At 36.8% G+C, this 72,089-nt stretch overlaps 1 protein-coding gene across 1 annotated transcript; it reads left to right on the top strand.

Moving 5' to 3' along the window:
* Window positions 1-17,441: 17,441 nt before the first annotated feature.
* On the top strand, window positions 17,442-65,611 carry DCDC1 (doublecortin domain containing 1). The gene is made up of 7 exons (XM_023756396.1): window positions 17,442-17,605; window positions 31,355-31,624; window positions 32,830-32,986; window positions 33,450-33,612; window positions 52,029-52,234; window positions 61,956-62,049; window positions 65,322-65,611. Exons 1-7 carry the CDS (start codon window positions 17,442-17,444, stop codon window positions 65,609-65,611), a joined length of 1,344 nt encoding a protein of 447 aa, XP_023612164.1.
* Window positions 65,612-72,089: the final 6,478 nt, after the last annotated feature.

The raw sequence follows: 72,089 nt of genomic DNA, 5'->3' as shown, positions 1-72,089 counted from the left end.
TTATCCCAGTGGCAGTGTTTCATTTTTTCTTATGGTTGAGTAGTTATTCCATTGTGTATGTACCACATATTTATCCAATCTTCTATCACAGGACACTTTGATTGTCTCCATGCCTTTGTCACCATGAACTATGCTGCAATGAGCATAGGGGTGCATATATTGTTTCAAACATATGTTTTTTAGTTTTCTGGGTATATATCCAGGAGATGGATTGCTGGGTCATATGGTAACTCTATTCTTAATTTTTTTGAGGAATGGCCAGACTATTCTTCATAGTGGCTGTACCAGTCTACACTCCCACCAGCAGTAAATGAGGATTCCCTTTTCTCCACAACTTCTCCGACACTTGTTATTACTTGTCTTGTTGATAATAGTCATTCTAACAGGTGTGAGGTGGTATCTCATTGTAGTTTTGATTTGCATTTCCCTAATTATTAATAAGGTTGAACATCTTTTCACATATCTGTTGGCCATTTGCATGTCTTCTTGGGAGAGGTGCTTGCTCATGTCCTCTGCCCATTTGTTAATTGGGTTGTTTGTTTATTTAGCCAACTCTTTTTTAATTCCCTTGATCTTATTTGTCTCTGAATTTTTAGGATTTTTATATTAGTGACCTAAGCTATATTTAAGTACCACAGAATATTATGGTTATATTCTAAGATTAAATTATTGCCCCTAGAGCAATTTAGAATCTGCTGGGAAGATAGAATTAACTAATGATGAGATACACACACACACACACACACACACACACACACACAATACAATGATATAGTACATACATAGCTTTCATTCACTTAATAAATATTTATTGCGTGTTTACTATGTGTCCCACATTCTGTTACAAAAGACACAAGACAGAGTTGGCTGCAACCCTCTCAAAAGCTTAGAATTTATTAGTGTAGACAACGATTACAGTAAATAAGGAGCTGAAATATCTGTGGAAAGTACTATGCCAAAGAAAATAAGAGGGGCTATGACAGTTAATAACTTACATGAATAGAATAAAGCAGATTAATTGGATGATTGAAATTCTTGAATCAAAATTAGGCTAGTCCAGGAAGATGTATGGAAGTGTTAAGCTTAAATAATGTTTCAAGTGAGTGGAGAGATGAATGGCTAGAATTAGAGAAACTTATTTTCTGGGAGGGGGCAGCTTATCATAAATCTCTAGACAGTATTGAGAATCAGCTCTAATGAATAATCGTGCCTCATCTTTCAGAAATGGTTTTTCATTTTTGCCTTTTTGCTCCTTGCTGGTTGTCTTCATTTGATCTAGTCTTTCTTTCACCTTTTCAGCAATAATCATCACTGAACATTCATTGAGTTTGAGTAAGGCAATGCATGAAATATGAGAGTCAAAGAGGTAAATGCCAGTAGGTTTTGCTGTCACACCTGTTGCTGTGTTTTCCTTTTTTTTTCTTCAGTTTTGTCAATGTTCTTTCAAGTTTGTTTCTGACCTCTTAAAGGTCTTTATCTTACCTGAGAATTTTTTTCTTGTCTTCCTAACTTCTTCATATCTGATGTTTTAATCTTTTCATGGATATGTTTAAAATTCTGTATAAAATACATTTTTCTGTGTGTGTTTTTTTTTAGTAATACCAACTTATTATTTCCCCTATTCAGTTCTTTACCCCTTTTTTCTTTGTTCTTATGACCACTGTGGCTTTTCTGTGAGCTTTTCAAATACCTTGAAATTTGAAACTTTGTGATGGTCTCTTTGGACCATGTGGTGAAATGCATTTATATGCTATTTCTTTTTTAGACAGTATTCTTCCATTGTAAATGTTTTTTAAACCTGAATAATTTTTAAAAGTTTATATTATTTTTGTCATGTCATTGACTCACAGAAGAAAGGTTAATCTGAATGATCAAAAGGTGTTAATTTGTGGATTAAAATGTGTTAAATAGTTGATATGAAGTCTGTTTACTAAGTCAATTAGGGAGTATAATGAAGATGTTTCCAGAGTGTTATGGAACCTTTTGAAGTTAGCTTGGAATTCGCTGGTACATATCACGGCACCAGGCTAAGCATGCCATTGCATTTTGGTTTAGAAATGTGTGTGCATTCCAATAGATATGAATAGGTATACATATTTAAAAGAAGTTTGACTTTATTACTAAGATTATGTTTTATAAGAAATAAATACATAATTTAATTCATCACTACCAAAATGAAAAACAAAATAACAGTGTTATCTATGTTACTCTCATAATTTTTCTAAAATAAAATGCAATTGGACTATATAGCTAACAAAACATTTCTGAATTATGTTTGTTTATATGCTTATTTGTTTTTAAAACTAGATTACTGTAATTATTATAGATTTTTAAAATACAGTACTAAGTACCTCAGATAGAATGGTAGCATTAATAAGACAAGTAAAATTCAGTGTAGATGTTTAAAGAATTTATTTGTCTTCCTCTTTAAAATTATTTTTAGTAATATTATGAAACATTTTAGTGTTGGTTAATATCTGCAAAAATTTCAAAGTAGTTGATCTCTTATGCAGAGTTTAAGGTTATGCTTAATTTCAATAGTTGAATATAATATTTGTATAACGATAGCATTATTTAAGATGAATGAAGCATTGCAACTTCAACAGTTCAAATACACAGAGATATGAGGGTATATTTTAAAATATATTCTTCACTTAGCCTCAGGGTTACTATAGCACTATTTTTTACTTCTTGAGTCAGTTTACTAGTAATAAACACATTTAACATTTCAGCTTCTTCTTGCAACCTTTCGATTTAATTATTTAGAGACTGATGAATAACAAATCTTATATGCTAAAGGGGTTTTATTTATAATGATGGTTAGATTCCAAAATAATGAAACCACACAGCTTAAAAAATATACTGAAGAATAGATCGGCTCTGATGAATTTCCACAAAAATATTATTTTGAAAATATTTAAAGCAATTCATAGTATTACTTTTTAATCTACTGGAGATGCACCATAAGTATAGTCTTTCATAGCTAATTAGCAATTTCTTTAATGAGTTTTTTTGTATGATAGATAGTTAAAGTAACAGACAAATGACAGATTGTTTGCCTTTAATGATTTCCCTGTTTCAAGCCCATTACAAAGCAATTAGAAATCTGACAGCATTTTCACTCTGCATTACTGATCATCTAAAGTGATGAGGAATGAGAGGTGATGAATATTAATTGTATATTTTCATGTGATTATCATACATTATTACCTTGTCTGACGGGCTGCAGGTGAACCAGGAGCATTAGAGAAAGACAGTAAGATATATTAATTTGAAAGACTCTATGATTTTTTATTGGTAGAATAAATCCTATTCTGCAATGCTAATCTCTATGAATGTTAATTTTATTTAGTTTCTACCTTCATTTAGGGAAACTTAAATATATTTTCTTATTTCAGTACAAGAAAATGAAAAATAATTCCATGGTACAACATACATATATGTATTTAAGTTTGGACTTTTAAAATTCTATTTAGATCTCACATCTTAGGTTATAGTTGGGTAGTCCTGCAAAAGAAGAAGTAAGATAAAAGAAGGTTTAACCAGATGTAAAAGGAGATTTTCTAGGTCCATTGTAACATTTTTTTTAATCTTAGTCCACAGTATACCTGTTTCCCAGTTTCTTGCTTTAGGTAGATAAGTCCAGTTGTCATCAGGACTCAAGTGCTTTTCTTACTTGGTTCCCAGCCTTGGACTTGAAACTCGATAATACTTTTCAGTACATGGAGAATTGGCAAACTTACAACATTTGAAAAGATTGAAAATATATTTGGCAAATTAACTTATATTTTGAAATCTCTTAATTATAGATATTAGATAGGATTCAATACATACTTAATGAATTGAGTTTAATTTCATTGCACTAATGAGATTATGTCTTGTTTCAGTCCTGCTATTGGACCTTTTTGCTACAGTTTGCTCTGTGTTATACCATCTCTTACAGAGGTATTCCATCCTAGATCCATCTAAATTTTTGAAAGAATAATCTATATGCTAGTATAATTGTCCTATATAATAAAAGCATAGATGCAAATTGTACACTTGACCAGGAGTTCATCTGGGAGTTCGACCAGGGGGCGGGGCTGGCCGGTGGAAGGGAGGGAGTACCCGACCAGCAGCCGGCAGCCGCTAGGGACCCTACCAGTGCACAGATTTCATGTACTGGGCCTCTAGTAAATCAATAAAAATGGATTGTGTCTGGAAAGTTGTGGAGAGCCATCTAAAATTCTTTACATACTTCCTCAGGGAAAATCCAGATATTATAATGATAAAAGCAAATTATCAGTAAAAAGGGCCAAGACCCTAGCAATTATTAATCCAGTTTAATAATATTGTTATTACTATAAAAATATGTCTTTATGCCTCATGACCAACTAAGATGTTTCATCTATAGAGCAGTTTCAACTAGCAGCCTTTACAGAATCAGAACAGTGAGTTCCCATGCTCTCAATTCCTTTTCTTTCTCTCTCCTCCTCTTCTCTTCCCAGTTTTAACATACCACCAACCAACATAGCTACTAGACTTTTGGAAAAAGTCCCCACTTTTTCCTTGAGTGAGATTGGCTTAGAAATCTTACATATTTTTCCTGTGACAGAGAACTGCTACCCATACCTGAATTCATAGGAACCTGGGCTGTCCGACCATGGCACTCTTGAAGTAGTCCCCCTTTCTCTCTCAAATTTCTACCTAAAATGGGTTTACATCTTGTCAAACAGAGCACCACTTAGTTGAAGCAACAAGTAATTTAAGATCACTAGGGAAAAGAAAGGTCAACAAATTGGACAGAAAATTAAGGAAACAAATGTTTTTAATTTCAGAGATCTCAGGGATATGATGCAATGGAGCAAAAACATAAAGGAGGCCAAGATTTCTGACTAGCCATCAATAAGGATATTGACTCAGTTCTGAAACAGGTCCTCAAGAGAGAGATGCGTCAACAGCCATTGGTTTAGCATTGAAGCCAATTTTTAAATGCTTTTCTTCCCAAACCATTTTTTTCTATCCTGGATTGGAGTATAGAATAAAAAGGCTTACCACACTGAAATAGATTATACTGTTCACTTTGTACTTGATAATATGACCTATCATTCTATCAGAAAAGATACTACGTTCATCTGTCATATTTGGCTTTTCAAATACTATGTTGGTTCTTTTCCAGTATTTTATGAGCTTCTAGTTGTTACTAATTGATTTTTTAATTTGTTAGTGCATGTTTCCAGGTTAAACTAAGCTGTCTAATTACCCAACTCATTTCCCCCTTGTTTTAAAGATGGGTATTTTTTTTCCCTTTTGTAGCCTCCAGGGACATTTTCCTATTACTTTAAAATGGTGAAAGTGGAAGGAAATAGTTCCAGGGTTTGGAAGGGACCAGAAATAAAAAAGATATTCTTTTTTCCTTTTGCAGTAGTTACATCATTCATGTGACCTATTCCATTCTATTTTGTCAGTCATAAATATTTGACTAACACTTTAGGTCATTCTTTGGAGTCTTATAATTTAAATTTACTATCTTCTTCAGTGGAGTGAGGAACCAACCTTATTTCTCTTCAGTAAAAGTGTAGGATCATGCAAATGCTTGATGAGGATGTTCCTATTGCAGGCTAGTTCAGTCAGTCCTTAGCCATTACAGTTCATGGCTACTCCATCTAGGTGTGAACACAAAGTGAGCCCTAGAACTCTCCTCTCACTGTTTTGTCACCTCATATTTGGCACCCTGCCTAAATGGTGATTTTTTTATTTGAGAGAGAGAGAGAGAGAGCAAGAGAGAGAGAGAGAGAGAAATATCGATTTGTTTTTCCACTTATCCATGCAATCGTTGGTTGATTCTTGTAAGTGCCCTGACCAGAGATAGAACCCACAACCTAGTGTATTGGGATGATGCTCCAATCAAATGAGCTACTGGCCAGAGCTAGATGGTGATCTTTTAAAGGTTTTAAATTCTCATTCCACCTAATTGTTGTTATTGTTACAAACTGGAAGTCCAAATTTATATAATCAGATTTGAAGGATTTGTTTCCCAATAATAGTTGAGCAATTTCTTGTTCTGTTTAGGTTGGCTTACCTGTACCATTTAATAGATTTCAAACTTCATGTCATGGCTTATAGAACTGCTTCCCTCTCCAGCCTTATAAAATACTCTAGAGACCTGGTGCACGAAATTTGTGCATGGCGGGAAGTTGGGGGTGTCCCTCAGCTAGGCCTGCACCCTCTCCAATCCAGGACCCTTCAGGGGATGTCCAACTGCCAGCAGTCAGACATCCCTCTCGCAATCTGGGACCGCTGGCTCCTAACTGCTCACCTGCCTGCCTGATTGCCCCTAACCCCTCTGCCTTCCTGCCTGATTGCCCTTAACCCCTCTGCCTGCCTGCCTGATTGCCCCTAACCACCTCTGCCTGCCTGCCTGATTGCCCCTAACCGCCTCTGCCTGCCTGCCTGATCGCCCCTAACTGCTTCTGCCTGCCTGCCTGGTGCCCCTAATTGATCCCCTGCCAGCCTGATCACCCCTAACCACCTCTGCCTTGGCCCCCGCCACCGTGGCTTTGTCCAGAAGGACATCCAGAAGACGTCCGGTCTATCCGGTCTAATTAGCATATTACCCTTTAATTAGTATAGATGTTAAGCCCTCTTAAGTTGTATGTATAAAATTCAGATTACTTGATCAATATGTATCTGTGGCTTCTAGGATACCTGTAAATAGGAAGATTGTATTTTAATAAAGGGAGGGGAGAAAGTACTCTTTGAATTCCACATTTAGCAAACTGGTACAATGATTTTTCAGATCATTTATTCAAATAGTAGCTCGTGGTTAGCATTAAATTTATTGGGCTTCTTTGTGATTAAGAGGGCTTTCAGCTTTCCATGGTCAAGTGCTACATTCAATCCATGTGGATAATAAACTTTGCAAAATAAAAGGGAATTTAATGCTGGGGGTGGGCGTTGTTTATTCGTTTTTACCCTTACTAAAGAACTTACCATTAAAGTAATATAGAATGAAAGTTTTCTTTTTTTTACTGTCTTCATTTTGGAAAATTGACATGAAAACCTTAAGATCTTTCATTGAGTATTTAAAACTTTTTTGAGCCTTTCCATTTCTATGATAGTCATCTTTTTTTAATCCTACCCGAGGATATATTTTTATTGAGTTTAGAGAGAGAGACGAAGGGGAAGGATAGAGAAAGAAACATCAATCAGTTGCATCCCAACATGCAGACCAGGGATCCAACCTGCAACCTGGGTTGTGCCCTGACTGGGAATCGAACCCTCAACCTTTTGGTGCATGGGAGAACACTCTAGCCAACTGAGTCACACCAGCCAGGGCGCTAATATTTTATTTCTAAAGAGTTGGGTGTTTTTCTTTCTCTAAAAGGGGAACTAAAGCAGGAGTTGAGTAATCCTTTACCTATAAAATATGCATATTTATGAAAAAAAGTGTATGCAATTGAAAAATTACATGTATTTTAATGCTCCTATTTACTTGCTACTATGGCAACCACCTACTGCCTAGTATTTATGTTGTCTAAGATTCAGAGCATCTTTTCAACTTGGTGTTTAGAAACATATTTATTCTAATGCATAGTTTTGAATAAAAATAGCAATAAATAATGTAAACTTCAGCTTGGCTTAGAAGGTATCTTTTTCTGTAGTATGTTTTTAAAATAAAAATAATTACATTTTACTTTTCCTTGTTATACAAATCAGAATAAAGAATAGAAATAATGAATTTTTAAAACTCATGAGTCAATCTTGAAAGGTATCTCTTGATTTTTCTGATTTTAATGACAATATTTTGATTCATAATAAATTTCAGAAAATATAAAACAAACACAGGCAAAATACTTAATGCTAGCTACATAAATCAGAAAATGTAAATAGTTTGCATTTCTGTTCACAGATGGCTCTTTAACCATATATGAACAAAAGATTTAGATTTTGTATTTAAAATGAAAGACATGGTGCTATTATTTTTCTTAGCTTAATTTTTTAAAATTGTTTTCTGACATCTTTAGTACATAAATATAATTTCTTAATGTTAAACATTAGAATGGAAATCATGAAGCATAAAATCAGACATGTTTCGTGTCACGTATTACCTGTTAAGAAAAACTGCAATGCAACATTTAAGTACAACAGAATAGTGAGCATATTGTCTCTGATACTTGTAAACAAGATGGAGCTACAGTTTCACAGTTTATGTTGACAGTATCATTGTGGGAAATGTAATTATCAAATAAATTATAACATGTCCTAGTATTAAGATTATTAATAGTAACTTTAATTGCCTTTTTCAAGATAATTGGATATCTTCTCATAAGTATGTGGGAAAGGTAGCATTGGGCTAATTAGGTATTTTGAACTTGGTTATGTTTAAAATATTTAGAAGTTCAACATATATATTCTATATTGCAGGAATTTCTTTTTTAATTAAATGATTTTATAAGTAATATTAAATTATAGTCCATAAAATCTCACTGATTATCCCTTAATATTCCTCCCTGCATATTGATTTGATTAAAAACGTAAACAATTTTTTTGAAAAATTAAAATTTTACTATCAGAGAATCATTCTAAAATTAGTAAGGTTGAGAATAATATTTTATTTTAGTGATGGGTGCTGTTAGATGAAATTTCATATACTATTTCTGGTAGTTTTAGGACTTAGTACATTTCTAAAAATCTAATTTTGAAATACATCATCAGCCTTAAAATAAAAGTATTCATACATTTTGATCTGGGAATTGAACTATTCAATTGTTTGTCAAAGGTGTGTACAAGAACTGCTGCCAGTGTGGAAACAGAGCTCTTTTGTGGAGCTGCCAAAATAGCACCTTGGGGACCCACACCTAGGAGGATTAGGTGCCTTGTTAAGATTTAATGGAGCTGGAGCAAAACACAAAGGACTGTGTCTAGGTTCCTGGTGTCTCAGTGGCTCAGCTCCATCTGCCATGGAAGAAGTCCTGGGCCTGGTGAGCCTGAGTGCCCATCAGGAGGGTCAAGATCCCAAACTTAAGAGCTCTGGTAGTCCAGCATAGTCTCTGCTCTCAGCTGTGCTTTGGCTGGAGCTGCACTGCTCCACCCAGGCCTGTGGAGTGGCCTGTAGAGTGGCACTTGGACCCACAGGGCTGCTATGGAGAGAGAACACGAAACACAAGTGCTTTGTTAGGGTTTCATTACCTTGGGCTAGGGAAGGGGTAAGCTTTCTTTCAAACTAACCAGTCTCTTTCCTGACTCATGGTGGGCTTGTGCTGGGCTCTCCCCTATCCAAGCCAATCCTTTTCCCAGTCTAGAATTCTCACTTTATGGTCCCCATCTTGGCTCCTACTGCTCAAGTGCCTAGTCAGGGAATTTTCCTTATCCCTCCTAAAGGCTAGTTATGCACCCCCTCTACCCTCTGTTGGAAAGTTGATCATCTGGGGAGTGGGGATTAAATCCCCTATGGCAGAGGATGTGGCTTTCCTTTAGGGTGTCTGAAGCCATAACTTACAGACTCAATCAGGCTCTTCCAGTCTAGCTACTTTCTCTTTTGTTAACTCCTAGCTGCCTACCCTAACAGTACCCCAGCTTTAATCACATTTAGAAACATTTGGAACAATTAGCTAGGATGGTAAAAACAAGTAATAAAAAATATGTTATCAACAAATATTTAATAACGTGAGGATATTATCATTAAGTGAACACAGCTGTATACTATAAGCTATATACTTAATATGGTCACACTTTCATTTAAAGAAAAGACTATATCTTTATAAAGTCATAGGTGAAAGTCTGAAACACACATTCACAAATTATAATAGTGGCTAACTCCAAGGATAGGAGATTATAAGGATTTTTTATGCTTTTTTTTCTAATCTTACTATGGGCATTTCCATAATAACTCGTTATCATCATTCAAATTGGTTTTAATAAGACTAAACTTGTTTTTACATTGATGATATTGAAAATTCAGCTAGTGGAGGAACCATATTGTCTTGTTCAACATTTGAATCCAAACAACATTGTCTTTTTTAAAGTCTGGAATAATTGTAAATAAATATTTGATTATTAGATAGATGATAGTGAGGAGACAGAAAGAAGATAGGTAGTCAGGAATTGGGACCATAAAAGCAGGGAGGAAGTAGAACCTGGAAACCAGCTAGTCAGTTACTAAGGCAACCCAACTGGTCAAGGAAGGAAGGGTGTGGGAAAGACATGGGCTTTAAAATGTATGAATGTTGCTAAAACAGGCAGCTTGCAGATAAACAATCACAAGACAGTAAGGCATATTATCAATCCCAAGAATGTTATTATGGCAGAATTTTTTGAAAGGACCAATCAGGAGCTAGCAAGGCATTATCTACCCCTAAATTAAAAAGCATGTGCTTCCTCTCTTTCTCTCTCTCTCTCTCTCTTTCTCTGTCACTCTCTTTCTCTCATTCTGTCCATGGAGCACTAGATTCTTTTTTTTTTATTGCTAAAAGTATTACAAAGGGTATTACATATGTGTCCCCCCCCACCCTTGACAATCCCCTGGCCTCCCTTACCCCCCAGTGTCTTATGTCCATTAGTTATGCTTATATGCATGCATACAAGTCCTTCGGTTGATCTCTTACCCCCCTCCCTCCTGCCCCCCAACCCTCCCTGGCCTCCCCACTACAGTTTGACAATTAGTTTGAGGCAGCTCTGCCTCTGTATCTATTATTGTTCAAAAGTTTGTAATGGTCTTTATTATCCATGAATGAGTGAGATCATGTGGTATTTTTCCTTCATTGACTGGCTTATTTCACTTAGCATAATGCTCTCCAGTTCCATCCATGCTGTTGCAAATGGTAAGAGTTCCTTCTTTTTTACAGCAGCATAGTATTCCATCGTGTAGATGTACCACAGTTTTCTAATCCATTCATTTACTGATGGACACTTAGGCTGTTTCCAGATATTAGCTATGGTGAATTGTGCTGCTATGAACATATGGGTGCACATATCCTTTCTGATTGGTGTTTCTGGTTTCTTGGGATATATTCCTAGAAGTGGGATCACAGGGTCAAATGGGAGTTCCATTTTTAGTTTTTTGAGGAAACTCCATACTGTCTTCCATAGTGGCTGCACCAGTCTGCATTCCCACCAGCAGGAGCACTAGATTCTTGGGTTGATGGCAGGAGACATGCTCCCCTGTGCCCACAGGAGGTGCAAAGTCAACCACTTCCTGTGGCCACCCAGCAGGAGCTACAGAGAGATCTGCAGATTCCTCCTCATTGTAAAGGGTTTGGAAGTGCCCAGATGAGGCCCAGCTGTGAAGCAAAGCAGGCTGGTCCTGGTGCTGGGTCTTGGGCCTTTTATTGATAGGTTTGGAGCTCCCTGACCCAGCTGCAGCTTGTTTGAGAGATTTTAGCCTGAGCAAGGACAAGACATTCATATACAAAAGCTGCAGCACACAGCTTGAGTGAAGTTGTAAATTGGATGAGACAGGATCTTAGGGCAGTGGTCACCAAACTCATTAGTCAACAGAGCCAAATATCAACAGTACAACGATTGAAATTTCTTTTGAGAGCCAAATTTTTAAACTTAAACTATATAGGTAGGTACATTGTTATTAACTTAATTAGGGTACTCTGAAGGCTTAGGAAGAGCCACACTCAAGGGGCCAAAGAGCCGCATGTAGCTCACGAGCCACAGTTTGCCGACCACGGTCTTAGGGAATCACAGGGCAGAGCAAACAGAAATAGCTGCTAGTCAGCCCTGAGACTGGGGAGGTCTCAGCTTAGGAATAATGATCCCTGCGAGCACCTCCATCTGGGAGAAAGCTGCCCCCAAGTTCCTGCCCAGACAATCCAGTTCCTCCTCAAATGTGTCTATGTTCCCCAGAGCCTTGCGCTGGTGTTGGAGCTCAGAGGAAGTGGGACCTTGTAAGTTCAGTTCATGGTGCCAGCCTTTTAAGAGGTCTCCAGCAGCCTCTGTGTCACTGAGCCCCAATCTGCCCTGGTTTTTACAGCCTTTAGTTCTTAGTGCCTGTAGGGACTTCTTTCCCCAGCTCTGGGACCCTGGGCTGGGGGTCTGGTGTCGGGCTAGAACCCCTTGCTCCTCCTTTGGCAGCCTTCACAGAGAGGATCCCCTCCTGATTAAAAAAGCAGCCCATGTGGGTGCCGGACCAGCCCATTCCACACCTCCATACCTCCTACCAGTCTCAGTGTGCTTTCTTCTTCTCTAGTTGTAGGACTTCCATTCAGCCAGCTTTCCAGTGGTTCTGGATGATGGTTGTTCTGTATTTTAGTTGTAATTTTGATGTGGTTGTGGCGGCCTTTATCTATGCCACCATCTTCCTTTCTCAGGTATATGTTTTGCAAAAATCTTTATCATTGAAATTTTAATAGGAAAAATAAAACATTAACAAGTTCTTCAATAGTTGTAAATTTTACATTCTTTTATTTTTAAACTTATATTTCTACATTTCTTCCATTGAATTGTATATTTTATGCTCGAAAGTCTTATATAGGCCATTCTATCATACAGTAACTATACATTTTTAAATGCCCTGTGACCATAAGATTGTAAGTATTGAAAAATTTCCTCAGGATTGAATTTTTATTATAATTGTTTTAGTACACAGTTATTCAAAGCAGCATGAATATATTATCATTTTTTGATATTCATTAACCAGTTATCAAGTACCAAGTAAATTTTATTGTAAATGTATATATTGATGGTATAGCTTGAAGGGGACACTTAAAATTTTCTCTCTGTTATAAACTGACAAAATAGATACTTTACAAGGGCAAACTCTAGTCGGTACAGGCAGCTTCTTGGACAGATGCATTTTAGGAACAGATATATATATATATATATATATATATATATATATATATATATATATATATATATGCAAGGAAATTGACTTGCTTTAAACTGTCCACATGTGCATGCCCCTTGGAAAGTCTCCAGGTCCTGGTTGTTACTGGTACTTAGCGCCCCAACTTGAAGTCTATCAAGCCTCTCTTCTTCAATAGCTGACACCTGGTACCCACTGTGTGCTTAGCACATCAACTTTATGAAGGAGCTATTCTTGTTAACCCCTTTATACAGATGAAGAAACTAATGCACAAAGGGACTATGTGACTTGTCCAAGTGTCACAGCTAGTAAGTGGACAGGAACATGGTGGCTCCGGAGTCCAGGCTCCTAACCACTGTGTACTTGAATGCCTTTTTAAAAAAGGATGAAAGAGCAGATCTAGGCATGGCCATGAGAGGAGAGCTTATCTTCATGTAAATTATTAAGAGAAGGGAAGTAAAGAAAAACAGTGTTTTTCCACTGTGGTAGTGAATAGAGTCTATTCACTAGACTATGCATGAGTTAATAAAGCACCAGGCAGTGCCTTTTTCTGTACTCTGCTAGAGTAGTATCATAGTATTTAGTGTCAGTCAAGTTAAAATTAACACTTTTTATTTCTTTAATTTCTATTTAACAGTAGTTCTCATGTGCAGGAATATTATCTGGAAACCTATTGTATTCTGCATATTCTGCTTAACCTGTTAACATGTTCTACTTTTAGTGAAGATGACAATGTTTTTATGGTAATATTATAGAAGAAATACTGCATTTAATTATGGTAATGATTTCACACTTATGTAGATCGTTTCGCCTAAATGCATCCTAAAACCGTTTTACATGAAAAAAAAAAAAAAACCAAAAAACTATACCCATCACTAAAATGATTACCTCATTTAGTGACGATTAGGGTTGTTGTCATGCATAAGTAAAAATTAAAACTATTGCTCTATATCAAGAGATATCTTTGAATAGTTCTGAGAAAATTCTATTTTTGGATTTTAAATAATTGGATTCTATAATAAACACACCAGGACATTCAAGGGATTTCGCTCTTTAAGGTGATTTACTCTCTAATCATATAATTTTTCCTTGCTATACAGGGCTAGATTTTTCACTTATAAGCATTCCCCAATTAGGAAGGACATGACCTATGAAAGAATTGAACAGGCAGTGGTTGTTATGGAAGCCTGAGAAGAGAACCTCAGACCTCCTATTGTGAGAAGCTTGAAAGGGAGAGTGTGAAGGCCAACAGCCCTATGGTCTCCAGTTGGAATACCAGAGCAGTGCTGGGTAGAGAAAAGTACTTCTCTTATTAAACTATGTAGAGAGAACTTATCTATGAAAGTTGTCTTATTTTGATATAGATTCAGATTCATCTAATAGTTTTTCAATATCTACCATGTGCCAAACACTGTACCAAATGCTTTCACGTTCACCAGTTTATTTAATCCTCATAACCATGAGGATAAACCAATTTTACAAATGAAAGAACTGAAGCTCATAAAGGTTATAATACCCAAGGTTAAATAACTAGTAAGTGGCAGAGAAAGACATTTTTTTTCTTAATGCTGTAGGTCTGTAAGCCTCCATTATCCGTGTGAGTATAAATATAGTTCTTTAGCAGCAAGTCTAGCATCATAGTCTTTGAAGTCCCAGTGTCTTGTAAATTATCTAGAAACTATAGGAGTTAATCACAGTTCAAAAGGGAAATCCTCCAGATGCCTGCATCCAAATGAGGAAGAGCCCTGGCAGTGGTCGGTGTGTCTGTTGATGCTGCTGGTGTTGTTAGTGTTGCTAGGGTTGCTATAGGTTCTTGCTGACCCACATCGTCACTGATGATCCCTTTGCATCCATCATCTGACTGGCTCTACAGGTCTGTGCTTAAGGAAAGTCTTTATGGCTCCAGTTCTTAGCTCCCCTTTATAGGCTGACATGATCTTTGAAAGGGGAATATTAGGGTTCTACACAGAAACAGAATATGACGAGAGAGAGAGAGAGAGAGAGAGAGAGAGAGAGAGAGAGACTGATTTACTTTAAGGTATTAGCTCATTTGATTGTGGAATCTTGGTAAACCCCAAAGCCCCAAATTACTGAACTCTCATTAAATTTCAATTCCTAGGCATCCTAGTGTTCATCCAATTTTCTTGCTCCAAGCCAATACCATATATTTTAGATTCTTGAAAGCAACGTAGTTCAAGGGATTAGGTTTGACTGCACACAACAAAGATCCAAATTAATGTTGTTTTGAATAAGTCACAAGTTGATTTCTCATGTAAAAGTCTGAAGGTAGGTAGTCCAGGGTTCATATAGTGCTCTCTGTTGTTAGAGATTCAGACTCCTTCTGTCCTCCTTGGGGCATGGCTTTCATTCCCAGCATCATATCAAAATTAAAGATGACCATCTAGTGCCCACCTTCATATCTTCATTCTAGGTAGCAGAAATGAGGGAAAAGAAAAGCAAACTCTTTGCATGGATCATGTCCACTAATATTTCATTGGCCAGACTTGTTCATATGCCCCTACCTGGCTGCAAGGAAGACCAGAAAATAGTCTTTATTTTGAGCAGCCAGATATGCCTCAGTTAAAAATCAGGGATTCCAGTATCATAGAAGAAAGAAGGAATGGATATTGGCAGCCAGTTGGCAGTCTCTACCACAAAGAATTTATACAAATATTAGAAGATGTTAATTTATGGACAAATCAGGACATTGAAATGCAGTTATTTTGATATATTTGATGTGTTCTTAACAAAGCAGCCAAAATTATCTTTTTTAAAACATTTTATATTACTCTCCTGCTCCGAGTAATATAAGAGGAAAGGATGAAGACAGACAAAAAATGTGTTGTACTGCACTTTTCAGTAACATATTCCTCGTGTTAAGTTTGTTTGTATAATAAGCGATTTTCTAACAAACACCATGGGCTCTCTAATTCACTCAAAATTCTAACAGTGTCTGGCAAGGACTCATGTTATCTCTACCCCCTCCATGGCCTTTCTACCCTCATCCCAACTACATTCTCTCTTATTCATCCATTCTCCCTACTCCTCACACCTGCAGGATATACTTACCTTAGGGCCTTCTCACTCCTGGATATTGTAAGGCTAATTCAGGGGTGGGCAAACTTTTTGACTCGAGGGCCACAATGGGTTCTTAAACTGGACCTGAGGGCCGGAACAAAAGCATGGATGGAGTGTTTGTGTGAAATAATATAAATTCAAAGTAAACATCATTACATAAAAGGGTACGGTCTTTTTTTTTTTTTTTTAGTTTTATTCATTTCAAACTGGCCAGATCCTGCCCGCTGGCCATAGTTTGCCCACGGCTGGCTAATTCCTTACCTCTTTTATGTCTTTGTGTAGATATTACCACCTCAATTGGGCCTATGCTGACAAACCTATTTAAAATTGCAATTCCCTCCACCCCCATACTCCCAGTCTACCTTCCTTGATCATTTTTTTCCATAGCATTTATCACCTAATATCTTGACAACTTACTTATTTCTTGTATCTATTACTTACCATCTGCCTACCCTGGAATGTAAGTTCCAAAAGGGGACTTTTTTTTTTTTTTTTTGCTTTGTTCACTAAAAAATTCTAAGTGCCTGAACAAACCAACTACATTGTAGGTGCTCAATGAATGATCTGTGGATGAATGGATGCTTTTATCTCAGAATAACAGTTAAAAGGTAGAAGTATATATTTTATTACCTTACAAGTTATTTCCTTCCCTTAGTAGTGGTATGTCATGTAACTTTGGGACTCCAGAGATGAGATTTTGTAGCCATGTTTATCAGCATTGTGAGTGGCTGATTATACCTCGAAAAGGAACCTATAACTTTCTTTGGTATCATTTCTTATGGGCATATTGTTTTGGTCTTAAGAAATTTTAGGTTGTCTGTGGTGTGTGTTACTTAAGATTTCTAGGTGGCAAATAAGAGAATCCCAATCTCTAGCTTAAGAAAAAAAATTTTTGGCTTACGTACACAGTAAACTCGAGATGTGGTTGTTTTTAGGGATTTAAATGTCATCAGGAATCTCTCTCACTTCTTATTCTCTCTCCATCTCTCACTTTTGCTTTCATTTGCTTTGGCTTCATATATTGTTCTTAAAGCTAGCATTCCAAGAGAACAGAGCACTACTTTGTTTTCTTCATTGAGACTCTGAGGTAGCAATTGCTGTGTCTGGAGAAGGCACTTTGGCCAGCCTTGGACACACTCCTCTGCTTGGGAAGCAAAGCTACATAATATACAGTTCCATGAGAATCAGGAGGAAGGTAGCTTTCAAAGAGGAAAGGATGAAGACAGACAAAAAAATGTGTTGTACTGCACTTTTCAGTAACATATTCCTCGTGTTAAGTTTGTTTGTATAATAAGCGATTTTCTAACAAACAAAAATTAAAATACTTTGCAACCAATTATCATTTTTTTCCTTAAGTAGGATTATACCAAATGACTTAGATCTATAATTTTGTCTTTCTTGGGTTCTCATCTCTGTTCATTCCTAACCAGATTTCACATTTAGCAACTGTTGCATAGTCTAGAACATAATGAGAAGTAAATTGTAATTAATGCCCAGCCTCAATTTATAACCCCGGAGGATTTTACATTTTAAATTGATTAACGTTCTTCCTTATTCTTAGCTGAAAATGGCAAAAATAGAAACAGAAGATCACAGAACAGCACTTTCTCAGTCTTCTTCATCATCCTTGACTAAAGCCATGAAGGAATCACAGCAAAGCAACTCTGAAGGCACTTTCAATGGGGATAACTTTCACTCCGTTGACAAATATAGTTCAAATTATTTACCAAGGTAAGAATATTATTTTAGCAGCTTAAACTGAATTCTGAAGGGGATAAAAAGTACTTCTAGAGTGTTGTCTTTGTAAATGCTCAAGATTTGGTGGAGATTATGATGTCAATAATAAGTTAGAGATGTGATGGGCTATGAAGATTGTTGCCTGGGTTAAAGTCCTTCAAGTTTTTTGTGTTTTGGGGGAAGTAAAAGATAGTTGATGCAATTAACAACACATATTATCATAGGAGTCTGACTAGGACAGGTAGCAAAATGATAATAACAATAATGGCAGAGAAGATAAGATTTACTATGTGCTAGTTAAGTTGAATTATACCTATTTAGTTCTCAAAACAACCCTGGGAGGAATGTAAGACAGATAATATTTTAAACATCTCTATTTTACCTGTGAGGAAACAAAGACCTAGACAAGTTAGTTAACTTAGCCAAGATTACACAGCTGGTCTCTACTTGAATCCATACCGATCTAAGTCCACAGCCAGAGCTCTTAACTATTACTATATATTCTACCACACTTCCCGGAAATTTCCTGGAGAGGAGACAAAAGTATTTTGCCTTTGTTTTTCTCTATTAGAAAGTTAAAGAGCAAAAAAGTGTCTGTCAGGTATTGATAAACTATGGGTTGGCTAACTGTGATGAAATAGTCTTTATGTTAAACGGAAAACGTGAGCTATAAGAGCATTAAAGAAAATGTTCATAAACTAAGGTTATGTTAATCTTATAGAAATGCTAGATCATATATGTATCTTAGAATGGTTTGATTGTTTTTGTGTTTTGTCACTAAGTTTAGATGAAAATGAAATCTATACTTTCAACTAATTCTGTTTTGCCTTATTTCTCTGAGCTGTGAGGAATATTTGCAGTATATGAGATAATTTACACAGTGCTTCTACTTCTTTGTCTGAATCCAAACTTCTTTTCTGTCACTATTGCCTATTACCTAGAAAGTGAAATAAATAACTCTCTTCTCAGCAATCAAATGGAAAGTCAATGACTATGCCCAGAGGTCTTTTTTCATAAAAAAGAAAATAATGAATTTCAACCTGAAAAGGATCAAGTTCATAAAGGCTAATGGTAATCTAAGATCTGTTTGTACTAATATGATTATCAGAGAGAGGCAATTTTCTCTATGAGTAAAGACATTTTCCCCCTAATTGAGGCCAAAACTTTCTTGCCTCATCTTTTTTTTAAATATATATTTTTTATTGATTTCAGAGAGGAAGAGAGAGGAGAGAGGTAGAAACATCAATGATGAGAGAGAATTATTGATCAGCTGCCTCCTGCATGCCCCACACTGGGAATTAAGCCTGCAACCTGGGCATGTACCCTGACCGGGAATCAACCATGACCACCTGGTTCATAGGTCAACGTTCAACCACTGAGTCACACCGGCCAGGCTCTTGTCTCATTTTGTTTTCTTTGCCACCTTACTTTCACTATCTCTGTGATCTTTTCATGAGAAATAATTATTAAAATATAGTCAATTTATATCCCTTTACTTATATCACAGAGATTGTGCTTTTCTTCACTAATAAACACATTGTACAATTTATAAAATATGCCCACATATATTAAGTTCATTCATTGCAACCATACAGTAATCAGTCACTTTATTTTCATATTATCTGATGCTATTACTTTACTCTTTATTATATTTACATCATCCACTCTTCTTTTCTCTTTCTTGTATTCTTTCGTTCTTTTTCCTCTATCACTCTCTGCTACATTTATTTGTAACAGAGTGAAAACTACTGTGCCAGGATCCTTCCCCCAAGAAAACTAATCATCAACAATAAATGAGTTTGACATACTGTGCCAAAGGTCCGATCTTGCCATTTCCTGACTTACCACTAAGAGGGCGGATGACTAGACAAGTCTAGCCTCATTCCTGTGGCAACTTCCAGGAAAGCAGCACAATAGGAAACTTTTCCTACCCAGCTGTAGTCTAATGTATCCCAGGTGACACAAATGGAATACATTATTGGTCATTATTGGTCATAGGTATCTAAGGACAATTGTGCCATACTATTTAATAAAGAGGGAATATGCAAATTGAACATCACCCCGCCACAAAGATGACGGCGCCCACAGCAGAGGCCAGGGGATTTCCATAATACAAGATGGCTGTGCCCAAAGCAGAGGCGGGGTTTCCGTAACACAAGGTGGCTGCACCCACAGGGACCTGAGAGGCTGCGCCCCCCCGACCCCATGGGGCCTGACAGGGGACCTCAGGCCATGCCCCCCACCCGGCAGAGCTTGACGGGGGACCTGAAACTGTACCTCCCTCCCAGTGGGGCTTGATGAGGGACCTGAGGCTGCGCTCCCTTCCCGGCGCCGGGCTGGGGGACCTCAGGCCACACCCCCCACCCAGCGGGGCTTGACAGGGGATCTCTGGTCGCATCCCCCACCCGGCAGGGCTTGACGGGGGACCTCAAGGTGCGCCTCCCGCCCTGGCCCTGGCTGGGGGACCTCAGGCTGCGCCCCCCGCCCCAGCGCCAGGCCAGGGGACCTGAGGCTGCGCCCCCTGCCCGGCAGGGCTTGACAAGGGTGGGACTGGCCGGGTCTGGATCTAGCCTAATGCGGGGGGCTGGCCGGGTCTGGGTTTTGTGCAATTTTGAGGCGCACGTGGTTGGGCGGGGACTTGACTCTGGGTTCTGTGGTGCGCCCCAGACTCTGACAGGAGGAAGATTTTCATATACATTTTACTAATTTTCTTTCATCTCTGACACTTCTATTCTAGAGAAAGGGCAAATAGCAATATTAAAATATTTCCTCTAATTAATCCCCTCTTAATGTTCATGAATTTTGTGCACCGGGCTACTAGTATTTATAGAAAATGTCTCCAAATGATGCGTGGAAGATTTTCAAATAAAATAGCATTTTTAAATTAAGAGAATGGCCTGATTGGTGTGGTTCAGTGGTTGAGCATCGACCTATGAGCCAGGAGGTCACAGTTTGATTCCAGTCAGGGCACATACCCAGGTTGTGGGCTCAATCCCTAGCAGAGGGCTTATAGGAGGTAGCTGATCAATGATTCTCTGTCGTCATTGATGTTTCTCTCTCTCTTTCCCTCTCCCTTCCTCTTTGAAATCAATAAAAATATATGAAAAATAAATAAAAATAAAGAGAATGTTGTTAAAAACATCTCTATCTCACATATAAAATATTTTGTTTTAATGATTTTTAGCTGATGATCATGCAGTTTCCTAGATTTTTATCCATTACATCCTACTTTTTTAAAATATATTTTTATTGATTTCAGACAGGAAGGGAGAGGGAGAGAGAGAGAGATAGAAACATCAATGATAAGAGAAAATCATTGGTCAGCTGCCTCCTGCATGCCCTACACTGGGGATCCAGCCCACAACCTGGTCAGGGTCGAACTGCGACCTCCTGGTTCATAAGTTGACACTAAACCACTGAGCAATGCTGGCCGGGGTCATTACATCCTTTTAATCTTGCTTTCAAGGAGACTAACTGTGCCTAATTCATTCACTCACTTCGTATGTCATTATAGTTATTTTAGATATTTTTAATTGAAATGGGTCTTAGAGTCTTTTTTGAAATATAAACACTTGGTTATATAGCCTAATTTCAGTATTCCAATGATGAGCTGTCAGGTCTTTCCATGGAATGGACAGCAGAAAGAAATAAAGGGAGACAGCAATAGTGAATGAAGCAAGGCACCACCCCCATTGTTTTCAACCCCCATTACCCAACAAATTATGCTTTTTTAGATTTTACAGATCTAAACATTCATACATTATTTCCTTTAAAAATGTCAAAAGACTAATTGTTTTAAAATTTTAATTTCCTCTAGAAAAGTGATATATAATATCTATAACCTCCCCCAGTTTTAGATTTCAGATATACCTTATTTTTATTCCATTGCACTTTTGCACACACAGGTGTATTTTTTTTCCTGTGGGTGGGCTGATTTATGTCCTGACATATCAGTTGGGATATCCTTACCAACATTTCTAGGCCAAACTAGAATTACGGTTTCTTCTGGTGTTGAAAATAAAATATGCCTAACCGGTTTGGCTCAGTGGATAGAGTGTCAGCCTGCAGACTGAAAGGTCCCAGGTTCGATTCCGGTCAAGGGCATGTACCCTGGTTGCGGGCACATCCCCAGTAGGAGGTGTGCAGGAGGCAGCTGATCAATGTTTCTCTCTCATCGATGTTTCTAACTCTCTATCTCTCTCCCTTTCTCTCTGTAAAAAAATCAATAAAATATATTTTAAAAAAAAGAAAATAAAATATGTGTGAATTATTTACTTTTATTAACTTTTTATGATGTTTAAATACATTTTATCTAACAGTTGTAGAATGTTATTTATATCTTTAGAGGTTATTCTATTCATCAAGTTTGGGAAAGTTTAATGAAATCTCTGTGCTTTATGGCCCCCAGAGATTTTATACAAGTTTCCATTCATCACACATATGTGGGGTTATTTCTCTTATTGGTTGTATTCCGGTATTTTAAGGGGATGTTTTTTTCTTAAATGTACTTAGGGTCATTTTTCTTTATATTTACATTTTCTTATTTGTATTTATTCCAATTAGAGAGTTTAATTATCATTAGAATAGTAATAGGATAAAGATAAGTTTTAAAAATGACAGTATTAAAAAACTAACTCTTTAGGAAGGTTTAAATTCTGTAAGAATATAAAGCAAGAAATATATGCTTGTCAAATATACAGTATAAATAAATAATTTAGATGAAAATGGTTGACTACATTTAACAAAGAGACTACCAAATAATGACGGGCTAAAGAGTGGTTGTTAGATTTGATGTACTTCATTGTATATTGTAAGTAATTGCTATCCATAAAAATTCTATGGCTTCTGTATAAGAAAAAGAGACACTTTGACAGGCAACACTGGTATGAAGCGACAGCAAGTACAAATCCTTGGCAACTGTCATTATCCTGCTGTTGCATTCACATCTAAACTGTGTGATAACTTAGAGCTGCATGGTTGTTATTGAGCTATGTTCTGTCAAAGTAGCCACACTTTTTACTGATGAATAGAATTATTAGCCCCATGCAGATTACTGTCAGAGAAATCTAAACTCACCAAAGATGCTTTCTGTTTCAGAAAGGAAGAAAATTAACAAAATTCTATGTCATTTTATGCTCATTCTGACATTTCCAGTGAGATATTTCTTATTAAGTAAGGTAGAATTTTTAGAAAATACCATATTAGTTTATATTTTAACTCATTATAAAAGTATTCAAAATTCGTAGATTTTGAATAAATCTAAATCTAAAGCAACCATGATTAGAAAGTTGATTGTATAAGTTAAGCTACTATTAGAAAGTAATAGGAAACTGAAACTGACTTTTAAAATGAGGAATAGTCATTATCTCACATAACAAGAACTTCAGAGGCAGGGCAATTCTAGGGTTAAATTCAGTGGTTCAGCATGTTATTAAAGAACATGGCTCTTTGTATCTTTCCCACTGCCATCCTCAGAATATTGGCTAGATCCTTGGTTTTGACTCTTCCTACTCACAAGATAGCTCATCACAGGTTCACTCAACAATGTCCAATAAGAAGATCAATGATCATTTACATCTCTTTTTCATTATGGAAAACAAAACAAAACAAAAAACTTTCCCCAGCAGACTTCTCTCATGTCCCATTGGTCAAAATGGAATCACGAGTTGATTACTTAGCCTTCAAGGGAAATGAAATTATCATCATTAGTGTTAAGGATTAAAAACATCTCTATCTCACATATAAAATCAGGGGATACTTTCCATGAGCATATAAGGAGATTGAATACTCAATTGTAGTTGACTGTTTTCATCTAAGGAAAAATCAGGGGAATGACTGAGATAAAATGAACATTACCTGACATAACTCTTGGCTTGAGCTTTAGCATATTTTATTTCATAAATTGTGTTTGTTTCTTGTCAGTAGCATTTCTATACTATGTCATAATTATCAAATAATAATTCCTGCATATCAATCTGGTTGAGTTCCTGTGGAAGTGTAAAATATGTAAAACAAGGATCTTATTCTTGCAGAATGGGATATGAAATCATCTGAAATCACAAAGCAAACATATCAATATGTAAATCAGTATATCAGTTCATACACAGGACCTGGGCAGAATGATTTAGAATAAGGATTGACTAGATCTAGTGGGGTTAACTCCTTTTATGTATCTTACCAGCTTGAACAGTTTTGTTAAATCCTTCTCTATACCCCTAACCCCTGAATTTCTCCCTTATAGTAACTAGGACTTTTCCTTCACAGTAATTGTAAATTTATATGTGACTATTTGTTTAACATTTATCTCTTCTACTAGACAATTATGAAAGAGGTTTCTAGAAAACATAAGCACTGAGTTCAGGTTAACATTTATTAAATATTTACATACTGAAAGATGTACAGTAATGAGTACAGATCTGTTGAGTGAACACCATTGGCAATAAAGCATATAGATAAGAACAATGGAAAGCAATGAGGTGCAGTTATAGCCGAGGGATATTACAGGGAGCAATGAGCAGCAGCAATTGGTTAGAAGTCCTTGAAGATGAGATCAACAAGTATGACTTTATTAGGAGTTTTCCTCAAATTGTTATAAAAAGCCATTGAGATTCACTAATGCTGTTAAAGCCAAGGAAATGAGAAGAAAAATTGCCCCTGTCAAAATTAGAGGCATAACCTTAAATCTAATCACAATCTATTTTATCTGCTGTTTGTATATTCCTCCCTGAGTATATTTTCTTATACTTTTAGACCTCACATCTTTACTTGGTTAATGCTTTGTGAAGCAAAAATTATAAATTAGATTAAGTAAAAATCAAAGAGAGTAAAGCATAATTAAATACTAGCCTGGGTTATCAAGGGGCTTGTAAATTCCACAATGTATAAGATCTGTCCCTGATAATCTGTTTGGTTATAGTGGAAAGCCAACATGTAGATGAGGTATAATACTGTTTGAGAAAATAATAAAGGCTTAATTAATTTATTAACATGCTTTTATAGTTTTGTGATTTATCATATCCATTGTATCATATGTAGAAGTTGTCTAAAAGATTTATTTGCCTAAAGCTTGATAAATTTTAATTGATAGTTTTTATTCACACTGATTCAAGGTTAAATTTTGGTGTTTTAATTCATCTTTCTCTAAGCACACATAAAATTCTTAAATATTTACATAGTTTACCAGTATATGCATATAAACACACATAACCACATTTGTTCTTTGATCTTTTTTATTATCTAATTTCTAATAAATTATTCAAATTGCTAAAAGAAAACATCTTTTTTTTCTCAATAACTGACTGTAAACTAACTCATCAGTAATGTAGCTGTTTTGTTTTTTTAAAACATACCAGAATATTTTCATCCAAGTGAATGCCTCCCTCAACCCCCTTTAAAATAATGTATAATCTCAAAGCATTTTGCAAGTTCTACTTTGGATTTTCCCATCAGCATTTGTGGCACATTCCTTTAAATATCTTGGATGATGTCAAATTTTAATCTTAAATAATTAAATTAGAATTATTCAGAAAATAAAATATCTTGATCTAAATCTTATTATCCATTATCTAAAAAATGGATCATAAAACCTGGATAATTAAATGGCTAGTATGATATGCAGAAATTTAATATGGTCTCCAAGATTCCTACTCCCTGGTATATAGCATATACCTGGTATAATTCTCTCTTCTTGAGTGTGGGTGGGATTGTGAATATGATGGCAGGTCACTCCCATGATCAGGTTATATTAAATGACAAAGGAGATTTATATTTTAATCTTTATTGTTAAGAGTATTACAGATGTCCCTCTTTTTTCCCTCCATTGCCCCCTTAACCCAGTTATCATCCCACCCCAGGCTTTCGCCACCCTATTGTCTGTGTCCATAGATAATGCATATATGCATATAAGATCTTTGTTTAATCTCTTCCTGATCCCCTCCTTCCCTCTGAGAATCAGCAGTTTGTTCATTTCCATGCCTCTATTCTATTTTATTCACCAGTTTATTCTGTTCATTAGATTTCTTATTTGTTTATTTTGATTTTTAGATTGAATTGTTGATAGGTATGTATTTGTTGCCATTTTGTTGTTCATATTTTTTTATCTTTTTCTTTTTATTCTTCCTCTTCTTAAAGAATACCCTTCAACATTTCATATAATACTGGTTTGGTGGTGATGAACTCCTTTAGCTTTTTCTTGTCTGAAGCTCTTTATCTGACCTTCAATTCTAAATGATAGCTTTGCTGGGTAGAGTAATCTTGGTTGTAGATCCTTGCTACTCATCATTTCAATATTTCTTGCCACTCCCTTCTGGTCTGCATACTTTCTGTTGAGAAATAAGCTGACAGTCCTATGGGCATTCCTTTGTAGGTAACTAACTGCTTTTCTCTTGCTGCTTTTAAGATTCTTTGTCTTTAGCCCTTGGCATTTTAATTATAATATGTCCTGGTGTGGTCCCCTTTGGGTTCCTCATGTTTGGGACTATGTGTTTCTTGGACTTGTAAGTCTATTTCTTTTACCAGATAGGGGAAGTTTTCTGTCATTTCTTCAAATAGGTTTTTGATATCTTGCTCTCTCTCTTCTTCTGGCACCCCCATAATGTTGGTATGCTTGAAGTTGTCCCAGAGGCTCCTTACTGAACCGCGTCCAGCACAGACAAGGGTGAACCTGATGAGGAGTGGTGAAGAATTAAAGAAGACAGACAGGAGAATACAGTTGGGGCTATGTAGGTTCACTTGTGCCTGGATGAGGACACAGTGACACAGCCTGTAAGCCGAAGCTTTATTTTATAGTCAGAGCACACAAAGCAAAACAAGGGAAGTGGTCAACATATTTACAATGTTCTTGCAAATTTCAAATCTGCTTCTTTCCTGTTGTTGCCATTCCCTACTCTCTATCAAGCTTTGTTTAGGCAGCACTTGCTGCACCTCCCACAGCCCATTAGCTACCTAGGAACAAGGGAGGACTATAGGGCCATGCTTAATTATGCTAGGAGGGCTCTGCCCTCCAAGTTAGGACTTGTTTGTGGCCCTGCCACAGGTCAGTCTGAGGCTTGACCCTATAGCTCCTCCCTACACTTACACTGTCTTTATATTTTTGGATTCTTTTTCTTTTTGCTCTTCTGGTTGGGTGATTTTTGCTTCCTCATATTGCAAATCGTTGATTTGATTTTCAGAATCCTTTACTGTTGAATCCCTGTATATTATTCTTTATTTCAGTCAGTGTATGCTTAATTTCTGACTGGTCCTTTTCCATTTGGAGGTTTCTAGTAGATTCTTGAGTAACCTTATAACCATGGTTTTGAACTCTATATCCAGTACTTTGCTTTCTTCCATTTCTTTCATTTGTGAAATGTTTCTTTGTCTCCACATTTTGTTTGTTTGTATGTATTGGGTAGAGTTGCTCTGTCCCCTTGAGTTGGTAGAGTGGCCTTGTGTAGTAGGTGTTCTATAGGGCCCAGTGGCTCAGCCTCCCAGTCACCTGAGCTGGGCACTCTATGTGCACCCCTTTGTGGATTGTGTACAGTCTTGTTATAGTTGAGACTTGATTGCTGTTGGTGTCACTGGGATGAATTGACCTCCAGGCCAATTGGCTGTGAGGACCAACTTTGACTATAGTGGGAGAACTGCTGTGAAGGAGACATCCCTATGGAGCAGGACTTGCTTCAGTGGGGCTTAGGTGTTCACTGAGTCTGCCCCTTGAGTGTGTTGCTTATGGATGTATAGAGTTGTAATCTGGTATGGTCTGACACTGACCACTGGGTACACTGGCTCTTGGATCTCCAGGGAGGTGCAAAGTCAGTCACTTCCTGTGGCCACCCAGCAGGAACTACAGAGAGATCTGCAGATTCCTCCTCTTTGCATCGGGTTTGGAAGTGCCCATATGAGGCCCAGCTATGAAGCAAGGTAAGCTGGTGCTGGTGCTGGATCTTGGGCCTTTTATTGATAGGGTTGAGGCTCCCTGACCCAGCTGCAGCTTGTTTGAGAGATTTTAGCCTGAGCAAGGACAGGCCACTATTATCTAAAAGCTGCTGCACACAACTTGGGTGGGGTTGTAAATTGGATGAGGCTGGGTCTTAGGGAATCAGCAGGGCAGAGCAAACAGAAATGGCTGCCAGTCAGCCCTGCAACTGGGGAGGTTCCAGCATAGGAACAATGATCCCTGTGAGCACCTCCATCTGGGAGAAAGCTGCCCCCAAGTTCCTGCCCCAATGCCAGACAATCCAGTTCCTCCTCGTATGTGTCTATATTCCCCAGAGCCTCTCCCTGGTGCTGGAGCTCCGAGGAAGCAAGACCTTGTAAGTTCAATTTATGGTGTCAGCCTTTTAAAAGGAACAGCTTGTTCTCCAGCAGCTCTGTGTCACTGAGCCCCAATCCATACTGGTTTTTACAGCCTGTAGTTCTTACTGCCCATAGGGATTTCTTTCCCCAGCTCTGGGACCCTGAGATGGGGGTCTGGAGCTGGGACCCCTTGCTCCTCCGGCAGCCTCCACATAGATGATCTCCCTTCAGATTCGACAAAGGAGATTTTTGCCGTTGTGGTTAAGGAACATAATCAGTGTTTTTTAGTTAACCAAATGGGAGATTATCCTGGATGGGCCTGACCTAATCAGATCAACCTTTAAATGACAATTCAGAGATCAGAGTCAGAAGAGTCAGAGAGGTGAGTGAGTTCCTACTGGCTTCAAAGATGATAGCCACTATGAGTTCTGTAGCAGTAAGGAACTAAAGTCTGACAAAACCTGAAAGAGCTTGGAAGAAGACCCTGAGCATCAGATGAAACTGTAGCCCCAGCTAGCACCTTGATTTCAGCATTTTGAGATCCTGAGCAAAGGGTCCAGTTAAGCATTGCCCAGACTTCTGATACATGAAAACTGTGTGGTAATGAACAGGTGCTGTTTTAAGTCACTAAGTTTGTGCTAATTCATTGCACAGCAATAGAAAACTAATATAGACAGACAGATAGGTGATTGATAGATAATTTTTAAAAGATATAGTTTTGAAGTAATGTGATTGATGTTCTTATGTCATCCTAATATATAGTGGCATTTAGTTTTCAGGCTGAAAAAGAATGCTTTTATACCAATGGTAAAAGAAATAATACAATGATGAATTGGAATATTTGAAAGAAATTGAGGTCTAGCATCTTATTTTACTTTTTGAGTTTTTATTATTGAGAGTATTAGAGATGTCCCTTTTTTCTTCCACTGCACCCCTCCACCCAGTTCCCAACCCACCCCAATCCTTCACCAACCTCTAGTGTATGTCCATGGGCAATGCATAAATGCATATAATTTTCTTGGTTAATCAATTCCTGCCCCCTTCCCCTTTCCCTCTGAGACTTGTCAGTCTGTTCCATGTTTCCATGTCACTGGTTCTATTTTATTTGTCAGTTTTTTGTTCATTAGATTATACATATAAGTGAGATCATGTGATATTTTTCTTTCTCTGATTGGCTTATTTAGCTTAGCATAATACTCTCCAGGTCCTTCCATGCTATCTCAAAGGGTAAGAGATCCTTCTTTTTTTACAGCTGCATAGTATTCCACTAATGTACTGATCAACATTCTTTCTAAATCTTAGCTGTTGTAAATAATGCTGCTGTGAATATAAGGGTGTCTAATTCTTTCTGGTTGGTGTTTCAGGATTCTTAGGATATATTCCTAGAAGTGGGATCACTGGGTCAAATGGCAGTTTCATTTTTTTGAGGAAACTCCACACTGTTTTTCATAGTGGCTGCACCAGTCTGCAAAAATGGGACTCCATCAAACTATAAAGCTATTTGCACAGCAAAATAAACCAGCATCAAATTGGTTTGGCTCAGTGGATAGAGTGTCAGCCTGAAGACCGAAGAGTCCCAGGTTTGATTCTGGTCAAAGCCATGTACCTTGGTTGCAGGCTCCTCCCTGGCCCAGGCCCTGGTCAGGGCTTGTGCAGGAGGCAACCAATTGATGTGTTTCTCTCTCATCGATATTTTTCTCTATCTTTCCCTCTCTCTCCCACTCTCTATAAAAAGTAATGGATAAATATCTGTGGGTGAGGATTAAAAAAGAAAAAAGAAAAGAAAAGGGAACCCACTATATGGGTTCATATTTGCCAATGATACAATGATAAGAGGTTAATTTCCAAAATATATGTAGTACTCATACAACTCAACAAAAGGAAGACACACAATCCAATTAAAAAATGGGTGGAGGACCTGAATAGACACTTTTCCAAAGAAGACATACAAATGCCAAGAGGCCTAGCATTTTAGATGGTAGGAAATAATGAATGAGATATAGTGATTCCAGCTATCAGGTCTACCAGGGCAGACATCAGTGCACAGGAAGTATATTCCTATATACAAGGGTAGCATAGAAATCTTACTGAGGAAGACACTACTGAAGTCTGTGTATACCGTATGAATTATTTACAGATATAATGAAAGATTTACAGTAGAGACGTAGCATAGACTTGTAGGACAAGATAATAATACTGACATAGAATGTTAAGAATAAAATCTGTGTTATAAAATTAGGTCAAATTCCAGCATGTGGTAGAAAACCTCATCAATATGTGAACACAAAGAGAGGTTATTATTTTTAAAAAAAATGACCAATTCCTAAAATCATTGGAAATAATGATAGGAAATAATGGTAATGTTATAGGAAGAGGAAGAGGTGAGGTTTCTGAGCCAAAAATGTGGCAGTCTACTAGAGTTCTTATGTGACTAGAGTATCTTAGAGAGCAATGAATGTTTTTCTAGTTCTCTTTGTGCCTTTCTGGAGTACATTTACTTTCTGAACTTTCTGAGTATTCTGGTAATAAGCTGTATGACCTGAAACCCTCAGGATGTGTGACTTTCACTGCCAAACCAGGATGAGTTAGTCACCTTAATCTCAGGTCTGCTGTGAAGCCTTTCCCAACTTTATTCCAGCCTACATAAGTTTGTCTTCAAGGAGTTTAAGCAGTTTATTTAACATATATTCTCTCTTTATTAGGGTTTAGTTTGCAACTTTCTCAAGGGTAGGAACCAAATCTCTTTAACGTTTGTATTTCCTAATACTTAGCAGAGTGCTAGTGTTTAAGTAATTAATCTAAGAACTTAAAAATTTTACTTACATTATTTCAAGGATTACACAGCTTTCTTCTTTAAGTATGTAAGTACATTTAATGGTTATGAACATGAGTGTTTTCTTTTTAATCCTCACCAGATGATATTCTTCCATTGATTTTTTAGAGCAAGTAGAAGGCAGGGAGGGGTTGGAGAGAGACAGAGACACACAGAGAGAAGCAGAGAGAGAGAGAGAGAGAGAGAGAGAGAGATCAATGTGTTGGTTGCCTCCTGCATGCACCCTGACTGGGGGCTGGGTTTGGAACCTGCAACCCAGGTACATGCCCTTGACCAGAAATCTAACTGGAGACTTTGGTTGACGGACCAACGCTCTAACCACTGAGCCCACTGGCCAAGGCTGAATGTGGGTTTTGTCCTAGGATCCGCTTGGGTTCAGTTTCTCCCTGCCAAGTAAATAATTATTTGAGGTTGGGCAAATTAATAGCCTCTCAGAGCCACAATTTCTTAAATCTGGAAAATGGGGATAAAAATAGTACCTACTTCCCAGGGATATTGTAAGGATTAAACAAAATAATGGCTAAGCGTGTAGTATGTTGTCTAGCACATAGTACAAAACCAGTTATTATGTGGTAGTTGTTAATAAGTGAATATAAATCAATTCACTGTATTCTTCCATGCATTGTTTCTTCCAGGGAGTTTATGACATCTCAGGCAAAAGCAGTTATTAAAACTACTAAAGATTATTTGCAGCCTCAGTTTGGCCCCAACAGACTGTTGCTTTCAGCAGCAATATCAGAAGGGTCAGGACTTCAAAATTGCTCCACACATCAAACAGTATCAGATCATAGGCATGGTGAAATATCATACCCGGACAGCTACAAATCAAACAGAAACAACAATTCCTGTTTTATATCAGCATCCAAGAGAAACAGACCTGTCAGTGCTCCGGAGGGTCAACCGAGGTAATCAAAGCTGTGCTCTCTTCTTTTTAACCAACTGTTGAGGCTTTTCCCTTTGAGCAGAATTCATAATGATTCAATTGGTTATTTCAGACATTAAAATGTAGCACATTTCTAGTGCTAGGGTTTTGTTTCTGTTTTTTATTTTTTTTTCTTTGAAAGCATAGGGGTAGAAAGTTAATTACACTTGTGGAAAACATGAAATATATTTCAACCTGGATACTATAAAACTCTAAAAAATATTTAAAACAAAATCAGTCTAGGACCATGATAGATCTTTGCTTACTAGGTATTTGTTTAAAAATAGAAATGCATACTTTTGATATTTAACCAAAATTCCAAAATAAAACTAAATTGTAATGAACTTATTATAAAACTATTTTGTGTACTTTTACATAGTTTGTAATAATCTTTTAACCTAAGAGTTTGTGGATAGGATAAAATATTTGTAAAATAAAAGTCAAATCAAGAAACTGATGCTACCATTATTTTCATATGTTTAAATAGGCGGATATATTGTGATTTTAATTTCCCTAAAGTTTTTATTTTAAAATGTTTACTTTGCCTTTTGTAGCATTAAGAATTATCAGGGTTAGTTACAGAACTCCGAAGTAAAAATTTGACATTTTAGTCAATTACATGCTTTGCTGAGAAAATAGTAAGATTGACATTGGTTTTGACTGAAGACAAAACTTAGAAATTTTCTTTTACTTCCTCCAGATAATTTGAAATGAAAGCAATTACAATTGACTTTAGACTAAAAAATGTTGTCATGATCTGCTTGAATTTGCAATCTTTTAAAATAAATCAAAGAACTTTGATAAATATGAAAACTTAAAGGAAAAATTTTTCCACTAAGTATTTTATAATATTAAGACCATATTGCTATTTTATGCTTTCTATCAGAACATAATTAATATAAAAATATCATTTTTAAAAACAAGTATTGTGATGTTTTATAAGTAAAATGATAGAAATGATTTATTCTGAAATAAACTGTCCCATGAACAGTTTTGGCAAACTTATCCTGTATTAAGTGTTTTTAAATATTTAAGTAGTTAGATACAACTATAAAAAGTTTTTTTGAAGAATACTTACAGTCATTAGAGCTTATATGTATGTGTAAAAAATATCCAGGATAATATGGTTTTGAATGTTTTTACTAATTAACATGCAACGATTTTTACTTTTTTTTCCTCTCTCTTCAGAGTTGTAGAGTTCTCTTCTTTAAAATTTCAGTCGGCCCAGAATTGGCACAGAATCTCTCAAAGACATAAGCTTCAACCCAGAGTGATTAGAGTAACAGCTTACAAAAATGGATCTAGAACAGTCTTTGCCAAAGTTGCTGTACAAACCATCTCCTTGGTAACTAGTGTTCAAAAGTTTTTATTGCTTCATTTCTTCCCTTACTCTCTTTAAAATATAAAAGTGGAGAAAAATGACATTTATTCTGTCAAAATATTCTTTTTAGTAATATGAACCTGTAAATTGCTTAGGTATACATAAAATTCACAGGTATTCCTTTCCTTTCCTTTTTCACCAACGTATAAAAAGTGAAACACATTTAGTGAAACACATGTTATATTTTGTAGAGTTATAAAAACATTTAACTGACAGGATATTTAAGGACTAAAAATAGACAATTATTAGATATTCTTAGTGCTGTAATTTATCTTTTATTTGTATATTTTCAACTGCTAGAAAATATACTGGTGGACTCTGGCAATTGCCTCAAGTTTCTGTTTTGATTGGAAGCATGTTTGGTCTCATGGAAATGTGTAACTCTCCTTTTGTGAATCACTTTCTCTTACCTCTTGCTTTCTCCCAGTTGCTGGAGGAGTGCACGGAGAAGCTGCATCTGAACATGGCCGCACGACGAGTGTTCTTGGCAGATGGCTCTGAAGCCCTCGAACCTGAAGACATACCCCATGAAGCCGACGTTTATGTTTCAATGGGAGAGCCCTTTTTAGATCCATTCAAAAAAATTAAAGGTAAAAAAGAAAAGAAAATCCTACCCCCACGTACAGTAAATGGCTTGAGGGATGCAATTAAAAAATGATTTTCATCCTGTCTTTTTTGCATGGTTTAACAAAACTAATGTTTACGCATTTACAGCTCAGTAAGAGGATAATGTGGTTAATGAAAGAAAAATCCACTGACAGCCACGTTTATTGCCCTTCATTAGCATTGGTGCTTAATTTAATATAGATCTGAATAGACATTAGGGAGCCTGCAGGAGGTTAAATGGTGAAAATATAATAAATTAAATCAGAGATTATTGAATTTACTGTTTAGTTTCTGTGACACCCAACAGACATAATTCATTAGACTTATTCTCTTAGAAAATAGTTCAAAGTTTCAAGTATCACTTATTCATTTACACTCTTGGTCTTTTTTCAGATGGCATTAACATAATTATGAAAGTGTGGCCAGTAATGAACACATAATTCTTATATACATGTAATTTTCCTAATAAAATTTTTCATAATGTAAATGCTACAGCTTGACTTTTTTACCTTGAAATATATATATGCTTATATACATGATAGAAATTATAATAATATAAATTATATATGAAATATAAACAGAAACACATATTTTAGAGCTATTTGTAGATAAGATCTTTTTTTAAAATGTGCATTTACATTTTCTAAACTGAAAACATTTTTCCTTCTTTAGTGGTAAAAATACATTTTAAGAGATAAATGAAAGTACTTCTATCTAAGAATATTCTTCTAGATATTCCATATCCAAATGCCATATCTAAGTCTGTTATCAAATCCTATATGTGGTAATCACATTTAAATGACACAGCTTTGCCATACAAATTCAGTGTATCTAACTGCTTGCTGTGCTCCCTTATGCTTTTTATATCTTATTAAAAGTTGTGGTGTTTTGTTTTTTTTCCTGCAACTGCTAAAAAGCTGATGAGCCAAAGGCAAGTCTAGGCAGTAATTGCATAAGTAGAAGAAAAGTAACTCTGGAGTTGATTACAGATGAAGTGGTAAAAATTATTTCTCTATTAATGTTATCATATAAAATAATACTAAGATTTCTGTCTCTTTCATAATGCTTGATCATCAGGAAATAATTTATTGAATTCAATGGAAAGTTTGAGTTAATTTGGTCCTTGTAAAGAAACTTGTTGCTACAATACTCAGTAAAAATTACCTATACAATAGTGGAGACTCATATCATTTTCTAACTTTGTTGTAACTTTAAATATGGCTGCCTTTATTTTGTATTCATTAATCATCTGCTTACATATAAGCATGAGTCTTTGTAGGTAAATGTTTCTGAGTTTTTTATATTCAGGTATTTATATAATTAGTACTTTCTTAAGATCCTTGATTGTTTTTATTAATAAGAAATATTTGCCTTTCTTATAATAATGGAAGAGATATATAAAAAATTACTTACATCTAAGCTTCTTAAAAAATTTCCTGGACATGTATGCTTAAAATACTAATGTTACACACATGACTAAGCTTGGTGGATGATTTTTAAATGTACAAACTAATTTCCCCCTACTTTTTGTTTTCTCTTTTATCCTTTTTAAAGCCAAGTCCCGAACAAAAACTTCTTTGCTTTGTCTGCATATCTTTGGCTGTGTTTCACTGTGACATGCACTGCTGTTCTTTTAGCACCAAAATGTTGGCACACACTCCTGAAAATTTCACACCATCTCTTGCTGGATCAGCAAGCTTAACCCACCAAAATCTGGTGTTGTGCAATGGTTTTTGACTGATAATCAATCTTTATGCTGCTCGACAGTTGTTGCTGGGACACGGAGTAGAGCAGGTGGCAGATGTGCCTTGTCTTTTGAGAAAAGAAATGGTAGGTGAGCTTGGACACAGACTAGCATATCACATGTCCATTAAAAAGACTTAGGATAAGTAGAATGGGGAAAAAAACCACTCATCTAAGTTCATAGATAAGCCTAAAGATCAGCATTTGATTTCTTTCAGAAGATTAAGAATATAAATGTAAATAAATATTATACATATGTGTGTATATATGTATGATAATGTATATGTATAACTTGATTTAAATAACTTGAGAGGGGTGTGAGGAAATTTTATATGTATGTATATATGTCATACATATGTATACATATTTCATGTCACATACACTTTCTCAAATCAAGTTAAAATTACCTTTCTCGCATGTGTCTTATAGATAAATCAATAATTTGCCAACTTGTTGTCCTGAATGTACCATAAAAAAATAAAACATTCATGAATAGTTTTGAAGGTAGTAGATGAATTTAGGGTAAGAGGGCATTCTCAGACGTTGGAAAAGCAAACATTCTAAAGGTAAACCGGGGTACAACAGTTAGCAGAATTGGGTATTACTCTTTTATTTTTCTAAATGAGCATGAATAATTTATATACAGTTAACCAACAGACATTAGAGTCAGCAACTGGTCATTATTATTTCAATATACTGATTTTCAATCATTCAGCCAACTTTCATTGATAGCATACTATGTGCCAGGTACTAGGATAGATCAGAGACAGGTGGGAAGAAGAGTTCATAGTCTGATTTCTTTTTTATGATTATTCTTTCATCTCCAATTTTGAATTCAGTTTAATCTAAGTTTAATATTTATTAAGTATCTACTATCTGTAGAGTCCTGGCATAGGGATAGAAGCCCTGGTCTTTAAGGACCATAAACTGGGTAAATAAGTTATAAATCCTTTAAACTGAGAGCACTATTCAACAAAGTGACAGGGAAGGAAAATTTACTTAATTTCTGGCACAGGAAGGCCAAATAAGCCTGTGTATATTTTGGCAATTATATTTCCATACTTCATTTTTTTTTTAATTTGGAAAAACAATGTAGATAATAAAAAAATGCCTTCCTTTGACCTATTTCCAGATTTGCTAAGGTAGAAAAATATGCGCAGAACATCTCTGTTTTTTTTTGTTGTTGTTGTTTGCCTAGATGTAATATTTAATTAACTTATTTAGAGAACATCTCTGATTTTTTAACTATTTTACTACCTCTTTTGAGTATCACTGTTGACAACCAGTGGCACTGGATTTAATAGAAACCTAGAGAGCTATTCATCACATACCTCAAAACACAAAGCTTGTATATAGAGGTCAGGCCAAGGTCAAAACTGACAGGAAGGATTCCCTATTGCAATGCAATATTAGAATAATTCTTGCATTTTGAAGTTGAATACTTAAGCAGAAAGATTAGTTATGTATGGGGTAAAATAGAAATATTTTATAAAGAAAGTTGATGTTAATCAACTGTCTTGTTAGGTCTTACAATTCTGGCACTTGGAGAGTAAAATTGATTAATGATTCTGCTAGAATTGTGAAGATGTAGTTAATGAATTGTTTGAAAAGACACTTAAAAGTTTTCAGATTTATGGACATGCAGTTTAGGTATTATGTTCTTGAATCTTCTGCTTAATGGGGCACAGTGAAAATTCTTGCATCAGATTCATGGGGTTTATAAGAGTTCAGCTGCTTTATAACTGCTTGGCAGTGCAAACCTAGCATAAAAAACGGTTCATGCCCTGAAGCTGCTTAAATATCTTAATGAAGATGAGGGAAAAAAACACTGCTTGGACCTAATCCATTAGGTCTAACTTCCAATGTAGAGAGCTCTGATTGTTTAGAAATTATTTTTTTTAAGTTTTATATTTTCATTCTGTTTTTTAAAAATTTATTTTATTGTTTAAAGTATTACAAATAGTAGTACATATGTCTCCTTTTTCCCAATTTCATTCTCTCTTATCTGTTCTATCCTACCATTTAGCTTTAGAGTTATCACTTACAGTGATTCATTTAAGTCCTGAGTTTTGTTAACCAGAGGTGTAACTGAGTATTATGAATAACATTTTACATCTTTTACATACTGTATTGTGAAGATGTAGTCACAGGAAAAAAATCCATGAAAAGAGTTCAAGATATTACACCTAAGATCTAAATTTAAACTGAGAGATTTTTTGTTGTCATGTGATCTACAAAGTGAAATAATTTGCTGTGACAGCTTGTGATTGACAAGAATATGTGTGAGCACATTTAAAACAGGCCATCTTTTCATGTAGAAGTAAATGTCAGTGAAATGATGGATTCTCATCATTTTAATTATTGATGATTTGGAAATAGTTCAATTCCATGACACACAGGACACATTATAAATAGCAGCATAACACTTTTTCTCGTATCTGCGACAATAATGAAATGTTCTGTCATATTTTGTTTTTCAAAAAAATGCATTAGTTTAATGAACCTGGATTCACACGTTATACTCTCTTCTATTCTGTCTCCTGGATTTGTTGATTTTTAAGTAGTTGTGTTAAAAGCACAAGTTTCACCCTAGCTGGTTTGGCTCAGTGGATAGAGCATCAGCCTGCAGACCGAAGGGTCCCAGGTTCAATTCCAGTCAAGGGCACGTACCTTGGTTGCAGGCTCCTCCCCAGCCTTGGGCCCTAGTCAGGGCATGTGCAGGAGGCAACCAATCAATGTGTTTCTCTCACATCAATATTTCTGTCTGTCTTTACCTCTCTCTAAAAATCAATAGAAAAATAACCTTGGGTGAGGATTAAAAAGAAAAAGCACAAGTTTCAAGGAGTGCCCAGTATCCACATCACATCGCCGAGTGCTGTTCTTGCTACTGGTCTCAAGACAATGCCACAGTGCTGCTGACACCCATGGCTGCTTTAGTCCTGTGAAAGCTGGTACTGGCCTTCCTGGTGCTCACCTGTAAAGTGACTACTGCTTAATTTGAGCAGACACAGCAGGAGGTAGAGTGGGCCTTCCCAAATTCTCTGTTTTCATGTTGTTTGAATAACATATGGATTAGGTGAGGTTATTTGTCAGTCCATTGTATCTCCCACTTAACTGCATATACTCCAAAGCAGGAAAGTGACATTATACTATAGAGAAAACACTTTCTTCTGAGGTAGCACATGCTTCTATTATTTCTACAAATGAGGGTTAAAGTATAGGTGTATATTTTTTTATTTCCTGATTTCAAGTTTTAAATCTGTAAATAAGTATGTAGAGTATCCTTATTATACTTTAGATCTAAAGTATCTAAAGATAATGGCAAAAAAATGTCTTTAGATAACAGGAAAGTCTAGAACATTCATGAGGTAGCATCTCCTAAACCATTGAGAAATATCGAAATTTTTTACATATTCATCTGATTATGGGCTGCTACCCTGGACCTTACTGGGAGTATTACATAATATATGATATTTGCACCATTAGGATATATGCACCACATGAACTTTTTTTAAATCCAAAAATTTCTATTCATAGAACCACACATCTGATTTAGGATTTGGGGTCAGGTCTTTCTGTCATGCTGTAAAGAAACCTGATAAATTTTAATTCTCACTACGATATTAACTCAGAAGGATTATAAATGTTGTCTTTATTACCTTGAATTGTTTGCTGCATGGGTAAGAGTGGACAGAGAGAATATCTCCCTGTCTAGAGCTGAAAGATCGTGTGGGAGATAAAAAAATTATGCTTCCATGTCCAAGGAGGCAGAAGAATAGTTAGAAAGAGATCATTTATTTACGCAATCATTTTCTCAACAAACATTTATTGAGTTCCTACAATGTGCCTGATGTTGCACCAAACCTAAGGAGACGGTGTGAACACAACAAATGTCTCTTAGAGCTTAGCTTCTAGTGAGGTGAAAGGAGCAAGCAGTAGACATTATAAGTATATAAAGAACTATGTAAGGTATTTACTGATAGTGTGTTATAAAGGAATTAAAAAGGGTGCTATCATGAGAACAAGCAATGTCATAGAAACAAGGAGGCATTTTAAAAAATGAAGCAGGCATTTGCAGTTACCTTTAAGTAAAATCTTTTACACCATTGTCTGTCTACCCTGCTTGTTACTTTACCTGGGAATTCATTTATATATTTGACAGTTACTGTTTCAGAGGGTTTTGCCTTTCCAACTGTGTTTTTGATGTTTTCAAACATCTTTTAGGAGAGACATGAGAAATGCATTATTATTTAGTGCAAAGAGCACTAGACTTGAAGATCTCACAGATTCTAGTATCTGTTATGCGACCCTAGACAGGTTGGTCTGTGCTTCAATGGCCTTACCTGTAAAACAGAGATAATTAAAGGATTATTGGATATTGTCTTGTTTTTCTAAAAAATATATAAATTATTTGAAAATGAATTGTCTATAAATCCCTTGTCTAAAGAGAATACAGACAATAGCATTTTAGAAGCATATTAAGATCCCAAGGCCATTAATTAGATTTTGTGTTCACTCTGACCTTCCCAGAATAGCTGGCAGGTTCTGGAAAAAACAACAATGAACAGCATTTGTCTCTACTTTCTTCATCACTGCCAAGGAAGCAAACTACAGTGAGAAGCTGTGCAATTCATGTAATATCTCTAAGCCTTAGTTTCCTCATCCAAAGATTGAGCCTAAAACTATACACCTCATTGCGTTACGATGAGTAAATAAGACGATTATGTAGAAATCTACCATGTATAATAGGTGTCTGCAACCATTGTATTTCCACCAGCTTTTCATACATGTGTCACAAGTACCTGTTGTTGCTACCAAAGGTATTTGGTTCGTCTGAGATTTTAAAAATGCATACAACTCAATTGAAATGTCTGCCAAACACTTGTGTGTACAGCATATTGTGAAAATCTGAATCACAGAGCCTTTGAACTCTCACTGTTTTGTGGTTTTTGCCTTGATAATTTTTTCTGGGGTGTAAGTCAGAATCAAGTCCTTTTATAAAAGGAGCCCCAAATGCCCTTTCTCTGCTCTATTCCAAGAGTTATTTTTTAAAAATCCTCACCTGAGGATATGTTCATTGATTTAAGAGAGAGGGGGTGGGGAGAGACATCAATGTGAGAGAGGAACATCCATCGTATGTTTCCTGTATGTGCCACGACCAGGATTGAACTGACAGCCTTTGTGGTGTATGGGATAACACTCCAACCAACAGAGCCACCCAGCCAAGGCTCCAAGAGTTATATTTTTAAAAATGTTTATGGCCCAAGGCTAGCCGTAACTTTTAGCTGCCATAACTTATTTCAAGAAAGTTCATAGGAAAGTTCAGCAGAAGATTGACAACATTTTGATTGACACAATAGATGGAACGTTTGTAATTTTAATCAAATTTAAATTGAAGACATACTTCAAATATGTTAGACTAGTGTTACTGGGTTAAAAATCTAATAACAACCACTGTCATTATTACTTAAATATAGCCATCATGCCTATAGCAATAAATGATGACACTTAAGAACGTGCAGAAACAAAGAACACAAGTATGTAGAGAAAAGGGAGTGACTAGAAACTCAGTTGAACACAGGAATGTGACCTGTTCTTTATAAGATTTAATCTATTTACCAAACATAGAAGCAATTGTACTTTGAGCAGATGATATAATTGAATATAGCAGTATGTTTTCTTACTGTCAGAGCATTTATCTTTTATAAGTTCATCTTGCACCCATGAAATGACGGGCTTGTTCATATTTAACGTCATTATACCTACTTGGCGGTCAACATGAATGTGTTTTCAAGTGCTTATCAAACTACCAGAAAATGCATTTTTAAAAATAGGATTTTTAAGAAGCTTGTAGATTTGGAGCTGCAAGTTTGCTGCTGTTTTGTGTGCCAGAGGAGGCAATATATTCTTTCTCTTTTTTTGCTTGATACATGCAAAATAGACACTTACAAATCAAGGAGCACCCAGATTTATTTAATTTTATGAGAGGCATTGTTGTTTTTTTTTTAGGTACACTAAGGAAATGTAATGGCATTTTAATAGACCTTCTAACACAGAAGCAAGCGGAAAGGTACTTTATCTTTTCCATGATTTGGTTGTAAACAAAATCATGAAAATAAACTGGGATGTGGATTTTTCATAATGAAATATAAATTATGGTTGGAGCCTGGCAGTCTCTGTGTGCTGTAGGAGAGTAAGCATGTGAACAGGCAAGGGGGCTTGGCAGTCCCAGAGCAGCTGGGATGTGACCGGGATGGGATGTTATCGGAAATGCGTGGATGGTCTTTCTCTGTTGCTAATGGGAGTGGGGTCCTTAGGCTATCTCAAGAAAAAGAATTTTCTGAGACTCCCATGAGTCATTTTTATTTGCATGGAATTACATCCCTAGGTTTGTAAAGTCCCATTTCTCTTAAAGCAGTCCTCAAAGAGGTGCAGCTGGGGATTCCGGAGAGCTAGAAGCAAATCCAGTCTCCAGAGTTTCTGTTCCATGGTGAAGATGGGTCTGGTTTGGTATTAGGCTAGTTGCAGTCCACCAGTCCATTATGTGTGGTCCACATGGCCGTGAGCCATGTAGGCGAATGCAAAAGAGCAGAAGTGTGAGAGTTCCACAGGTCAGGAGTCAAATGCCAACAAGAGATAGAACTCCTGTGTTTAGGAGATTAAATATCTTAAATCTGCCCAGCCAGTGCGGTTCCACTGTTGAGCTTCGACCTGTGCGCCAGGAAGTCACTGGATTGATTCCTTGTTGTGGCTTCGATCCCCAGTAGAAGGCGTGTAGGAGGCAGCCCATTCATGCTGAAGTTTTTCTCTCATCCATGTTTCTTTCTCTCTCTTTCTAAAAAAAAATTAAAGCATATTTTTAAAAAATATCTCAAATTTTCCTGTGCTTGCAGTGGTCACACCTATTCTGGCCAATGACCTGTTCCCAGATGTGACTGACAAATAAGTACCTTCCCTAGACTTTACTGGGCATGCTTCATGGCAAAGTGGCACAAATGAATGTCTATAAATTTGGCTTTCCTGTTGCTCCTTTCCAGTTATTTATAACTAGGTTACATTACAATGGTATCAGGAAAGTACTTTCCAAGGTTTTGTTAAGCCTTAGAACTTCACTGGACTGTAGCCCCCAACCCCATCCTTACCCAATAGGCTCTTAACTTTCTAGAGCAGCGGTTCTCAACCTGTGGGTCGCGACCCCTTTGGGGGTTGAACGACGCTTTCACAGGGGTCGCCTAAGACCATTGGAAAACACACATATAATTATATATTGTTTTTGTGATTAATCACTATGCTTTAATTATGTTCAATTTGTAACAATGAAATTGGGGGTCACAACATGAACTGTATTAAAGGGCCGCGGCATTAGGAAGGTTGAGAACCACTGTTCTAGAGAGAAATGCTTGAGAGAGGGAAACTGGGATAGATCTGGTCCTTATTGTTTTGGAACCCATTAGGTGTGGGTGGCAAATTTAAAGGAGGGGATGAGGTGATAAGGCGAGACTAGGACCCCTTCGTTGGCAGTTGGGTCCTAGGATAGAGCCTTTGCTTAGAGTACTGTCAATGAGGTAGAAATTCAAGAATTCTCCAAAGGGGAACAAACTCCAAGCCTCCTGTTGTTGAGATTCATGCACTGGTAGGAATTGTATTTGGTCCTACTGTCTGTGGAAGCTCCCACTACTAAGGATAAGCACCCATTGCATTCTCACGGTCCCATTTTGTAATCAGATTTGTAATTGCTGGTGAAATAAATGTCTCTTGTTTCCTCTAGACCAAGTTTGCTTAGGAAAGAAACCATAGCTGCCTTATTCATGATCACTTTCCAGTGTAGGGCCTGGCAGTTCATAGACGCTCAACAAATTTTGTTCAATGGATGAATGAAGAACCAAATGAAATAGTACCATGGTGAACCATCCATATCCCAAGGAGTTGGTGGTGAGAGGGGAGGGGATAGACCTCATTAGAGCAGCGTGCTGGCCTGTAAACAGTGAGTGGACTTTTAGGAGTATATTAAATATCCCCTACCCCAAATTCATATGTAGATTTGTGAATGTTTCCCTTTGGCAGGGGGCCAGAGTAAGCCAGCCCAAGAATAATTACATTGCCGAGAGGCTAATGGTTATGCTAATGCTTGTCTGAGACCAGACAATGGTCAGAAGTGGAGTGCTGGTATAAATGACTCTCCCAGGAACCTATAGATCTGAGATTTTTAGCCTTCCCACATCCTCTCAGGAACGCCCTTTCTTGCCCATTCTCTCCCCTCAATCTTTGCATATAGTAGATGCTTATTAACTATTATTGAAAGCGAGGGTAGGTCCTAACAAAGGAGATCCTGTGACCTTTGGGAAGGCTCAGGGCACTGCTCACTGTTGTGCACAGCTGAGGGAGTGTGGAGCCAATTCCACCATGGGGCGTTGGTGGGGAGGCTGTTTTCTAATTCTTAGGAAAGTACCAGATAGTTTCAGTCCTGGGAGGGATGCCAGGGTTTCAGGACTTGAAAGTTAAGGAAAAACAGAGGTGTAGAAAGCATTTGGCAGCTATGGCTAGGATGCTTTCCTAAAAGATCAAAGTGCATTTCGATGACACTGTTTCTTTTTTAATACTCATCCTGCCTCCCTACCCCACATGCCCCACAGCCCCCACATTTTATTACTCTACCTTCCACCCTCTCCCAGCCTCTGAGATTACTCCTCTTCCTCACCGGGACTAAAATCTACTCAGGTCTTTGCTGAGCATCCTCAGGCTCTCAGTGTTGGCATGGAAGTATCAGTTTCTGTTTTTCTCCTCATCTTTGGAGGTAATCATGCTTACCTCTGTTGTTTGCCCTCAACCACATTTCTTCATATGAAGATGAAGTCCTTAGAGCTGTGATGTGCACAAGAGTCACCTGGTGTCCTGGTTCTTCAGCAGGTCGAGACATGCTGCTGTAGTAGACCTGTTCTTTTCCTCATTTTTCCCAATAGTTTTGTTTCATAGGGAAATGGATTTTGCCGTAACATAAGGAAGATTTTTCCAATAGCCTCACCTGTCCAAAAGATGTAATGGCCTGCTTATGAAAGTGTGGGACTTCCCAGTATTGTGCACATGGCTCTGATCTGGCTACTTCCCACCTTCCTTGCTCCATGGCCACTGTGAGGAAGGGGGAAATTTTCACTTTCCCTCTGGTTCTTTATGGCTGGCTGAATAATTAAATCAACAGGAGGCAGCTTAATAAGAGAAAATCAAATTTAATATTGTGCACACGGGAACCCCACATACTTAAGAGAGTCAGAGACCCCGCATACATAAGAGGTTCTGAGATAGAAAGGGGGATTGAGGTATATATACTACTAAGACATCCTGAACTAGGGATGAGGTACTGTACTGTGGGGGCTTCAAAGGGTCTTTGCATGATAATAACAGACATTTAGTAAATAGAAGGTTGCCCTGCGCTATAGATATGTCAAATGAAGTTATCTCTGATAATCTCTTATTATGAGCAAAGCCTTTTATTCAAATTCTTCTAAATAGTTAAGGGTGGGCACACAGAAGTTTCTCCTGAGCCTGAAGCTAAAATTGCCTTTAGCTCAAAGTAATCTGCATACCACTGAGGCACATCTTGGGGTGGTTCATTTTGGACCCCCACACCACTCTGTGCTGTCTCCCCTCAAGGTGCCATCATACTTCACCTTTCTAGTGTCCTCTACCTGGAGTATGCTCTCTCTCTCTTGCCCACTCCATTAATCCTTCAAGTCCTACCTCATGTTCTTCCTCTGGAGAACCTTTTTTGACCACCTCAAGTTGTGGCAGGTGCCCCCACTCCATGCTCCCCCAATACCCTGGGCACTCCTCTGACTCAGCACATGCCACACTGTGTGTTCTTTTCCTTTTCTGTCTTTCCAAACAGGCCAAGGGCTCTCTGTGCAGTGTATCTAGCAGGGAATATGTGGTAGGCACTCAGAACTTACTTGTTGAATGAATAAACAGTAAATGAAATGGGTGGTTAGAGTTAATAATTTTTAAGGTCTTTTTCAGTCTCAGGTTTCTATAATTCTGAAGCCAATGTGTAGTAATGCACTAAGCCTATGGCTTTTTTGCTTCTTTCTACTCTGAGCTATCCTCCATGATACCTGGTTTATGAGTAAATTCAATGAGGTACATGGTAATGAAAAGGGTAATTAATCATGAATAAAAAAATGTAATCTTTTCCCAAAATACAGAGAAACCATAAGTCAAGTTAATGCCTGGAGACATTTTTGGTTGTCCCAACTGGGAAAATGCTACTGGCACCTAGAGGGTAGAGGCCAGGGTTGCTGTTAAACATTCCACAATGTCCATGACATTTCCACAACAAAGAACAAAGGAATGTCAATACTTGCCAAGGTTGAGAAACCCTGTTCTACTGCCTCAGACTATTCTGACTGACCACAGACACAAAGATTTGTAAACAGTCACAGCAGTTTTCATAAGGACTTTTGGAGCAACATAAGGGCACTACGGGCAGCTGCTTCTTAGATGTTGCTAAGGTAGGACTATGGTGGAAGGTGGGAAAATATTAAGAAGCATGGGGTATCCAGTCATTTTAAGTTAGAGAATTTTTTTGTTACTTTTTAGGCACATGAGGTATTGTATAGTATCATGGTTAAGAAAACTGGCACTGGAATCATTCAGCCTGGGTCTTCTTATCTCTGATCCAACTAGTGGATGTTGGATAGAGATGTAATTGCTTCATTTACCAGGTCTCATTTTCCTTGTCAATAAAATGGAAATGATAATGTGACAAAATTCCTAAGGTTGTGAGGATAAAATGGGTTAGTGCATAGAAAGTATTTAACACACTGCTTTCTCTATGCTAAGTTCTTGATGAAAATCATGAGGATAATCATGTCACCAATATTACTGTGAACCATATTTATACATAAGTATTTTATTTGTACAAATTTCTTTCTTCCACACAACAAATAAGGGAATTACTAATATTGTTCCCGTTTCTAAGATCAGAGGCAAATGAAATTGAATTAATTTTCTAAGGTGACAGAGCTTTTAAAAGGCAAAGTTAAGATTCAGATCCAGAGAATTTGGCTTCAGAGCCCATGTTCTTAATGACTAGGCCAGCCGTGGGCAAACTATGGCCCGCGGGCCGGATCTGGCCCATTTGAAATGAATAAAACTAAAAAAAAAAAAGACCATACCCTTTTATGTAATGATGTTTACTTTGAATTTATATTAGTTCACACAAACACTCCATCCATGCTTTTGTTCCGGCCCTCCGGTCCAGTTTAAGAACCCATTGTGGCCCTCGAGTCAAAAAGTTTGCCCACCCCTGGACTAGGCTATGCTGCCTATCTAGTATGTTAATTAATACATTTTAGCCATCATTGGTATTATTTTATTAGGCTGCTTTACAGGTTGGTTTTAAAATCTTCATTCATATGAAAAGTTTTATATGTTTTCAATGGTGTTTCCATGTTGGTCAATATCAACAAAGATCTGGAAAGTAGGAGTACCTTTAAAAAAACTACATATAATTTGCTATGAATATTTTCAAATTTGTTTTAAAATTTACTTTATTATGTGGTTTATTAGATCCATTTAGAGTTCTTTCAGAAAACCTGTTTGGAGCTTTAGAAATGGATTTATTTTTATTTAAGACTGCATATTTTTTAAGTGAGTTTAAGTGTCTTTAGATGTTTTAAGGTAATGGCATTGTGAATATAGTCTGTTTTTTTGAGCAAAGTTTTATTGGAATAAAGGTAGCATTATTTATTAATACATTGAGCACCTACACCATGTATCAGGGAAGCATTGCATGTTAGCCAAGTGGACACACAGTGGGATAAGTTCGGTGTTAGATATCTTCACAAAAACAGAAAGGGAGGTGGCCAAGCTGGAAAAAAACTTCCTAGGAGAGATGACCTCCAAATAAAGTCTTGAGGAATATATAAGAATTTATCTTTAATAAACTTTGAATTTATTCTAGTCTACGTTCTTCCTTCTAGACCTTCGTTTGCCAAGAATTTCTCCTTGGCAAGTTTTCTTCTTTCTTCTTTTCCTGAAGTAATTCTATGCCGTTGTGGTCATCCATGAGCATCAGAGTAGTAGATCAATCACATTTGAGTTTATACTGGGGAGAGGTAGGGAATAAAGATGCTAGGTAAATATACACAAGTAATAAAGTATTTTCAACAATTGGTATGTTATGAAACCTGAAATAAAATTAAATTGCTATCAATGGAACATTTAAATGCACAGGAAGAGTTAACATCTAATAACTATATTATGTGTAGCGAACTTGTTTATACCTGAAGCAAAGTAATAATACAGGCTTGATCCCTACCTTCTAAAAGTTTAAGTATTGAAGCAGAAATAGGATATATACCTATACAACATTTACATAAAATTCCAGGTAGTTTCTGCTCTTTCTCAGTACCTAGCACAGTGCTGGGCATGTGGGAGATTCTCAAACATTATGGAATAAATGAATGTATTCATGGGTGGTACAGGCTGCAAATGCTCTAAGGATTCAGAGAGATGACATTGTGGGCTGGAATAATAAGGGAAGATCTTAAACTGGATTTTGAGAAGGACTTGAGTTTGAATAGGTGAAGGATGGGTTAAAATGAACTTGGCATAATGAAGAGATAATGAACAGATTGGCTTTAAACAAGGGTAAGATAAAATCAGAAACTTTGGGTAGTGTCAGATTGTTGGCAAACTCTTTTGTTAGACACAAGTTTAAGGAAAGGGACTGTGTATCTTTCATATTCCTTGCACAAGGTCTGGCACATAGGATAGACTCAAATATTTGTTGACTACCTGACAGACACAGACAGACAGGCTGACTGATTGATTAGTGGAAAGCTTCAAAAGCTACCTCCAATATCTTTGTCTTCAGAAAATGACAAAATTGATGTTTAGGAACATTCAGTTGTAATTGGAGTACATTAGTAGAATGTCAGATGCAATGGAGGAAGATCAAATATGATAGGAGACTGAGAAAGAAATGAGCCAGCTGGGAATGAAAAGGAATGATGCTTTTAATAGTACTATGAAGAACAAATAGCTGGGAATTGGGTTTCCCTTCATTAACTCTGTCTAGGGTCAGGTTCCCTAGAAGCAGAGCCTGAGGTGGGGAGTTTTGTGCAAAAGACTTAGTGCGGGAATACTCTTAGGTGAAACCTAGAAGTGAGTGAGGAAGCAGCATACAGTAGAGGAAGAAGTTTGGCCAAGCCCTGTTTTGAGCTGAGGTCTAGCCCTAGTCTGGAATGGGAAACACACTACAGAGTGGGGAACACACCACCAGGAGTTGCCCCTCCTTGAGGCAAGGAGACTGGCTGTTGTGTCCCCCAGTCAGTCAGTCATTGGCTGTGGGCTGCACCTCTAGAGACGAGGGAAGAGGTCATCACTCACAGGCAGTTCCTGGCTAGGTGGCTGGTTCCTTTCAACCAAGGGTAGTTCTCAGGAGAAGGGTGCAGCTGTGAGGTGTTAGTGGCTGGGACTCATCGCAGTGGAACTTAGCCCAATGTAAAAGGAATATGAGGGGTGAGGGGTACCACCACAGTCTACACTTTGCCATAGTTTCTTCTTCATACAGTGCCCTACTGAGAACCGTTGGATAGCTTCCCGTCACTTCCAGAATAAAATCCAAACCCTGTGTCCTGGCCTCCACAATCTGGCCACTTTCTACATACAAATTTACTTTATCGACCTACAAACTTTATTTTTCTTTTGCAAACTCATTCTCACCTCAGAGACTTTGTGATTTTCACCTTCCCCCAGATTTTCATGACCAACTTCTCATCATAGAGGCCTTCCTACCCAGATGTCACCTCTTTAGAGAGGCTAAGTGGACGCACAATGGGGTCTGTAATCTGCACATGCTATTCTGTCCTGTTCACAGCTGCCACCCTGGTACATTGATGAGTGGGCACCAAACAAGTATCATTGAATTAATAAGCAATTGGCTGAAGAGATGTGAATACTAGGTAAAGATTCAAGATCTCTCTGAGACAGTGGATAGAAATAGGAAATGTGACGTGTGCATACATTTATGTGGAAAGATGTGAAATTTTGCTTTAGATATATTGAATTTGAGATAATGGCGGAAAATATATGGTAGAGACAGAATAGTATAGTGACTAGGGGCACGGTTTCTAGAATGAAATTCACAGTCCAGTGCAATCATGTACCAGCTGCAAGATCCCTGGGAAAATTATTGAACTTCTCTGTGCCTCAATTTTCTCACCTATAAATGAGAATATGATATTATCTACCCCATAAAATTGCTGAGAGCACTATGTGAATCAATGCCTATAAATTGTATAAAAGGGCATCTTGCTAATAGTAAGAATTATTTTAATGGAATTTAAGAGTTTTACATATAAAAGAGATAGTCAGAGCCAGGGCTGGGATCAGGGTGAGAGAGAAGCAGCTACGGGACAGAATTTAAGGAGGTGCTCACTCTAAGGGCTGTGTCCTTGCACCACCCTGAGCATGCACTCTTAAATGTTGCATTTTTGGCCCCTCACTTGCCTAACTATAATCCTGCCTCTATTCTAAGTAATCAAAGGGGGGAATCCTTTATTGGCAAGATTCTGTAAATCTGGGCACCAGTATCACCTCCTCCCTCTGGCCTTGGTTTCTTGCTGTTGCTAAACTCGGGGTTGCCTCACTGTCCATTGGTTGCTTCTTGGTCTTTTCCATCACATACTCAAGCACTTCTTTGCAGTTAGTCCTCTTGGCTCAAATGCTCTGGGTAGATTCTGTTTTCCTGGTTGGATCCTGACTGATGTAATGAGTAATAAACTCTAATGTTCCATACTAAGCATAGGATTTCAGGGACATGGGGGAAGAAGCAAACACTTACAAAGTAACTTCAATGTGTTAGGCACTTTAACCTATAAAATATTTAAGCTTCATCAGGTGGTGGAATGGTACTCACTTCAGGGGTGGGCAAACTTTTTGACTCGAGGGCCACAATGGGTTCTTAAACTGGACCGGAGGGCCGGAACAAAAGCATGGATGGAGTGTTTGTGTGAACTAATATAAATTCAAAGTAAACATCATTACATAAAAGGGTACGGTCTTTTTTTTTTTTTTTTAGTTTTATTCATTTCAAACGGGCCGGATCTGGCCCGCGGGCGGCTGCATGACTAGATACTCTGTAAATGAGAAATCAGAGATGCAGGATGGGATAACTCATCTAGGGTCACTAAGTAACAGAGCTGAGATTCAAACCTAATGTTAAGGCTTATAACCTTTCCACCATTCAAAGCATTTTGGAGGCATTCAGGTTATGGGCAAGCTCCTATTAAACTACAAGAATTTATTAACTTTTATTCTCCAGTGAGAGATTTTTAAATTTTATTTTCAGAGATACTATTAGTTTTCTGTAAAAATATGTTTTCTTGAAGGCTTAAGCATATCTATAATTTAGTTTAATTTATTCTGCAAGTTTGCTCATATTTCTGCCTATAGGATATGTCTGTATGCCTGTACGTGTGTGTGCGTATGTGTATGAGAGAAAGAAAAACATATTGAGAGAGAAATCAAGAAGGAGGTAGAGAGAGAAAGTGTTTTTGTTTTTTAAATATCTAATGTAGCCATTCTGGGACTTGGAAGATTATTTATAATGACTTGCTCATATTTCATATCAATACTAGTAGATTTTCTGTAAAATACTGCTTCTAGGTCAAAGAGGCCATGCTGTTTGCAAGGTGAATGACAATAGAGAAGTGTTAATTGGGAATGTGGGCGAACAAATGCAGCTATATTCAGTTACATGCAAATATATTTTGTTTCTCTCATTAGGACATATAAAGATCAGATAAAAGAGGGATCATTGCACCTCTGTATTTATGTGAAAATAAAACATTATCTAAAATAAATTGAATGCACAAGTAAAATACTCAGGTGAAAATTATTTATTTATGAAATGAAGCCTCTTGAAAAGAAAGGAATGCTGACAACAATTTAGTATGCAATACTACTGTTCTCACTCTTATATTTTCAAAGCTATACATAGTAATTTAGTTGCACTCCCATTAATATTAGTGGGAGTTTTGAAACTTAAATTTCTGCATACATCTTTGAAAATGAATAAGTCAAAGTAAACTGTTAATGCAAAACTGGTTTTCATTTTTAGTGAAATAGTTTGAATCTCTCACCAAAAATGTCCTAAAAGGCACCTTCATTCTAGTCACAAGGGAAGAATTACATATAAAGTTACTGTTTGGAGGTCATCATCTTTAAAGCAACATGGATAATAAATCATATTAAAGAGAAAAACTGTGTTTTCCCAACCCTAAAGAATACAAAAGTTCAGGACCCATGTTGTTGAATAGTAAGCAAAGGACCTTGGACCCTTTCAGCCCAGTGCATCTGATCAGTGATAGAGGCATGCTAAGGTGAATTTTAATTAGGACTAAATTGTGGTATTACTCTTTCATACCCTGAACATCTGTTCCCTTCAGAAATGATGATTTATGCAGGCTATCAGAGCAGACAGCTTGCTACAGCTTATGTCACGGTTAGTGGGAAGCTGGTGGTAGCATTTCAAAAAACCAGCATCTAAATGGAGACTGGCCAGTGTATATGATATAGGTAATAGGGGGAGGGGAATCATAATGTGTCCATTTTTAATTTTGAAGCCAAATATTGATTTAAAAAAATTCTCTTCTAGACCATCTGTTGTTAATGAAGAAAGTAACTTGGACAATGAATGGGCTGATGTTTCCTACTAAAGTCAAGAGACGGAAAACCAAGCCTGTTCTTTCTACTAGAATGAAGAAACTTACTGGGAAGACCTCAATCCGAATTCTGTTCTTTAGGAATGGCATGGGGCAAGATGGGCATGAGGTTATAGTGGGAAAGGAAACAATGAAAAAGGTAATTTTGTGTCAAATATTGAAGTATAAATTAAATTTTAAAGTTTTTATGGCATTTGAAATGTGTTTTTTCCTTGTAAATATCAGTGTCAACTAAAAAGGAAATATTAAGAAGGCATTATATATCATGCAAACATTCAGCTGTTTAACAAGAAGTATGCTTATTGTGTTAACAATATAAGTTACTTTGGTAAAGAAACAATATTTCAGGAAATTGTTTGGCTAGCATAGTTGGTAATTTACCTAGTAAAAGTTACGTTTACATTTGGTGAAACATTCTAGTTAAGTACAATATTTCATAGAATATTTAGATTGAAGCCAATCTAACCTAGCTTCAAAACTCAAATCTGCGCCTTTTCATTTAGTATAGAATTAAGACCTAGAAACACTCCTGGTCCTCGAGAGAATAAAGTACAAAATAACTAAGATTCAGTTAAAGTATTCATATACATTTTTAAAAGCAAATCTGATGGGCCTAAGTCAAATCCTGTTACAATCAAGCAAACTTTAAAAAACAAATTTTAAAGTATTACTTATTACATAAGTGCATGTTTTTTCAGAAAGTGCTCATACCTTCCAGATCATCTTTTATATTAAAAAAAAAATGGAGGAACTAATGGAAATTTGAAAAAAAAAAACCCAAACATGTTTTTTGCAGATATTTTCAACTAACCATAAAGCAGCTTAATAATAACAATAATAATATTATTAAATATATATTAGATATTAAAATATAATAAAACTGTCTAGGTTTTAATCTTCTCTTCATTATTCACTATCTATGAGACCTTGGACAACTAACCTTCCCTCAGCTTCAATTTCTTCATCTAAAAAATGGGATAATAATAATGAATACTTCATAGACTTGATATGAGGATTCAATGTGATATTATTTATGGACTACAATGCCTGGCACCCAGACAGTTCCCAATAAATATTTGTCACTTTTATATTTACGACTCATAAATACACATTTAATAGAAATTATTTTTCTTACTCATGGGAAAAAATTATTATGAAATCAAGATAGGTGTAAATCATTATGTTATTCCAAATTATTTTTAAAATAATTATTGCTTGAAACAGGTGAGTAGTGTCTTTTTCACTCACCTACTTATTTTTATGATTGTGTTATAACCACAATTGGGTAAGAACATTTTACTGAGAAGCTGGGAAACCAGGTTTTATTTCTTTCTTATCCACAGATTTGGATTATGAGTAAAACAAGGGATATTACACACCAGAGCAAATTGCAAAGGCAGATTGTAACATCTTCCCTGGAGATTTTAAAAAATAGAGAAGATGGACATATCTCTTGGATTGTTAAAATGCAGTCATTCTTGGAGATAGAAGCTCGTATAGATAACCTCTTGACTTCAGTTCAATCTCTGTAATTCTATGCCTTCATGGTAAAATTGGGGTAATGGTCACAGATTACATGTTCTTAGATGAAAGGTTGAGTGTAAATAAAAATGTCACTGCTATTTTGCTCTTTGGCTATAGAGAGCAATTTAGTTAAAACTGGATGATAAAGAAATTCTTCAGCTTCTTTTCCGTTTTACAATTTGTAGAGTTTAAAAAGTTGTTTCACTTTATAAAACACAGGGAATGAGTCAATAATAACTGTATCCTATATAATAAAAGGCTAATATGCAAATTGTCCCCATGGGTGGGAGTTCAACCAACTGGGAGTTAGACATGCGATGACCACCAGGGGGTGGCATGGAACATGGCGGGCATCAGCAATGTGGTGCTGGCAATGGGTGGCAGTGGAGGCACTGCCGGCCCTGATGGGCCCCAATGAGAGCGGGACCGCAGCGGGATGGTGGAGCAGGTGAGCTGGTGGTGCCAGGCCAAGGAGGGTGTGAGCGGGGGCCCCCCCGATCACCCCGCTGGTCGCCCCAAGGCCCGATCCCCACAGGCCACCTCGAGGGACCCCATCCATGCACGAATATGTGCACTGGGCCTCTAGTTTGTAAATATTTTTATAATTATCACTTTTAAAAATGAAGTAAAGGAGATAAGGTAACAGAATGTTGGTTTGAATGTCAATAGAACCTTTTGGAGGGGAAAAATAAGGGTAGCTAATTATTTGATAAATAAAAATTTAAATTTTTAAAGCTTTGTTGATAATCACAGGATAATGCCCTATTTATAGGTTTAATACCAAATCAATAATAGGAACAAGTTGGCATACTCATAGGAGAATCACAAATTATTTTCTCTTTATGACAACACACTAGTGGCCCGGTGCATGAAATTCGTGCATGGGGGGGTTCCCTCAGCCCAGCCAGCACCCTCTCCTGTGGGATCGGGTCTAAACCAGCAGCCGGACATTCCTCTCGCAATCTGGGACTGCTGGCTCCTAACCGCTCACCTGCCTGCCTGCCTGATCCCCCCCAGCTGCCTCTGCCTGCCTGATTGCCCCTAACCCAGGGGTGGGCAAACTTTTTGACTCGAGGGCCACAGTGGGTTCTTAAACTGGACCGGAGGGCCGGAACAAAAGCATGGATGGAGTGTTTGTGTGAACTAATATAAATTCAAAGTAAACATCATTACATAAAAGGGTACGGTCTTTTTTTTTTTTTTTTTTAGTTTTATTCATTTCAAACGGGCCGGATCTGGCCCGCGGGCCGTAGTTTGCCCACGGCTGCCCTAACCTCTCTGCCTGCCTGCCTGATCGCCCCCAACTGCCTCTGCCTGTCTGATAACCCCTAACTGCCCTCCCCTGCTGGCCTGATCTCTCCCCCAACTGCCCTCCCGTGCCGGCTTGGTTGCCCCCAACTGCCCTACCCTGCTGGCCTGATCTCCCCTAACTGCCTCTTCCTTGGCCTCCACCACCATCGCTTTGTCTGGAAGGAAGTCGGACGTCTGGAAGATGGCCGGTCAACCCAGTCTAATTAGCATATTACCCTTTTATTAGTATAGATAGATTATATCTATATTACTAGGATAGGATTGCTTAAATGGGGCGGGGGAGCCTTTTTCACGCATTAAGGAGATGCTCTTGGCAGACAAAAATACATAATCCCTATATCTGGACTGATAGCCAGCCATATGCACTATACTGCCAAACCAGTCATTAAAAAATGGAACCACTTTCTTACACCTTACATCAAACAGCTGTTGCCCTTAAAACCCCTCCTCAGCCTCCACCTTAGGTTCTGCCTTCGCAGTTCACCCATATTTGGTTCTGATTGGTTGGTTTCTATGCCAGTCAACGTCAAAAGCTTTGCCTCCTAGGCAACCATTGGCTCCTTGTAGTTCACCCAGATTTGGTTTCGATTGGTCAGTTTCTATGCCAGTAAGCATCTCCGGGCCTATCTTCAGGCCTAATCAGAGAGAAGGAGCTGATCAGCAGCCGCCCCAGGCTGCTGGCGATCAGGCTGAATTGCTGACCTATCGGAGAGAGAGCCTTGCCAGAAGCCTGAGGCTGCTGCTGATCAGCCCCTCCTCTCTCTCCTTCCAAGAGGTCAGCAGTTCAGCCCCCTCACCAGTACCCTCCTACCCAAACCTGCTGCGCACACAACCTGGTGTTCGGTCGAGGCTTCGGTCATTTTGGATGTTACAGACCCTGGCTCTTTATATATACACACACACACACACATATATATATTAAAGCAGTTTTTTTTAAGATAAAAAGATAATTCTAAAATCCTCTTCCTACCTCAATGGATTGTTTTGTCCAGTCTCAATGGGCTTGTACACCCTACTTTGTAAAACATAATTTCAATCTACTTGAGAATAGAATACTCCCTTTTTTGTCACCCGAAGGCAACATATACTTTTTGCAGGCAAAGGTCTGCAGTGTTTCCGAAAATATGGTCCACAGAACACCTGCACCAGAATAATCTGGACTCTGTGCTAAATATTCAGGCTGCTGGGCCCCACTCCAAGCCTATTGAATTAAGAATCTCTTGAGTGTGGGCCCTGAGAATTTGAACTTCAACAAATGTCTCCAGATGATTTCTAGCCCAGCTAAAGTTTGAGGACTCTTCTGGTGTTCTAAAAACTTCAAACTTACTAATTCATGGAAATCTCCATAGATTTCTTGTTTGTTCTCCTATATTACTACTGTGGTTTAAGAGAAAGAAAATAAATTGTATGACAGAGTAAACAGGTTACAGGAAATAAGATCACTGACTGCTAGATTAGAACTAGTGCATAGATTTGAGAAATCAGGAAGAGGAAAATATCTACAAGTAAGCAGGAAGGGAGTAGTCTAGGTGTAACAAGTCTGACTTAGAAAAAAATCCCCTTAATATTTGTATATAAGCATATTTCATTATAATAACTTTTTTTGGTTATTATTGAAAAACCACATAGTATTGATGGAATTACTCATGTATGGCTTTCAAGGTATAAATAAATAATAGACTTTTTCAGATGCCTTTAAACCAGAGGAAAATCTAGACAATAAATTTATAAGCACATAAAGAGATGCTCAACATTATTAATCATCAAAGAATGAAAATTAAATCCACACTGAATTGCCACTACATATATATTAAAATGGCTAAAATTAAAAAAGACTGGCAATACTAAATATTGTAAATCTGGATATTGTAAATATAGTAAATAGTGAAAATCTGGAGCTACTAGAAGTCTCACATATAGCTGATAAGAATGCAAAATGATACAGACACCTTACAAACCAGCGTGACAGTTTCTTATAAAGAAACATACACTTATCACACATTCTAGAAACTCTTTGCTAGGTACAGTATGTCTTCACTTAATGTCATTGACAGCTCCTGTGACTTTAGCGAACCGACATATACTGAAACTAATTTTACCATAGGCTAATTGATAAAAACTATAATTAAGTGCTTAGGGCATCTCCTCATTGTTATAATGTTGAACAAAATTATGTTATTCTAGGACCTGTTGTAATTACCCAAGAGAAATAATACATGCCAACACACAACTCCTATTCAGAGTGAATATTTAGAGTAGCTTTATTCATAATAGTCCCAAACTAGAAACAACCCAAAAATGTCCATCAGTAAAGTGAATGGATACACAAATTCGTACCAAAGAATACTCTGCAGCAATAAAAAGGAACAAATATTGTGATAATTGAAAGAAGCCAGATGTAGGATATTTCATGCTATATGATTCCATTTATATGAAACTATAGGACAGACAAACAGTGGTTGCCTGGGGACAGGGGTACTGAACTGTGATGGGAAAGAATATGAGGAATATTGGAGAGTAATGGAAATATTCTGTGTCTTGATTGTAGAGGTAGTTACACAGATAGATTTTCCTACCTGCATTGAATGGTGTACTTAAAATAGGTACAGTTTATTTCATGTAAATTATACATCAAAATAATAGATTTAAAAAGTAAACAAAAATAACAAAATTAGAATTGGAAAAATGTAAAAGTAATCTGGGCTATTTAATTATTCTTAAGAAGAGATCAGTTAAGTAAGTATAAAATATCCAAGAAGTGTGTATTAATAGATTATCTAGGAAATATCCTCTAGTTACCTACTTCTCATTCACATTTTAATAATAAAATGCCAGAACACCTACATTTCAAATTCACAAGAAATAATTGCTTTTACAAATCATAGTCAGGTTCATTACTAGTAAGAGCAAGTAACTAGATTTGCTGTACATTCTATCTTCTAGTTTTGTGAGATTAAGATAAATAACAGGCCAGTAAATATATCTCCAGGATTTATCCAGAAAAGTACCTTTAAGCTACTTAATAAGGTAAATATAAATTCAGCCCAATCTCCTGGCATTTTCAGGTTAAAACGACGATCATATTTTCTATTGTTAGTCATTTAAAAATGTTAGTCTTAGCAGAAAGTTATGCCAAGTACATTTTATTACATTCTAATTCTTTGAAAATTCATAATGTATTTGACAGTCTTTGTTAGCAAAAAAAATTTGTAAAAACAGATTTCCTTTCTCAAAATATAGATGATAAATTATAGTGAGCTTTTACTGGAGAACTATAATTAATTGCCAATGGTGAAATATTTTTAGTAATCCAATGAGTTAATTTCATAATTATCTATTCACTTTCAGTTTTCAGCTTGCTAAAGTTCTAAAATTCTTCTGTAGGTTCCTAATTCAGTGGTTTGCTTCTTGGGTTTATATAGTGAATACTGTTATATTTTCTGTACATTAAGTTGAATGTACAAAGCTGAAGCCTTGTAGGACAGGTTAGAGATTTTTGCTTCACCGCTCCTCTCTGCCTCCCCGCAACTCCCCTCTCCTCCACCAAAGAACAGTGAGAAATGTGTTTTTAGTTAGGAATGGAAGGAGAGGATAACTCCCAGAACTATAATCAAGTAGATTAAACTAAAGGGAGTTTGTGGAAAATCTCTTCCCAGGGGCTTGTCAAGAGAGCCTGGTTTTACAGCATGATGATTTTAACTTTCAGTATCTGCAGGGCTCTCTACAACGTAGACTGTAGAAATTAACAGAATGTGAATTTGTAAAAGTAATAGTTTAACAGTTACAGATTAGTGGAAATGCTATTTTATTTTTTTAGTATATTTTTATTGATTTCAGAGAGGAAGGGAGAGGGAGAGATAAAAACATCAATGGTGAGAGAGAATCATTGTTCAGCTGCCTTGTGCATGCCCCCAGGGATGGAGCCCGTAACCCAGGCATATACCCTTGACAAGAATCACACCTGCGACCCTTCAGTCCACAGGTTGAGGCTCTATCCACTGAGCCAAGCCGGCAAGGGCTGGAAATGCTATTTTAATTAACCTTAATATTACAGCAAGATGGCATTATTAACTTTCAATTGTTAAATATAAGAACAACCTTGCAAGTAGAGGTTTGATTCCAGGGCGTTTGACAGGAATTTATATTGATATTAATTCATACCACTAATAATTTACTGTGAGAAAATGACTATTGAAGTTTGACATTGTTTAAATGCTGCAAGGATCTTACATTCTGAAAGTGGGAGAGAATGACCTGGTGGCTGGTGCATTATTAATTTCTATTATCTGATTTCTAATGCCAATTTTCAAACTCATGTAACTCTTAAAACTTGGCTTGCACAAATATTTTTAAAAAATATATATTTTATTGATTTTTTACAGAGAGGAAGGGAGAGGGATAGAGAGTTAGAAACATTAATCAGCTGCCTCCTGCACACCCCCTACTGGGGATGTGCCCGTAACCAAGGTACATGCCCTAGACTGGAATCGAACCCGGGACCCCTCAGTCCTCAGGCCAACACTCTATCCACTGAGCCAAACCAGTTAGGGCTTGCACAAACATTTTTACTGGCATTTTTAAGCACAGTGAAAAGAGGAGTCTTTGGGTTAGAAAGCCATGTGATTTTACTTACTAATTTTTAAAAATAATTTTTAAATCATTGAGATTTTAAATAAAGCAAATTGGACAATCTTTAAATAGCTCATATTTTACTTAGTTTAACTGGTAAATGATAACTTTGGAGAATATTTAGATATCTGAACCTTCACTAGTAACAAGGGAATGTGATTTGTACAAAAGGGTTTTGTTGCACTTTTAAATAATAGATTTGTAAAATTAAGAGATTGCGAACTAAACACAAATATTGGAAAGGTCAGGAATGTGGGGAACCTAAAGAAGAGGCTGCATCTGTTTAGGGCCTATGGGACTAATTGTAGATCCAGGTGGAGCATTGATTTTTGAATATTTCCTTCGTAAATTAAAGGGTGCAAGATAATTCCTGTAAATTTGAAAAAAACAAACAAACAGCAGCAATACATAGTTTTTGAAGAATTGCCCCAAACTCTGGATTGCAGATATTGTGCAAGAAACACACAATCTGTTGAATGCCCATGGGAGTATGTGGCATGTGGGAACACTATTGGTCACGTGCAGGGTTTGAGAACATCTGATATAATTCAGTAAAGGCCAATTTGTCAAATTAAATTTGTCAGTTAAATATTTGCCACTTGAATGCAACACAGCACTTGAGGCAGCCACTGGATAAACCAGATCAGTCACAATCTTCGAAAGTTGTTCCCCAAACTGAAAAGAAAGTACAAATTTGCCTCAATATACACATTCGACTGTTTAAATATGCCCATTGTCACAAGGAAGATGAGTTTGTTTGGCAAGCACTAGGATTACGGGCTTCAATTTTAAAGTAGCAATTAAAGTGGGCAGAAATGGAGGGGAGTGGTATCAGCAATGGGAAGATGTTCTTTTTGCCATACAACCAATGAACATTGTCCTTCAGTAGTTCTTGGTTATGCAAAGCCAATAGTATAATGTAGGAATAAGCATGTCAAACTCGCAGCCTGCGGGCTGCATGTGGCCCACAACGAATATTTTTGTGGCCCAGCCAATATAACGGTATGTAAGAAACGTTTTAATAAAAATTTCGTAACTTAATTTTTACAATATCCTGTTATACGTAATTATCAATAACAAGCTACAACGTCCGCTAATGACTGATTACTATCACCGTGTTGCATTCATTTCCCTTACTCGCCTTACGCGCAGGCGCACCATTTCTCTCCACTAATACTAGCAGCAAATATTCTAGCAGCCGATTGCCACGTCATCAGTCTTGGACTGACTGGGTTGGTGTGCGCAACAGGAAATATTTCGCTTTCAAAGGACAAGAAAAATAGGTTTATTTGCGTTATGCTTATTAATTTGTGCAGTTATTCAGTGTCTGGTAAGTTAATGTTCAAGAAAAAACATTAATTTTTATTAAAATGTTCTATTATTTTAAGTTAATGATTACTCATTTATTTCAGCCCTTTGTATTCAGCATGCCTCCATCGAAATAAACGTACGTTTCTATGAAAGTTGAAGCTTTTGTTTTTTTTGCGGCCCACATAAACTTAAACCTTTTTTTTTTGCCCGTGTTAGCCTTTGCGTTTGACATGCTTGTTATAGGAATGAATAGTGAAAATGGAAGACAAGGTACTTTCAATTCGGATTTGGAATATATTATGTGCTTTTAAATGAATAGGACGAGTTTTATGTTTCGGGAGTCACTCTCAAAATCCTAATGAAACCTGCCCCAGGTTACCGGATACTTTCTTTCACCCTCTCTGTTACTTTAATTTTTCTCACTTATGAATAAAACTTTCTAACTTTTGCTTGTTTAACTTTTGCTTCCCTGATATTGGACAGATGATTGCCTCACCTTTACAAGGGCTACATGGAGACATTAAAATATTAAGGAAAAAGCTTGAGCAGATTAGAGACTATGAAAAGTGAGGTCCTTAAGACCCAGGCTCAGAAAACCTTGAAATGTGGTTTATTAATTCCATTTTTTAGTACCCGAACAACATAAATTACAAGCCGAACTGTGATAAAACTATATTTGTAATTTATTTTAGGACACTTGGAAAGAATTTACACTAAAGAGAGTACCTTAAAACCTAATTTAAAAAGTAATATTTTGTTCTTGTCAAATAAGTGGAAAATATAGAAAATAGTAAGAATAATAGAAAATCCCCCAGACTTTTTTCATTTATTAAATAATATGTAACAACTTTTTATTGCTGGCTGCATCTCCTTTCTCTTTTTTTAAATTAATATTTGTGTGTATTTTTAAAATACAGTTTTAATTCCCTTTTGATTTCATGTTGGAAACATTTTAAAAATCATTAAATTTCATTTTATGATATAATTGTTAATCGCCATGAGTATAGAAAGGACTCTAAATTTGTATTTAATTTAGCCAGAGTTCACTGTGATAAATTATTTATAGTTTTCTTTTTCCTGTGTAGGTTTTAGATACTTGCACAATGAGAATGAACCTAAATTCACCAGCCAGATATCTTTTTGATTTGTATGGCAGAAAAATTAAAGATATTTCAAAAGGTAGGTGGCAAAGATTTTGTAAACTAGATGCTAATGTTATGAAAGACATTTATATAATTTGTTTTTACTTTATACATTTAAAAGGAAAACAGATGTAATAAAACAGTTTAAGTATAACATGAATAATATGTCTTTCTTGTGCAAAGGGAAATCATGAAAGGGTATTAAGATTTTGGGAATCTTTTATTTTGGCATGTTTTAGTTCATTAGGGCTACTATAATAAAAATACCATAGACTGGGTAGCTTAAACAACAAACATTTATTTCTCACAGTTAAGGAGAACGGTACCAAGGTCAAGGTCTCAGTAGATTCAGCATCTGCTGAGGGGCCCGTTTCCTCATTCTTCTCACTGTGTCTTTATGTGGTGGAAGGGGCAAGGGTGACTTCTGGGGTCTCTTGTATAAGGACACTAATTCCATTCAGAAGGGCTTCAGCCTCATGACTTATTCACTTCCAAATACCATCTCATTGGGGATTAAGTTTTAATATATGGGGTGTGGGACACAAACATTCACTCCACAGCACAGACATATGTAACACAGGGAAACCTTTTTTCTTTTTTTAGGGGTGGGGGAGTATCATTATTAAAGTTGATTTCTTGTGGTTTTTTTGCATTTTTATCCCTTCCCTTCATCACGCTGGCTAAAATTTTCTTTGTGATCAACCATATTTTATAATTACTCTTAAACTTTCATTGATTAAATAAATAAATAAATAAATAAATAAATAAATAAAAATTTTGTTAAGACCCTATCTAGTTTGAATTATTACTAACTCACCCAAAATTTTAGATTTGAGTTCATTGCTAGAATTGAAACTATAAGAACCCTGGTTAAGATGAAAGATTTATATTTAGAAAGTTGATTTTTCCCCCTCTCCAAATGTGGTATAATAAAATTACTTACCCAAACAGAAAAATCTCTGACTCTGAGGCATGATACTTCATGGATGCCAGAGGCATTGGGATTCATGCCTCATGCTCCCGTGTCCCAGAAGTGTGATATTATCACATTTTAATGCATGCCTTGCCTTGTGTTTTTGCATACTTATAAAAGCTTATGCCAGCTGAAATTAGCCTATGCAGCTACTAACATGTGGAAGCATAACAAATTCACTGGACTTAAAATACTTAAAGAAGCTAATCCTTTTGGAGGAACTTCCAGTCTGTAGCACCCTAGTCACTTAACATTAGATTTTTGCATTTCTTTCTTCTTTGTTTGTTAGTATGATTTTGTGCATCAAATGATTGAGTTCCCTAAACTTTTATGTTTGATGGTTTTCTGAACTTCAACTTGGGAAAGGTCAAGTGTTAGATGAAAGTTATCTCTTAATTTAAATAAATAAATGCTAATACTCTGATTGGATGTATAACCTTTTTTATTTTTATTTTTTGCCTGCTTTGTTTTGGATCAGAAAAAGTCATTTAATAATGTGTAATATTAAGATCATAGCAATTACTTTTTATTTATAAGCATAGATTAGAAGTGTAATTGTATCAAGGACTAAAAGTAATGAATACACATAAAAAATTTTCTATCTGTTGCTTCTTTTTTGGAATTAGATATACTTGCAAGTTTCCTCATATACTATGAGAAATGAGCACAGTCGATATGATATTAAACTACTTCATTCTATCAAGTCTAGTAAAACCTTATACACTCCATAGGTTTCTAAATAGAAGATTTTAACAAAGAAATTTATTTTGTTACATGTGGAAAAGTTCTTTAGCTGTGGCTTCTTTATAGATCTATTCTTTCTATAGTAGAAGACAGCTACCATTAGTAAAGATGCCATATTACTATATATGGTTAGCATGCTGGTACAACATTTCTACTGGGACATAATATATGCATGAAGACTCCCACCAAAATAATAGGGTTATGGGAAAAATGGAGTTGAGGAAGACCATTCAAAACTTGTGCATCTTTGCCCTAGCCGGTTTGGCTCGGTGGATAGAGTGTTGGCCTATGGACTGGTCCCTGGTTCGATTCCAGTCAAGGGCACATGCCTAGGTTTTGGGCTTGACCCCCAGTGGGGGGCATGCAGGAGGCAGCCAATCAATGATTCTCTCTCATCATTAATATTTCTATCTCTCCCTCTTCCTTCCTCTCTGAAATCAATAAAAAATATATTAAAAAAACAAAACAAAACAAAAAACCTGTGCATCTTTAAAACCAGAATACTAACTAAAAATAATAATTATTAACTTAGGAGGTAATATAAACAGCCTGGGTTTAAACAGAGTGCTGCTTCAGAGGATATTAAAGCTGCACAGGAGCAATACTCGAGTGTGAGACAAGGCAGATGGAAATCTACTTGGAGGTTTGAGCCAGTGGGGCTTCCCTTAAGAAGTCACAGAGGAAGCCAAACTCCCACAGAGTCATGCAGGGCCAGGAGCGCACCTTTCCAGGAAGGGAACCCCAGAGCTGCATTCAAACAAAGGTCTTTCTTTCTTTCCTGCTAAAGTATAAAATTCTACTCCTACTCTCCTGGCCTCCTTTGCCAAAGAAAAGCACATATTCACCAACCAAATTTTCACTTAGTACTGACATCATTCCCCCATTTAGCAATCATATATGAGCTAATTGGTGTTATTTCAGCACAGTGACCATGGCAGAACACATATAGCTAATGTCAGATTTAGAAGGAGTTGTGTAATGACACTCTCCTTACCCCTAAGATCACCCCAAGTTTTGTTCACTTAACTTTGGCTTAATTATTAGGTATGGTGAACTTTTAGAGGCTGCTATTCCAATAACCAAACCCTGCTCCTTTGTGAATCCTTCTAGATCATGTTGGGCAATATGAAATTTACCCTAGAATATACTGAGTTAGAATAGCGCAGTAATTAAATTGGCTCCAAGGTCATGCTATTAAACACTGAACATTCATTTCTTATTCCATTTCCCACCCCCAAATATGCCCAGCAACAATATCCAAAATAGCTATATATTCTCTGACAACTTCTTCAGATCCTGCAATGAGATCAAATGACAGGATTAATGTGTTTCAATCACAAAATTTCAATAATATAGAGATACCCTGAATTTGAGTGTTAACTCTTGCCCATTTTCAATTTTTGTGTGAAGAAATTAAATTCCAAGAATAAAAATTTCCAAGAAATTAAAATATAAATTTTAAAAGTCTACACAGAAGTGAGTGAAAAAATCAAATAATCTTGCCTTTGTAAGTTAAAATCCAATAAAAGTTCAAACCCCGTAGGTTAAAATTCAAAGAAATGAAGTTCCTGTCTACTTTTTATTCTTCCCAGTGTCAGCCAGATGGTTTCTAGATGCCTGGTTTGAGCGGGAATTTCTCCAGTTGCTACTATCTGGGCTCCTGCTGTGGGTGTCATCCCTTGGGACCTCAGAAGTTGAGTTGGGTCTACACCAGCTTTATCATGTGCCCTACTTCCAACTGAACCGAAAGATAATCACAACATCAGAACCACACCCAGCACATTCAGAACAGCAATCCTCAGTTTCTAATGTGGCCATTCCTAGCAAAATGATGTTTCCAAAATCCTGTATTTGGCATGATCCAGACCCCTGGCACTATTGACAAAGACCATAGTAAAGACTAAGGGAAGGAAGGCAAAGAAGAGAAAACATTCTTTATGTCAGTCTTTTCAAGAAGCTAGTTGATTTATGCTGTTGAGCAGGGCCTATGACCTGTGACTGGGAAGCAATCTCCCACCAAGGCATTAATTATAGTACTATGTATTGATAACGTCTTGGGGGCACACTGTCTCCTCTCTCTAAGAGGCTGCCCAAAGTGTTGGTTGGTTAAGTGCTCTGGAGCCAGAGTTCATATTCCAGTTATGCCACTTATTGTCTGACCTTGGACAGATTAGTTTCTCTGAGAGTCAGTGTTCTCATCTGAAAATTAGAGATTATAGTACTTATCTTAATAGGTTGTTGTAAGGCCTAAATGAATTCTATGTGAAGTCCTTACAACAAGTGCCGGGTACTTGGTAAGCATTATAACATCGTTATTATTGCTGCTAATGTTATTATTATTTTAAAGAGGGCACTGAGAACGTTGCATCCTTGCGACTTTGGAAATTTACATTGGTGGCAGGCTGAGTCACAAAGGCTTGTTTGAGGTGCTGTTTTTTTCCTTCTGTAAAGTGTCCTAAACATCTTAATGTCCTTTCCCCTCTGACTCTGAGTTCCATGTTTCCAGACCCCGTGCTGAACTGGCAATGGGCCCTGTCTTGTGTGGCACAGCATCGCCACGTCCTGGGGGCACTGTTTTCAATCCTGGGTCACAGTGGCTGCTGTCACAGCCTGTGGTGAGAGAATTATTTAAGCCTAAGAAACATACTACACGGACTCAGCTTTCCCTTCTTCTCCACATCGGTTTCAATGGGAGAATAGCTTTCGGTGAATTTCTGAATTGCATTAGCTGTTCATGTTGTTGAGGCTCCTTTTCATAGGTGCCCAGTGAGGACCAATACTACTGCCATTTCCTCCTGAAGACATGGTTTTCCTCAGTTTTTGAATGCTCCTGGTCCTGAGTTAATGATTCTGTCTTTTTCTGCTACAGTCTGTAGGATTTGCCTCTACTGTACTCTTACTCATTTTAGGAAAGTTTCCTTCTCTGACAGGCTCAGGGCTGCATCATTTGCTGCAGTGGAGTTCTTTTTTTTTTTTTTTTCTTTTAATTTCCCTTTGCTTTCTGATCCACACTTGTGTTTTTCTAACATCTTCCTCTAGATATTTTTCTTGCCTGGTCTCTCATAGTGAGAGATATAAAGTCGATAAGTTCCAAGTTTGTCAATAGCATCCTTTGTTCAAACCAGTCTTATCCATTTTCACCTCCCCGAGTTAAATAATCATACCCAGGATGTATTTTCCCACCATCCAACATCTCATTTGATCTGGACTCTGATCTGTTATTGTTCTGCCTGGATCCCTGTAATATAATTCATCTCACCGTTGCCTTTTCTTAATCTTAGACCCATTCATTTTTGGAGTTCACTAAATACTTTTTCTTTTTAGTATTTTATGCCAATCTCCCTACTATCCCTTCTCCAATTTGTTCAGATTTTATGTGCATTTTGTATAATCATCCCACCCTCAAAAGAGATTGTCTAATTGATCTTATTTATCTGTAACAAAAATGCCACCTCTTGACAGTATTTGGGATTCTGGTTCCTCTGGGGGATTATTCTGAATTTGTTCTCCAAGATCTTATTTTTATTCCTGTTAGGTTTCACGGGGCCCCAGTTACTGTTTCTGATTTTGTAAGAATTAGAACATTTTCTCTTTTTGTAAGAGCCTCTTTAAGAGCAGTTAGAGTTGGGTGTGTCTCTTGCACCCTTATACCTGGTCCTCAAGACCCCAGTTTCTCTTTTTCATATCTGCCAGGCGTGTGTGCCAAGATCCAATATTTCTTTTTTCTATGGCAATCTCTCTCTTCCCCCAGCTAAATAAGCCTGTCTTTTATTTGTTTCCATGCATACACTGCTGTATTCTGATCATAAGATTGAAGAATATTTTATTTTATTCTTTAAACATTTTTAAAAATTATAGTTGATTTACAACGTTATGTGAGTTTTAGGTGTACAACAGTTATTCAGCATTTATATACCTAAGGAAGTGATCACTGCAATAAATCTAGTAACCACCGTCACCATATTATTACAATGCTATTGAGTATTTTCCCTACACTGTACACTCTCCTCCTGGATTATGAATTTTATCACTGGAAGTTTGTATCTCTTATTCCCCTTCACCTTTTTCACCCATGTCCCTCCTGGCAACCATCAATTTGTTCTCTGTATCTGTGTGTCTGTAAGATTGAAACGAATTTTTTAAAAATATATTTTATTGATTTTTTACAGAGAGGAAGGAAGAGAGAGAGAGAGTTAGAAACATCGATGAGAGAGAAACATCGATCAGCTGTCTCCTATACACCTCCTACTGGGGATGTGCCTGCAACCAAGGTACATGCCCTTAACGGGAATCAAGCCTGGGACCTTTCAGTCCGCATGAAACGAATTTTTAAACCACTTTACTTTTTTCTTGATTCCTTTAGCAAATCTTATTCCTAGATTTGTAATACTTCCATCAAAATTGTTTCTCTAACTTAACTGAAGAAGTCAGAGTATTCTTTTTTTTAAATATTTTATTGATTTTTTACAGAGAGGAAGGGAGAGGAATAGAGAGTTAGAAACATCCATGAGAGAGAAACATGGATCAGCTGCCTCCTGCACAGCCCCTACTGGGGATGTGCTCGCAACCAAGGTACATGCCCTTGACCGGAATCGAACCTGGGACCCTTTAGTCCACAGGCCGACGCTCTATCCACTGAACCAAACCGGTTAGGGCAGAGTATTCTTTTTATAATAAATCTGCCCCCTTTTTGTGGGTGAAGCTGAAGTGTGGGTTTCTGAAATTTAGAACCATGGTCAAAATTTATGTGATAAATTTAGAGCCAACTTGGGTTGGTAGAGGTCACTTTAAACGCTGTGGACAGGCTCTGTGAAGCTAAGGTTAGCTCATCTATAGTTTCTTTTTGGCCCAGAATGTAGTTTGAAATAACACAATGAAGGCTAGAATCTGAGGCAGGGGACCTGGTGCTGCCAATTGGCCTGGTATTGGCAATTTAAAGACAGAACCTCACTGCAGCACATGCAGAACTCAGCCGCCATTATACTTTAAAGTCTTGGCCTGCAGATTGGGCTACAAAACAGAAAAGCAGCAAATGTTGCACCTTCCAGTGCCTAAAATGATCTAATCTCAATCTCATACTTACCCTCAGTTCACTGCGTGGTTTAAGAGTAAGCTGTAGCAGCCTTCCCAGTAAGGCAAGCATGATCAGCTAGGGGTGCTAGGGCTTCCACTCTTCGGTATACTAAAGCCATCATCCACCCCTCCCTGGCTGGCACTTTCTGAAGGCCAAGGCTATTGGAAAACAATCCCAGCTGCATTTAGTTGCTTATGACCCATCATGCTTAAAATTCTACATAGCCGTTGCCTATTATAAAATTTCTGGCCAACCTTCCTATTTTCTGTGTACGACCCTTTGGCAATAAAAACACACAAAAACAAAACAAAACAAAAACCCAATGATAAAACTGTACATTTATCTGCATAATCTAATGTAAACTGCCAGACACCACCAAGGTTAAAAAGCAAACAAACATAAAACTCACAGGTCCTTGCTTTGTTTTGCTTGTTTGGGTTATTAAATGACATATTTCTCTACCACTTCTAAATGGAAACATTTAAAAACAAGGTCTCATAAATTTTATGGGACTTAACCAGGGAGGTTTGCAGACCCTAGATGTTTTCCTAGTTTGTTGCAGATACACCCATTTACCTGGGAAGAGGCACACAGATTTAGCAGTTTCTTCTAGAGGACAATAGGTGTTAGCCGCAGTCTATTGGGACCTGCTTCCCACTGGAAGAAATGACAGTTATATGCTGGTATTGGAGATCTCAAGACCCATGTAGGGAATTTTCCCAAGAGTTTCTCTCCATGCTCATTAAATATTCCTTTAATATGTAAATTACCCCATGTTGGGTCCCAGTGATTACTGTTTATTTTTCTAAGGGTTCACAAACCATTCATTTTATAATCTGTTCTAGAACTTTTCAGGGAAGAAGATCAAACTTATGGATAAATATCTTCTTTAAAATTAAGTATATTTACCTCCCTTGGGTCCCTTTCCCGTATAACTTTATTCCTCAAATTTTATGAAATGTGAAAAAGTGTCTCTTGCTGAAGAAGGATGCCAAGTGCTTGTGGTTATTAATCAGCCCTTAAATCTCTCTAGGACGAATTGCTATATACAAAGGCAGCCAGTTAAGAGTACGTTTGTGTAGAAAAGATGCTGTTCAGAGGTCTTCAGACCCTCCTTGAGTCTGTACTCCCTCTGACCTTGCCTTGGTTTCGGGCTTCCTGAGACATAGACTTCAGTGTCTCTTAGTGATTTCCAGGCATAAGACTTGAAGTACACTTGTTGCTTGGGCAGAAACAGAAAATGCTAAGTAATCAGTGATTTTTTATTTCTATCATTTGATCTATAGAGAATATTAAGGCTTTTGTTAAGGATTGATTCACAAAGATTTTTTTAGTGGTAGTTAGAGAATCCACTATAATTGGATCACTGTCATCTTTTATTAAATATATGAGTGCAGAATTGTGTGATATGAACATTCAGAGTCTAATCTGCTCACAAACTCTTTAATATCTGTTAGAAATTCCCTTTTGAAGTCTTTAAAACATAGATTCTCTTTTATATGCATGAAGCTATGCCTATCACTCCTAGGTTTTATTGGGTTACACTTGTTTCAGGTTTTATGTAATTAAAAAAAATCAAATCATTGCTTTTTTCTTCTTCTCCTCAAGTTTGTCTTATTACTTTCTGGTTTTTATATCTCAGTTTTTGAACTCTAATACCAAAAATTTTACTCTGATTCTAATGACTTCTCACTGGCTCTAGAAGTTAATTGTAAAAATCATTAAAATAAGCATAATTGCCAGTGAAAACAAATAACCTAAATGTTACTACCTGTTAATAAACATTAGTTATTACAAAGTTCTCCAGGTAAAAGAACATGATTCAGCAGAGATTGTTTTTTTTTATCCTAAGAGTTTTTAGAAGAAAGATGGAATCATAGACAACAATATGTAAAATGCTAATTATAGAAAATTCTTCTTTTGAGAAACTAACATGGAGAAATAAATGTCAAAGGGAACCCTCAATTTTAATTGCTGAAACTATTAAGACTTTTTTATTTATTACATTTAAAATATAAATTTTATGATAGATATGTATATGTATATTTTATATCCTACATAAAATGTTTAAATGCAAATAATCTGTTTGCTTAACATTTGCATTCAAGGACATCAAAACAGTTTTATAAACCACATTATCCATCTCCTAAGCCAGTGATGGCGAACCTATGACACGCGTACTCATTTTTTTGGTTGATTTTTCTTTGTTAAATGGCATTTAAATATATAAAATAAATATCAAAAATATAAGTCTTTGTTTTACTATGGTTGCAAATATCAAAAAATTTCTATCTGTGACACGGCACCAGAGTTAAGTCAGGGTTTTTCAAAATGCTGACACGCCGAGCTCAAAAGGTTCGCCATCACTGTCCTAAGTCTCTCTGCGGGGGTGGGGGTGGGGGGAGAACAGAGAAAGAAGGGGATCTAGCTATATATTTTTTATTTTTTAAATTGGTATTAGTTGTGACTTTACAACATAATAGTACAATTTTGAGACATTTTACAATTAGATTGCTTTTTGAATGTTACTTATATGTGTAAGTGCTATGTATATTTGATTTTGTTCCTGTTTTACTATGTTTTCTATTACATTATTTTCTACTGGGTCAAAAGTTAATTGGTGCCTCAGTTAACACACTTTGGGTTAAGATTTTCTGAATAGTAATTAAAATTATAATGCAAAAATGTGTCATTTATTACAGCAAGCAATTATAAAATGGCATTTCTAAAGGCCTTTACTTCTAATTTTTGTTCGTTTTATTTATTAAGTTTTATGCATTGTACTTTCCAAAACTAACTCTAAGATACTTCACATTTCTTTAAATTTTCCAAAAGTCAGTAATATGTATTCAATTATTATGTATTGGTATATAGACCATAGACACATAAAAACAGATTATATTTAGTTAATTCTGAACATTCCTTAAGCAACCTTAAGGTTGTACATATACCAATTTTTTTTTTTACTTTATTACTACATTTCAAATATTTTAAATGCCCAAGAAATTGAGTTCACAAAATACTTGTACTTTCAAAGGCACACACACACACTATTATTTTCGTTGAGGGGAAAGGCAAGACTTAGACAATAGAATCCTAGCTCATTTCTACTTGTATAAATCAAGTTATTTAAATAAATGAATTGTGTATGCTGACCTGTTCCACCAATGTGCTACTGGGGGTGTATGAAAAAAAGATGTGCATGGTGGTGGAAGTAGAAAGAGGCATAAAGCGTATTGGAAAACTACCAAATGTCCCCTGCAAATGGGCCCTATTCAGAATCAGT

The sequence above is a fragment of the Myotis lucifugus genome, unplaced genomic scaffold, assembly GCF_000147115.1.
Source record: "Myotis lucifugus unplaced genomic scaffold, Myoluc2.0 scaffold_92, whole genome shotgun sequence".
NCBI classification, from domain to species: domain Eukaryota; kingdom Metazoa; phylum Chordata; class Mammalia; order Chiroptera; family Vespertilionidae; genus Myotis; species Myotis lucifugus.
The sequence above is the reverse complement of the archived record's forward strand: the minus strand, read 5'-3'. Positions and strand labels throughout refer to the sequence as shown.

Bases quoted from the DNA above. Each gene is read 5' to 3' on its own strand.
- DCDC1 (XM_023756396.1), top strand. From the start codon at position 17,442: ATGGCAAAAATAGAAACAGAAGATCACAGAACAGCACTTTCTCAGTCT. The intron at 31,625-32,829 runs GTAATCAAAGCT...CTCTCTCTTCAG, and splicing joins GCTCCGGAGGGTCAACCGAG to AGTTGTAGAGTTCTCTTCTT. The intron at 52,235-61,955 runs GTAATTTTGTGT...TTTCCTGTGTAG, and splicing joins GAAAGGAAACAATGAAAAAG to GTTTTAGATACTTGCACAAT.